At 43.2% G+C, this 72,089-nt stretch overlaps 1 pseudogene; it reads right to left on the minus strand.

Moving 5' to 3' along the window:
- Positions 1-11,958: 11,958 nt before the first annotated feature.
- LOC147964788 (uncharacterized) lies at positions 11,959-46,284 on the minus strand (annotated as a pseudogene).
- Positions 46,285-72,089: the final 25,805 nt, after the last annotated feature.

Raw genomic sequence — 72,089 nt, forward strand, 5'->3', positions numbered from 1 at the left:
ACAAATGATACTCTTTTGGTACAAACCTCTCTCACAATATTTTTTTTAACTTTCTTCGATCGAGGACTCGAACTTACACAGATGATATTCCTGTCGTTTTGAAGTAAATTAGAGAAATGACAAGATCATGATTTCTGCCTTCATTGCGAATGGAAATGCACTGCGTGAAGTAGTTGAACTTCTCGGGTATGTCTGTTTGAACATCACTTTGTTTTTGACGTGCCGTTTTTTGCACTGTGTGAATTAGTTGAACTTCTGGGGCATGTCTGTTTGAACTTCATTCTGTTTCACTTTATTATTTTTTTCTTGTATGAAATACACACCATGTAGTACGTGAACTTCCGATTATTATCACTTTGAACTTCTCTCTGGTTTGAGAGAATTATTTTAAAACCCAAAAAACAACATATTTTTTTACGTATTTTGGACATCTAAATACACGGTGAACCTCTCTCAAAAGAATTTTTTGAACTTTTCCTCACCGAGCCCTTGAACTTCTAGCAACCATTTTTTTATGAGTTGTTTATAAAATTACAAAAATGGCGTTGTGTTTTTATTTTTTTAAACATGTAAATCCTAGGTTTTAATAAACTCCGAACTTCTCTATTATTTCAATATGAGATTCACCTTTTTATATTTTTGAGTAAATAATTGTATTCGATTTTTATACGGAAAAAATCGAACATGGAAATACAAGGTGAACCTCTCTCGCAAGAATTTTTGAACTTCTCCGGATAGAGCACTTGAACTTCTTTCAACAAACTTTTTAAGCTTTTATTTTTCTATACTTTTTATTCTCACCTGAAATGCATTCCTTGGAGTACTTGAACTTCTCGTTGTTTTCATTATGAACTTCTGTCACATTTTTGTGTATACATCAAATTACTCGTAATTGAAGGTCGGACGTCATTTTTTCCCATTTTAAAACATGTAATTGGAGGTGACGCCTTTTGTTTTCTTCATGAATTATAAAAATCGCACTGCTCTGTTATTTGAATTTGAACTTCTTAGTTTATTTTTTATTAATAAGGAATTTGGGGTTTTGTAATCGCTTCATTATTAAAATTTGGATTGCTTCGTTATTTAAAGTTAAGCTTCTAGGTTTTTGCTATAAACAGAGAAAATGTATTTTTAATCCACAATTTGAACTATTCTGTTATTTTAATCTGAACTTGTTGAGATTTAATCAAAAACCTGAAAATTTATGTTTTCTAGAGACGGTGAAATACTTGCTTGAAAGTGTTGTCTTATTTTTGAAATACTTTGTCATTTTGGTTTGAACTTCTTATGAAATTCCCGTCAAAAAGTTTTGAACTTCCCTATCTTTTTAATTTAAACTTCTATGTTTATTATTTAGTAATGGAGGAAACCCTTTGTGTTCTAATAAACATCGAACCGCCGAGTTATTGAAATTTGAACTTCTAAGTTTTGAAACAAGGAAAACCCTTTTTAGTTTGAAACTTTTTTGAATTATTTCTATTTTGTTTTAATCTGACCTTTTCTGTTTTTTAGAAATCAGAAAATATATTTTTTGAACAAAGATCAATCATCTTTGTGTTTTTTAATTTAAATTTTGGTTATATTGTTTATAAACTAATTTTTTTGATCGGTGCACTACTTTTTCACAATGATTGATTTTGTCGGTAGGCTTTAATATAGTGCATGCTTGTTTTGTAACTACAAGAGTGGCTTCTTTTAACATGTACTTTTTGAATTTCGTGTGTTCTCATAGTTGAACTTAGGTTCAGAGTTGCCAGTATTTTGAACACATGAGAGCAAGTGAATATTATTTAACATATGTACAAACAAGTAGCCATTTAACAAGTATTCCTCAAAAGGGGGCACAAATAAATGATGGGCCTGGTGCGGCATGGTAAACAAATATGCTTACAATTTTTTTTGCAACCTATTTAATGAAAAACTGTTTTGTAACAAGATGCATCAGCTTGCTTCCTTTTTTTGCATAGGCTGAACAAAGCAAAATATACAACTACAAAAGTTGAGAATGTTTCTTTTAAACTAAAAAACTGTGGAATTTTTACCACCACATGTTTTCATCGCAATCATGTCCTTACCTTCTCAAGCGACCAGAACATGCATTTGCCCTATCCTGTGCTTCCATTTTTTATATGTTCAATAAAATCAGAGCAGTCCAATGTCGTAAACATCCATAGTCCATCGACCAAAATAACGAGAGTATATATGAAGAAAATACAAGTTTCGTGGACCCTTTTTTCTACCACACACACACCTTTGTTCTCATCCATCTCCAAAGCCACCACCACTGAGCTACTCATGCAATAGGAAAAAGATCAGCACTTTTTGCAGAAGCGAATGAGTAAGAGTTGACAACAACAACTACAAGTTGAAGGGACCAGTAAAGTGAAGTGCTTGTAGTATTAACTTGTAGCAAATATATGTTGGCCGATTCCACCAAGAACACGTCATGTATGGATATGAACTCCGCAAACAGCTATACTAATCCCTCCTCGCGTTGGCTACAATTGACTCGGCTTCCATCGGGTGCTGTGCCAGCGTCGACAGCTCACGGCTTCCATCGGGTGCTGTGCCAGCGTCGATGGCTCACTGCAGTCAAGCACCACCGGATACGTGCACGCGGGACGTTTTGAACTAACAACAAACAGTGACCTGAACTTCTGAAGACAACAACGGAAGAACAGGATAGGGGGCGAACGAGCGCTAGCTGCTGGCACAGTGGGAAGGGAAGTAGCCGCTCTGCCACGAGTGGTAGCCGACGTCGCAAAGGGAAGATTGGCGCTGGAAGGAGACGAGAACATCAATCACCTGTATACACACAACAATCTTCAGAAACGAATGCGTTTCTGCGCTTATCTACAGCCACCAAAAAAAAGACGAGAACATCGCCCCGTTTTGCCCACCTACTGTCGTCCGACAGGACAGAGGGGTCGCTGGCACAAGCAGATGGAAGGTCGGTCCGAGGGAGGAGAAACGGGGGTCCTGGGTTTCGGCCGGGGAGAGGATGGCGCGCCAGCGTGCGAGGAGATGTCGACCATCATGGAGCGGGGCGGATGGCTTGCCGGCGGCCGGGGAGTGGAGCAGCGAGATGCAGGTGCGCCGCTCGGTGGGTCGCGCGCGTCGGGGTTGGAGGAGTGAGGCGCCTAGGGAGGTGGCGCTCCGGCGGCGGTGAAGGAGGCGGGGTGCGGCGCGGAGCAGGTGGTTGGAGGCGAGGTGCGACCGCGGCGGAGGTAGGGAGGTCGGGGGTCCGGTCATGGCGCGGCTGCGGGGAGGTCTGGGAGGTCGCCCGGTGGCAGGGATCTGGGCAGGTCGCCACAGCGGTGGTGGAGCAGGGGAGCGAGGATCCCGACGATGGTGGGGGTGATGGGGAGGAAACGCCGCGGCCGTGGCGGGGGAGGAAGCGCTGTGCGGCGGCGGGTCTCGGGTGGAGGCCGGCGGCGGGGCGCCGGAGGAGGCCGGATGGAATCGAGGGAGGTTAGAAACGGGTGCGACGGGGAAGGTCATGTGTGTTTTATTAGGCTGTTCAGGACTGTGCTGGTGGGCCGGTTTGGCGCTGATCTATTTCGTTTTCTCAATCTCGGGAACACTGTTCGAGTCCTTATAGGGCCGCTGTGATCAGAATAACTATTCTGATCCCAGGATCAGAATAGTGTCACTCTATATATATATAGAGGGTGGCACTATTCTAATCCCAGGATTAGAATAACTATTTGGATCACGGTCAGCCTATATAGGGCGCGAGGAGGTGTTCCTGAACTACCGAATCGCTACAAGAAAAAGGTATCCACCTCGATCCCGACGTCCACCACCTCCCGCACCTCTCTCACCCCTCGATCCTGTCCCAACCATCGCCCCCAGAAACTCCCGACCAATCCATCGCTGCCGCCGCTCCTGACCCATCGCCCCGCCGCGACCGACCTGACCCCACCCGCCGCAACCGCCCCCGCCCCTGACCCCGCGCCCTGCCGTGGCCGCCCTTGACCCCTCGTGTCGCCGCGACCGCCCTGACCCCGCGCGCCGCCACCATCCCCGCCATTGATCCCAGCTTGCCGGCGCCGCCCCGAACATCACCAGCACCCGGCGTGCCTCCCCAGACCCCGCCAGCACCTAGCGCGTCTTCGGTCCACCACCCAACGCGACCTCTTCACCACCAACCTCACGTCGCCATCGCCGCCACCATCCAGCGCGCCGCCGACGCAACTGCCTCCCCCCGTGAGCGTCAGCGCATGTATCCGGCAGGATCCAGACCGGACTAGGCCAGGGATGACCTCCGCGAGTGTTGTGGTCGCTGCGGACTACATCGAGCCGTCGGAGTGGACTGCTCCGTATCATCGGCGGGGTGGCCTGCGGCCGCTGCCGTAGCCTTTTGAGGTGGTGACCATCATCCTCTACCCCTAGATCCTAGTATTCTCTCCTCCACACCACAAAGGATGACAGAGAGATCTTGGTTGACGCTGCTCTTCTTCTACCATATCTTCAGGTTCAAAAATGAGGTTCAGCTTTGCGGCGGATGAAAGTTCAGCTCGCGGTGCACCGGCAACATCAACATTTTCGCTGTGCAGTGTGGGCTATGGCATCAACACCATTCGGGGAAACAAAGGGAGAGGCACAGGAGATTCACACAGGAAGTTCAGCATTAAAAATGACGAAGTTCAAACGAGAACCAAAAGGAAGAAACTATCACGGCACAAAAACTAAAAAAGGATCACCCAATGAAACATAGTAAGTTTGAAGAATAAAAAAATATTATTTTTGAGTAACTTTAACCTGTGAACCCAAAAAAATTGACGAAAATAATAGTTTATAAAAATGAATTTTCACCATTTCTATATAAAAAGAATTAAAAGTTCAAATTAAAAATAACAAAAGTGGTTCGATGTTTACTACGAAACTCGGCTTTCCCGTTAATAAATAATAAAATCTAGAAGTGCAAATTAAAATCACAGAGTAGTTCGATGTTTATATACAAGGAAGAAAACAAGCATTACCTAGAAAAATGTTAACTCTTGCAGTTCAAATTTAATAAATTACAGAGCTCGAGGAAAATATTATGTGTGTACAAAAAAATTACAAGCTGTGTAAGGTTGAGCTCCGCAATGTGGCATTCACACCGGTAGCGCTACACACACACATTGCTCCTTGAGCATGCATGGTTTTTCTCTATATTTACTAGCATGTTTGGTGAATGTGTGAAGTCCTGCTAATACTAATAGAGAAGGAAAATTGCTTGTAAAAAGAATAAGCTTTCCAACAGTATGTCATACATGTAATTTCCATAATATAATTTGAATGTTTTTTGTATATCGTTCAAAACAAGTTTTACCGTGTTGAAAAGATGCTCTTAACCCGTCATGATTTTTCTAAAAAGTTAGAGATCAGTTCAAAGTGAAAACAATCAGAAGTTCACGTACTACATGGTGTGTGTTTTCATGTGCATTTAAAAAAATAGAGATTTACAAAAACTTACGAGGACGTTAATATTTAGAAAATCTGAAAGTTCAAAATAAATTAAGCAAGAAGTTAAAATAAAAATGTACTTCAAAAATCTTTGTAAAAAAGGGATTTCTCCCATTCATAAAAAATCAGAGAAGTTCAAATTAAAAAAGAGGAACATTTCAAAATAATTTTAAAAAAAAGTTTGCCCAATTATAAAAAAACTAGTAGTTCAAATTAAAATAACGGTGCGGTTCGATGTTTATAAGACTTTCCCTGTTACTAACTAATGAAACTAAGAAATTCAAATTTTAAAAATGATGAAGTTCCATGTCTATAAAAAATTAGATTTTTCTCATCACTAAAAGAATACAACCAAGAACCAAAGTGAAAACAATCAAAAGTTCATGTACTACATGGTGTGTGTTTTATATGAGAAAAAGTGTAAAAAGGCAAAGTCCAAAATTTGTGTTGCTAGAAGTTCAAGTGCTCGGCCCGATAATGTTCAACAATTCTTGTGAGAGAGGTTGAACAAAAATACGTGACAGAAGTTCAAGGTGAAAACAATGGGAAGTTCAACTACTACACGAAATGCGTTTTAGATAAGAATATAAGAATATAAAACTAAAAGCTTAGAAGGTTTGTTTCAAGAAGTTCATGTGCTCTGTCCGGGGAAGTTCAAAAATTCTTGCGAGATATGTTCACCTTGTATTTCCATGTTCGAAAACAAAAAAAATTGCATTTTAAAATAATTCTCTCAATCCACAAAGAAGTTCAGTTATTATTTGGGAGCAATTTGATTTCAAAAAGAAAATAAAAAATTCAAATTATAAAGATTAAGAAAATAAAACCAGGAAGTCCATATTAAAAAGATGGAGAAGTTCGATGATTATAGGAAACTCAGATTTTCCTCGTTATTAAAGAATGAAAACAAGAAGTTCAAAAATTAAATAACATGAAGTTCAACTTTTAATAATAGAGGGCCTCAAAATTTCGTGAAAGAAGATTAAGAAATAAAACCAGGAAGTCCATAAAAAAGATGGAGAAGTTTGATGATTATAGAAAACTTAGATTTTTCTCATTATTAAAGAATGGAAACTAGAAGTTCAGAAATTAAATAACAAGATGTTCAACTTTTAATAATAGAGCGCTTCAAAATTTCATAAAAAGGATTAAGAAAATCAGATTAAAAATCATAAAAAAAAACTCAAATATATTCACGTAACCTAGAGAAGTTCAGATTGATAACTGCCAGAAGTTCACGTATTACACGGTGTGCATTTTGTATTAAAAAGGAATAAAAAACAAAGGCTAAAAGTTTTGTTGTTATAAGTTCAAGTCCTCGGTCAAAGAAAGTTAAAAAAATTATTGTGAGAGAGTTTTGTACAAAAGGAATATCATTTGTGTAACACTGACGAAAATGGATGGGAAAATTACAAAGGAAAAATACGTCATAGAAGTTCAACGTGAAAACAGCAAGACGTTCAACTACTACACTGAATGAATTTCAGATGAAAAACTTTTAAAACCATCGCGAGTATGAGAAAATAATCAACACGGGAAAGTTGCGTGTTTACAGCAGCTTTCCATCGGTATATCACTCGTTGAATTCTGGGGAGTGCATGGAGAACTACGAGTAGTGGATGGAGATCTGCGAGCAAAAAAAGCATGTCGAAATCAGAGTGAAGTTCAGGTAGACATGCTAAGAAGTTCAGGTTCTTCACACGGTGCATTTTTGAAGAATCTGTTTCGCGATAGAGGCAGAACGAATGATCCCGCCATTTTCGAAATTACTTGAAAATGGCTAAGAATCAGAGAAAACCAATAACATGAAAAAGTTTTGCATTTTCCGTAGCTTTTCAACGGTATATTATTTGCCCAATTCCGATAAAGTTTATAGAAATTACGGCGAAAATACGTTTTTCGCCATTTTCTAAACCGACTTAAAACCGTAAAGAATTGGGAGAAACAATACATACCAAAAAGTTTCGCATTTGTTCAAGCTTTCCAACGCCATATCATTTGCTGCATTCGGACGCGCGGTTAAAAAATTAGCTCAAAAATATGAACTCGGTAGGACTTGGACCATTTTCTAAATTACTCTTAAACCATTCAAAATTAGAAAAAAAACTTTCAAGATGAAAAAGTAGCACATTTTCATAAGCTTCCCAATGCCATATCATATGCCTCCATTGGATTAGCCATTTAGAAATGACATCGAAAATACGAACTCAGCTGTTCGGTTTACGAAATTTTACTTTTTTTCAAATTACTCTTTAACCATAGGGAATTAGAGAAAACTTTCAACATGTGGAAGGAGCGGTTTTGTAGCAGCTTTCCAATGCCATATTACATGCCTCATTCCGATAAACGGTTTAGAAATGCGATCAAAAATACGATTCACGTTTTTTGTGCGAAGAAAAAACGGTTTTCAAAACTGCTCTTGAACCGCTTATATTTTGCAAAAAATTTAAGTTGGGTCATGATATTGGGGTCCATAGCTTTCCAAAGGTATATCGCAAGCCCCATTTGGGAAATGTTGGTAGAAGTTCAACCTAGTTCACAGGGAAGTTCAACGCACTACTAGCGGGGCAGGTCAGGTTGTGATCAGAATATTATTCTGATCATGTGATCAGAATAGTGTTTATGTATGTATATATGTGTGTGTGTGTGTGTGTGTGTGTGAGAGAGAGAGAGAGAGAGGGGCGCCTAGCAGAACCACGACAATTGCTTAGCCTTGTGCGGCGCCCCCCTCCACCGTTTACACCCCCGGTCATATTTTTGTAATGCTTAGGCGAAGCCCTGCGGAGATAGCTTCACCATCACCGTCATAACTCCGTCGTGCTGCCGGAACACATCCACTACCTCGCCGTCATGCTGGATCAAGAATCCGAAGGACGTCACCGAGCTGAACATGTGCTGAATGCGGAGGTGTCGTACGTTTGGTACTTGATCGGTTGGAGCGCGAAGAAGTTCGACTACATCAACAGCGTTAACAAATGCTTCCGCTTACGGTCTACGAGGGTACATAGACACACTCTACCCTCTCGTTGCTATGCATCTCCATGGATAGATCTTGCGTGTGCGTATAATTTTTTTGTTTTCCATGCAACGTTTCCCAACACATGGATCTATGAAAATTCAATTCCCTGAGCTTTTCTCCTTCGTCATCAATGAGCTTCAATCTGTTCAAGGCTTTATGCAGGCGAACAATTCACTCGAAAAATTTCATACCCCTCTTTCAATTCAAGCTTTCAAACAGTTTGAAGAACTACAAAGCTACACTTAGACCATAAAACTATCAACAAACATGGATAGATGGAAATTCTCATGGGGTAACTCCAACTATACCCCCATGAAGATGTACAAATGCATAGGGGAACCAACAGATCCAATTTTCAAAAGGTTATGGAAGAATGCAACCATGCTCAAATTTAAGATATTCTTCAGGCTACTTATATATGATAGGGTCAACACCAGAAACCTCCTTCACAGAAAATAGTTCCATCTGCGAACATATTCATGTCAAATCTGCCTAGATAATGTGGAAGAAACAACTCTACATTTGTTTTGGGACTGCCCATTTGCGCTGGCCTCCTGGGACTCAATTGTCTACCACAAAAACAGAGGAATTTCCAGTCATGATGAAATGATGTCCATAAGCCAATCCTTACCTTCACCCATTGCAATGGAGATAACTATAATGGGGTGCTGGCATATCTGGATGCAGAGGAATGGAAAACTTTTTAAAGCTCAGACACCTTCGGTGCTTTCTTGGAGAACTTTGCTTAGAAAAGACCTGTTGCTTCTCAAGCACAGAGTTAAGCATAACTTTCAAGATCAAGTCAACATTTGGATTGAGCAACACTAAAGTTAGATTTTATCTTATCCATCATGAGTTTCCCTAGAGTTGGCACTGGATAGTTCTTTTTGCTCTTGATTTTTGTTTTTTTCTCATTGTATATATACACTCCTTTTTAATATACATATACCGTAGAACGATTGTTCTACTATTTCCTTTCAAATTATTTCAAGTTCTCACAATTAATTGAGGTCTTCAGTTTAGAACTTGGTCATCTGATTTCTACCGGATCAATAATTTCTCAAGGATCTCCCCCATTTAATTATTTTAATTCACCATACTTCCTAGTTTTAAAGCACTTTTATTCGATTGAGATATTCAAATTTGAATTTGGTTTATGATTTTGATCGGGCCAATGATTTTTCAAATCAATCAACACCAGCCGTCTAGAAAAACATATCAACCCCGTGCACCCTTTTACCACCTAGAAAAAAGCGCCACCATGTGATGATACTATAGCACCAATGTAGTACATGTAGCCACCGATGTAGAAATTTACCCACAAAAGTATGAGTTTATTAGCGCATAACACAAAATCACACCATGAAAGGATCACCAAATAACCGCATTATAAATAAACATAAAACACACTCCATCTTCTCCCCATCCGCCAAACTAAATATTTCATCAGTTCAAAAATACAAAGGGTATTAGTTCTTTGGAAAAGTCAAATTTCTTTAACTTTAATCAAGTTTAGAGCCAAAATATCGACATCCTCAATATTAACCCAAAAAATTATGAAAATTCATTTCATGGTGAATCTAATAACACCAATTTGATATTAGGAATTTTGATATATTTCTTAATAAATTTGGTCACACTTAAAGAGGTTGTAGTTTTCAAACAAATAACACACCTTATATTTTAAAACAAAATGAGTAAACATTTTTAAGAATCTCAACAACACCAATGGTACAGCAAAGCGCCCAACTCTTCTAGTAATATATTAAGCCATGCACAGTCCACACTTCACACCTTCACGGGGTCCATCTTACTCTCTTCCCCGATGACGCAAGCAAATGATCACTGGCACTAGCGCCACGACCACTGGCCACCATAGTTTTCGTGTGCCGGGTGATGTTGGCGTTGACTTGTGTTGTGCTCGCAGGTGACCTCTGGTTCTCGATGTTCATGTATGCTACTATACCACCTCTCTGGCTTCTTCTAGCTATCTGTTCAACCAATACCACTTCACTTTGGCATGTAGATTCGTCAAGGCTCTCCTTGCAGCGGAGCTGGCCTTGAACGCGGCGTAGGTCTTCTTCCAGAAACCACTGCCCTAGAGACACCGGCTGAACTACGTTGATCCTTGGGGTTTTCTACTAGCTTCGAGCCCTAGAGGCACCGGCGAAACCATGTTGGGGTGGGGGGCACCCCCCCCCCCCCCCCGCGCGCGCACTTCGGTCAAAAGTTTGATTTTTTTAGTTCATTAAGGGCTTAGATGAAGGAAAAATTAGCTTTTAGATCCCCCTCTAGATCTTTGCCATTTACGTTTCACCCCCTCAATTGTTTTTGTCTAACTCGACCATGTCGGAAGTGATATGGGAGTAAATTTTTTGTCATGGACTTGTAGGGGCGGCATTCTGTATGAGAAGAAATACAAGGGCGACCAGCTAGCTGGATAAGAGGAACAGAACGGTTGGCCAATTCTCCACGGTAGAGTGCTGCCCCAACTATCCACATCGACGTGTATAAAGGGAGTATTGCTTGCAGACCAAAGCTTGCTCTTGCAGGAGAAGTAGCTAGTTAACAACAAAAAGAAATAAGAGCAGCCTACGAGGAACGAATAAGTAAATTTACCGGAGCCGGTAGCTACCGGTTGGCAATCCACCGTCAATCAATTTCATCAAGATCTGTGTTGTCTGACACATACAAACATGTAAATCTATTATCTCTCCTATACCTGGTAAATACAACTGACATGCACTGACACATCGTACCAAAGTACATGCATGACATGGACCTTTGTTAGGAGAGAGAGAGAGAGAGAAAGTTGGAATGGAGAGACCGATGCATGAATGATTCTCTCTCCCCACACAAATGACATGCATTTTATTTCACCCCTGTATTTTGAATGATTGTTATATTTCAAACCAAATGTCCATTTTTGAAACTTTTTATATATTTGAAATCTTGTTCACAAGACCTTTAGAACAAGATCAATCTTGGCTATATTTGAACTACTTTTTATTTTATATATTTCAATTATCTTTTGAATCACTTTCATAAAACATAAGATCAATGTTTGAGAAAGCGATAAGCGTAAGCAGAGCGGAAGGCAACAGCTTAGAGCAATAGCCGCTTAAGCGCAGCTTAATCGGGATTAAGCGTTTTTTAAAATTGGCCAGAATTTGGCTGCTTTTGAATAATATGCACAAGAAAATAGGAAATATAGCACATAGGCAACTGAAAATATGAAATAGCATATAAGGTTGAGGTTCACTGGTTCACAAACCACAACAAATAGACAAATAACACATAAGGACAAGGTTCAGTGGTTCACACAACAAGCATAAAAGCACAATATAGTCTGAGAGCATATATAAGATAAAAGGCGGCAGCAGCAGCCAAACAAGCAGCAGCAACAACAAAACAGCAGCAATAGCCAAGCAGCAACAACAGCAAACGAACATCAGCAGGCAAGTAATAGTTCATGACTTCATGGATTAGTCTGCATCCACATAAGTGCGCCCAGTCACCACTTCATCTTCATCATCCTCATACTCTATGTCTTCCTCCTCTGAATCTGTCTCCTCTACTTCTTCGTCTGACTCAAACTCTTCATCATGGAGATCTCTAACCCTTGCACTTCGATGAAGCTCAAGTTGTTCACTGGTTCCCATAGCATCTCCAACCACACTGCAAGGTATGCCATCTGCTCCCTCATCTCCATCTGGAAACACCATGAAAGCATGATCATCTCCTCCCTCAAACAAGAAGCATTGTGCTTCGGATGCATGAGTAGTGAGGAGAACATCAATGTTCTTCCTCTGCTTGATCTTTCTCTTCTTGGATAACAGCCTTGAGTTGAACTGGATGTACACAAGCTGATTGAGGCAATCTTGTAGCGATCCGACCTCAAACGGCCAAATCTTTGTGCATAAGTGTCATCCCTGGATTGGTAATGCTGACACACACAGTACTTGAAGGATTTATAACAGAGTGGCAATCACACACTTATTACATCGAATGTCTCAAAAGAGAAATTATTACAATAAATATGGCTTAAGGCCATCTAAAAGATAACAGCGAAAGACTTGTAAGTTAAAGTGAGTCCATCAACTCCAACGGCATAGCTGAGTGCACGACAACGACCTAGCGCACCTTACTCTTCGTCTGAAAAGTCTGCAACATGATATGTTGCAGACCGAAATAGGCTAGCACATGGAATATGCTGGCAAGATAACACAGTAGAGCAATGAAACAAGTAAAAGCTATCACTACATGCATATATGGCTGGTGGAGGCTCTATGGTTATAATGTTTTTGCGAAAAGCCAGTTTTTCCTACAATAATGGAATATATTTTATTTAACTATCATGGTAGTTGAAAACATTAAGAATGGTAAAACCCCATCTCAATCCCAATTAAAAGTAATTAACATCCCAACAAATTTAATTTAGGGTCATGAGATCCACATGATAATCCAAGTACCAGATACTCAAGATGTCCATAACTGGGGACACGGCTAACCATGATTAGTTTATACACTCTGCAGAGGTTTGCGCACTTTTCCCCAAAAGACTCGATCTCCTTCGTTGGATTTCTCGCACTACATGGTGTTTGAGAAACGGATGACCGAGACACAGTCTTTGAGAAGCATTAACTCTAACCTCGGGTAGACAGTACCAACCTACATCCCCTACATCTGCTAGCCTACCACTAGAAGAGGTCATGCAACTTACTCCACTATGCTAGAGCCCATAATAGCTTGTGGCTGCACACGGAAGTTTCTAGCATGAATAATATTATGATCCCTTTGAGCCTGGGTGGCGAACTGTAACACCCCGGATATAACTTCCCCAATTTGTACTCCAACTCTTGCCATTTCCGGCGTTAAGTTATTTTATTTTCTCGGGTTCGGGTCTTTGTCTCCGTGTGTTGTTGTCGTTGGCATGCATCTCATATCATGTCATCATGTGCATTGCATTTGCATACGTGTTCATCTCATGCATTCAAGCATTTTCCCCGTTGTCCGTTTTGCATTCCGGCGTTTCATTCTCCTCCGGTGGCCAATTCTACCTTTCTTTCGTGTGTGGGGATTAAACATTTCCGGATTGGACCGAGACTTACCAAGCAGTCTTGGTTTACTACTGGTAGACCGCCTGTCAAGTTTCATATCATTTGGACTTCGTTTGATATTCCAACGGTTAACCGAGGGACCGAAAAGGCCTCGTGTGTGTTGCAGCCCAACACCCCTCCAATTTGACCCAAAACCCACCATAACCCTCTCCATCACCTAGAGCGTTCGATCACGATCGCGTGGCCGAAAACCGCACCTAATTTGGACTCTCCTAGCTCCCTCTAGGCCTATAAATAGGTCCTCCTCGAAAATCTCGGATCCCCCTCCCCGAAACCCTAAAAATCCGTCTCCGCCGCTGCCGGACGTGACCGGACGGAGCCGGACAACGTCCGGATCCCACCGCCGCCAACCGCCGCCTGCCACGTGGCACCCCGCCGCCTGTCCCGCCGCCGGCCCGCGCGAGCCCGAGTCGGGCCCCCGCATGGCCCGCGAGCTCCGCCGCCGTTCCTCTCCGCTGCCACCGCGCCGCCTCGCCGCCACCGCGCCGCCTCGCCACCCGGCCGCGCCGCCGCGCCGTCCGCGCCCCTCGCCGCCCTCGGGAGCCGAGCTCCGCCGCCGACCTCCCCGGCTCCGGCCTCCTCCTTCTCCCAAGACGCGCCGGCAAGCTCCACCGATTCCGGCGCCGGTGAACAGTGCCCCGGCCATCCTTGTTTTCTGTGTCACCCGATCCACATCTGGAAAACCCTAGCCGGTTGACTTTTTGCCCATCCTAGTTATTTTTTTGCAATATTCCTAGCCTCGTAACTTTGCATCCGTAGCTCCGATTCATGCATATAGAATATCAAAATGTTCATCTCAGAGAGTACATCATTTCATTTCATTGCATCATTTTCATTTGAGTTCATCTTGATGCCCGAAATGCTGTTAGAAGAGGGATACTTGAGATAATTGTCAGATCTGCTACTCCGTTTAGATATTTGTCATTTTTGCCCTGATTAATGTGTGCATGATATGCCCTGATGCTCTACATATGTTTTGGTAAGGGTTTTGTCATCTTTCCAGAAGTAAAACCCATGTATTTTTGTGATGTGTGTGGTGACTAGCACGAGCTTGCAAAGTGGTGCACTTGTTAATTCTGATTTCAGGGACTTAGCAATTCCACAAAGTCCTTGATCTGTTTATCTCATGTTGTCATATGTTCATGTTGTTTCCTAGTGATCCGTGCCTCTTTTGAGGATGATCAGTAAGGATGTTTTGTTAATCTTGTAGTGCTCTATCCATCCATGCCTTTGTTTGCAATTATGGAGCACCATAGCTTGAGTCAATCGAGCTCTACTTTTGCTACTTTGTGAATCGGGGCAGATTGTCAACTTGTTTGCAATTTTGCCGATGATGTTGTAGTTGATCCGTGCATGCTATGTTATTGTTCTTGCCATGTCTAGCTTGCATTTTGTGTATTATTGATGGATGTAGGCTTAGTTTGTCATGAATTGCTCTGTATTGAGTGCATCGAGCTCGTAAACATGCCTACTTGATATCTGTTTTCAGCATGCTCCAGTTTTCACTAAGTCTGAAAACTGATTATGTTTTTGCTATGTTCACATGCTTGCAATTGTATTTTCTGATCCCTTTTGACTCAAGGTCACTAAGGGACTTTTGTTAAGCTCTTTGAGTAGCTCCATGCCATGCTTTACTTTGCCATATTCAGGTCCTGTAGCATGTAGTTTTGTTGCTCCGAAGAGTGCTATCTGATCTGAAATTCCAGACAAGTGTTGATTTCACTAAGTCTGAGATCTGTTTGTCATATGCATTTTTGCCATGCTTGTTTGAACCTGTTAATGGATGAATTGGCCGTAGCTCAGTGCTAGACTTTTGTTAAGCATCTTGAATGCATCCCTGCCATGTGTTTTGTTGCCATGTTTGGGTGCTGTAGCATGTTCATCTCATTGCATTTAGATGGCTACTTGCTGTAAATCGCAGACCGGTGTCGTATTTGAATCGCTTGCCATTTCCAAACCGTAACTCCGATTCCGGCACTCTTTATATCGTTTCAAGCGATTTCGTCTCATCTTTCCAGTGGCACACTTGGATTTCCAAGTTGAGGCCAGGTTCTTGCATTTCCTGTCATATCTTGCATATGCATCCCGCATAGCATATCATCTTTGCATCATCTTGTTTGATCCTTGCACGTGGTTGATTGTGTCCTTGTTGCTTGTTTGTCTTGTTTGGGTAGAGCCGGGAGACAAGTTCACTAACGAGGAGCCCGTTGAGTTTGCTTTCGAGGATCCGGTCAACTCTGACAACTGTGTAGGCAAGATGATCATACCCTCGAAATCACTACTATTTTTGCTATGCTAGTTTGCTCGCTCTTTTGCTATGCCAATGCTACGATGCCTACCACTTGCTTTCAAGCCTCCCAAATTGCCATGTCAAACCTCTAACCCACCATGTCTTAGCAAACCGTTGATTGGCTATGTTACTGCTTTGCTCAGCCCCTCTTATAGTGTGCTAGTTGCAGGTGAAGATTGGAGGCCGTTCCTTGTTGGAACATTTATTTACTTGTTGGGATATCATTATATTATCTTGTTATCTTAATGCATCTATATACTTGGTAAAGGGTGGAAGCCTCGGCCTCTCGCCTAGTGTTTTGTTCCACTCTTGCCGCCCTAGTTTCCGTCATATCGGTGTTATGTTCCTGGATTTTGCGTTCCTTACGCGGTTGGGTTATAATGGGAACCCCTTGACGGTCCGCCTTGAATAATACTCCTCCAGCAATGCCCAACATTGGTTTTACCATTTGCCACCTAGCCTTTTCCCTTGGGTTTCGCGGACTCAAGGGTCATCTTATTTTAATCCCCCCGGGCCAGTGCTCCTCTGAGTGTTGGTGCAACCTAGAGCACCGTGCGGGGCCGTCCCTTGGCAACTTGGGTTACGTTGGTTCCCGTACGCTTAGCTTATCCGGTGTGCCCTGAGAACGAGATATGTGCAGCTCCTATCGGGATTTGTCGGCACAGCGGGCGGTGTTGCTGGACTTGTTTTACCATTGCCGGAGTTGTCTTGAAGAACCGAGATACCGAGTCTGATCGGAACGTCTTGGGAGGAGGTCTATTCCTTCATTGACCGTGAGAGCTTGTCATGGGCTAAGTTGGGACTCCCCTGCAGGGATTTGAACTTTCGAAAGCCGTGCCCGCGGTTATGGGCAGATGGGAATTTGTTAATGTCCGGTTGTAGATCACTTTAACCTTAACTTAATTAAAATGAATCAACTGAGTGTGTTACCGTGATGGCCTCTTCTCGGCAGAGTCCGGGAAGTGGACACGGTGTTGCAGTAATGTTTGCGCAGGTTGTTCTCTAGTTTCTCGCTCGCGCTTGGCCTCCTCTTCTCGCTCTCTTTTGCGAATAAGTTAGCCACCATATTTTGCTAGTCGCTTGCTGAAGCTCCACATATTTACCTTGCCATACCTATAAGCTTAAATAGTCTTGATCGCGAGGGTGCGAGATTGCTGAGTCCCTGTGGCTCACAGATTACTATTACACCAGATGCAAGGCCTGATGATTCCGCTCCAGGAGACGTGCTTGAGCTCAAGTGGGAGTTCGACGAGGACTCTCAACGTTACTATGTTTCCTTTCCTGATGATCAGTAGTGGTGCCCAGTTGGGGGTGATTGGGACCGTGTCGCATGTTGGGTTCTCTTTTATTTTGGCGCCGTAGTTGGGCCATGAGTGTTTGGTTGATGTAATGTTATTTATGTACTTGATTGACGTGGCGAGTGTAAGCCAACTATGTTATCTCCCCTTTATGATTTATATTACATGGGATGTTGTGAAGATTGCCTAACTTGCGATGTATGCCTTCAATGCGATTATGCCTCTAAGTCGTGCCTCGACACGTGGGAGATATAGTCGCATCGAGGGTGTTACAAGTTGGTATCAGAGCCTTCCCCGACCTTAGGAGCCCCATTGCTTGATCGTTTTTAGCAGCCGAGTTGTGTCTAGAAAAAAATGTTTTGAGTCATTAGGAATTATATATCATAGAGTTTAGGAATTCTTTTTACTTCCCAGTCTCCTCATCGCTCTGGTAAGGCATCCTGACGTAGAGTTTTGACTCTTCTCTTCTCAAATTTCACTAAAAAAAATTTAGGATCACGCGGGTATCTTGGAACCATTCTGATGGTTTTATGATGAGAACATTGTCTTGGTGCCTCCTGTCAGGGGTTTAGTGGAAGTGTCCCGGGGAGTTGAGCTCTGAGGTGTTGTCATCATAATTTTATCGTTCTACTTCTGGAATACCTGAGTTTAGTACGCCGACATCGAAAATATCTTTTATGCAGTTCGTTGGTGAGATAACCTCGACGCCACCCAGTACTGGGGCGGGAGTTCGGGAGTATCGCCATAACTTGTATAACGGATGCTTTTCGAAGGTTGAGGTAGATGGTTTCCGAAGGTTTCTTGGTTATGTGGTGAAGGATGGATACAGCTGGATGTAGGATTTACTAGTTTGGGTGAGATATTATGCTTCCCCTGTATCCCCAACACCTGATTGCATAACCGGAAAGGTTTGGGAGTTTCATAGGTGGGAATTCTTGTAGCTCTAGTGCTTCTTCCACGGATATTTGTTTGAGATTGGGATTTCTTACCGATTATTCGTTCTTGATCCATACCTTGTTGATTTATTTCTCTACCTGAATTCTACGTGGCTTCTCAATTTATGGATATGTGACCATTTCAAGAGGAATGCATTCGGTCATTTTGTTCGGATGTGAAGACTATATGTTGCAATTTTTCATTCCTTTGTCTTCAGCTTCAATATTTGTCTATCAATGTGCTAATGGATGTCAACCTCTTCAGGATGGCTCCTCCAACGCGCACGACTTTGAATCCTGATCCGCCACCACCTCCCCCTCCTCCGGAGGCATGGCAAGCTGTGATGACTGCAACCAATGCAAACACACAGTTGATCATGCAAATTCTTCAAGAGCGCAATCAAGGCAACCAAGGGAATCAAGGCAACAATCAGAATCACTTTGCTACACTCAACCAGTTCCTTGCTAACGGGCCAAAGACTTTCAGCAATTGTGTTGAGGCAACCGATGCTGACGATTGGCTTGTGGATCTATGCAAGCATTTCGAGTGCAGTAACGTCAGGCCTGAGGACTTTTTCAAGTTCGCTTCCTTCCAACTCAAAGATCAAGCTGCAGAATGGTTCCAGCAGTACAAGGACTCCAGAGGTGGATGTGTTATCACTTGGGATGAATTCCGTCGAGATTTTCGAGCTCATCATATCCGTCAGAGCGTGGTTGAAAGCAAGCGTGAGGAATTCCGCAACCTGAAGCAAGGCTCTTTGTCTGTCTATGACTACAACAAGTTGTTCCAGAAGCTCGCCCGCTTTGCCAAGCAGGACGTCCCTGATGAGAAGAGCATGATATATCAGTTCATGGGTGGTCTCAGAGAAGAAATCCAGCTAGCTCTTGTTCTCTTCGAGCCCTTGGGATACGATGAGTTCTACAACATGGCATTGAAGCAAGAGGCTGCTCAGTTGAGGTGTGATGCTTCCAAGAAGCGAGTCAGAGATGTTACTCCTTCTACCTCTACTCAAGTGGCCAAGCAGCAGAAGTATTGGCTTCCTCCTCCTCCGTTCCGTCAGCCGTATCAGCAGAAGAGCAAAGGTGGCAGTGGTTCTTCCCACCCACCCAACCCTGGCTTTCAGAACAAGACTTCGTCTCAAGCTCCAAGATCGAGTGCTCCGTATCACCGTCCGCTTTCAGAGGTCACGTGCAACAAGTGCCAACAGAAGGGTCACTATGCCAACAAGTGTTTCAACCAGAGGCGTCTTCCTCCTCCTCCTCCTCCTGTCAGATCGGCAAGTACAGCTGTGGTCAAGCATAACCCCAAGCACGCTAAGGTCAACTTGCTGAATGCAGCTCGGGCAGAGGATTCGTCAGATGTGATCATGGGTAACTTTCCAGTTAACTCTTTTCCAGCAAAAGTTCCTTTTGACACTGGTGCATCGCATTGTTTCATGTCAAGATCATTTGTTTCCAAGCATGACTTCGTTTCACGAATGTTGGGTAAAACTATGGGAGTGGTTTCTCCGGCTAAGTCTATGAGGGCTACTTCAATAGTCCCGGATGTTTCTATCATGATGGGTGACTTCAAGTTTCTGGCTTCTCCAATGGTTCTTGGTAACTCGGATATTGATCTTATTCTCGGAATGGATTGGCTTACTAAGCACAAGGCTCAGCTTGATTGTGCAGCCAGGCAGATTCAATTGACACATTCGTCTGAGGATGTAATTTTCTTTGCCGCGAATGACGATACCATCCGTTTGTTTTCTCTCAATGAGAAGGGTGAATTGGATGCCATCTCGCAAATTCCAGTCATTTGCGAATATCAAGACGTCTTCCCAGAAGAGCTTCCAGGAATGCCTCCGCACCGGCCAGTTGAATTCGTTATTGATCTTGAGCCTGGCACGGAACCGGTGTGCAAACGTCCTTACAAGCTCGGACCTGAAGAGTTGAAGGAGCTCAAGAAGCAACTCGATATTCAAGAGAAAATGGGTCTCATCCGGCCTAGTTCTTCTCCGTGGGGTTGTGGTGTTCTTTTTGTGAAGAAGAAGGATGGAACGGACCGACTTTGTGTTGATTACCGTCCATTGAACAAGAAGACCATCAAGAACAAATATCCACTTCCCAACATCAACGAGCTGTTCGAAAAACTCAAAGGTGCCCAAGTATTCTCCAAGCTTGATCTCTGTATGGGTTATCATCAGATTCGAATCTGTGAGCAAGATATTCCCAAGACGGCTTTCAGGACAAGCTATGGTTCATATGAATACATTGTCATGTCTTTTGGCCTCGTCAACGCTCCTCCGACGTTCTCTCGCATGATGAACTTCATCTTCAATGCCTACACCAATGACTTCGTTTTGGTCTATCTCGACGACATTCTGGTTTTCTCGAAGAACAAGGAAGATCATGCCAAGCACTTGCGTTTGGTACTCGATAAGCTCAAGGAACATCAGTTCTACGCCAAGTTCTCCAAGTGCGAATTTTGGCTCGATGAGGTTCTTTATCTTGGTCATATCATCTCTGCCAAGGGCATTGCCGTGAATCCTGAGAAGGTGTCTGCAATTGTGAATTGGGAACCTCCTCAGAACGTGAAGCAACTCCGTAGCTTCCTCGGTCTCGCAAGGTATTGCCGAAGATTCGTTGAAAACTTTTCTAAGATCACGAAGCCTCTCTCTAATCTTCTCCAGAAGCACGTCAAGTACGTTTGGTCTCCGGAGTGTGACATTGCTTTCAACACTTTTAAAGAGAAATTGATCACTGCTCTAGTTCTGACTCCGCCTGATGAATCCAAACCGTACGAGGTCTTTTGTGATGCCTCTCTCCAAGGTCTTGGCGCGGTATTGATGCAAGAGAAGAAAGTTGTTGCTTATACCTCTCGCCAGTTGAAGCCTAATGAGAAGAACTACCCCACTCATGATCTCGAGTTGGCGGCAGTTGTGCATGCTCTTTTGACTTGGAGACATCTCTTATTGGGAAGAAAAGTGGACATTTTCACTGATCACAAGAGTCTCAAGTACATCTTCACTCAGCCTAATCTCAACCTCAGGCAAACTCGATGGGTCGAAATGATTCAAGAGTATAATCCGAGTATCGAGTATACTCCAGGCAAGGCCAATGTGATTGCTGACGCATTGAGCAGGAAAGCTTACTGCAACAGTCTGATTCTTAAGCCTTATCGACCCGAGCTTTGTGAAGCTTTTCGCAAACTTAATCTGCAAGTTGTTCCTCAAGGTTTCCTCGCCAACCTTCAAGTCTCTCCTACCTTGGAAGACCAGATTCGCCAAGCCCAGCTTCTTGATGCTATGGTGAAAAAGGTGAAGATTGGGATTGCCAAGAGTCAACCCAAGTACAAGTGCTACCGCCTTGACGACAAGGACACTCTCTTCTTCGAGGATCGTATTGTTGTACCCAAAGGTGAACTTCGTAAAGTGATCATGAACGAGGCTCACAATTCTCTCCTCTCCATCCACCCTGGGAGCACGAAGATGTATCAGAACCTCAAGAAAGCTTATTAGTGGACTCGAATGAAGCGCGAGATTGCTCAGTTCATGAACGAATGTGATGTCTACAGAAGAGTGAAGGAAGAACACCAAAGGCCAGCGGGTCTCCTCCAACCTCTTGCCATTCCAGAATGGAAGTTTGACCACATTGAGATGGACTTCGTGACTGGGTTTCCAAAGTCCAAGCGTGGCAATGATGCTATATTCGTTGTCATCGACAAACTCACTAAAGTGGCTCACTTTCTGCCTATCAAAGAGTCGATCACTGCAGCTCAATTGGCAGAACTCTATACCTCTCGTATTGTCTCTCTGCACGGTATTCCACAAGTGATCTCTTCAGACCGTGGCAGCATCTTTACCTCAAAGTTTTGGGATTCTTTTCAGAAGGCCATGGGCACCAACATCCGCTTCAGCACAGCTTTCCATCCTCAAACTAGCGGTCAAGTCGAGCGTGTCAACCAGATTCTTGAAGATATGCTCAGGGCTTGTGTGATCTCCTTCGGCATGAAGTGGGAGGATTGCCTTCCTTATGCTGAATTCTCCTACAACAACAGTTTTCAAGCAAGTTCGGGCAAGGCCCCATTTGAAATTCTGTATGGCAGGAAGTGCCGTACCCCTCTCAACTGGTCTGAAACCGGTGATCGTCAGCTTTTGGGTAATGATTTAATCACAGAGGCAGAGGAAATGTGTAAAGTCATTCGTGATAACCTCAAAGTAGCCCAATCCCGTCAGAAGAGCTACTATGATAGTAAGCACCATGATTTGGCTTTCGAGATCGGAGATCATGTTTACCTCCGCGTCTCTCCTATGAAAGGTACTCGTCGCTTCGGTATCAAAGGGAAGCTTGCCCCCAGATATGTGGGACCTTTCAAGATTGTCAGCAAGAGAGGTGACCTCGCCTATCAACTCGAGCTTCCTTCGAACTTTGCAAATGTTCATGATGTGTTCCATGTCTCTCAGCTTCGAAAGTGCTTCAAGACTCCTGACCGCACTGTCAACTTCGAGGACATTGAGCTCCAAGAAGATCTCTCCTATCGTGAGCACACAGTTGCTATTCTTGAAGAGACTGAACGCAAGACTCACAACAAGTCAATCAAATTTCTCAAAGTCAAGTGGTCACATCATTCCGACCATGAAGCTACCTGGGAACGCGAGGATCACCTCCGTTCTGAGTACCCGGCATTCTTTTAGTCCTAGATCTCGGGACGAGATCCTTTCGTAGTGGTGGAGTGTTGTAACACCCCGGATATAACTTTCCCAATTTGTACTCCAACACTTGCCGTTTCCGGCGTTAAGTTATTTTATTTTCTCGGGTTCGGGTCTTTGTCTCCGTGTGTTGTTGTCGTTGGCATGCATCTCATATTATGTCATCATGTGCATTGCATTTGCATACGTGTTCATCTCATGCATTCGAGCATTTTCCCCGTTGTCTGTTTTGCATTCCGGCGTTTCGTTCTCCTCCGGTGGCCAATTCTACCTTTCTTTCGTGTGTGGGGATTAAACATTTCCGGATTGGACCGAGACTTGCCAAGCGGCCTTGGTTTACTACCGGTAGACCGCCTGTCAAGTTTCGTATCATTTGGACTACGTTTGATATTCCAACGGTTAACCGAGGGACCGAAAAGGCCTCGTGTGTGTTGCAGCCCAACACCCCTCCAATTTGACCCAAAACCCACCATAACCCTCTCCATCACCTAGAGCGTTCGATCACGATCGCGTGGCTGAAAACCGCACCTCATTTGGACTCTCCTAGCTCCCTCTAGGCCTATAAATAGTCCTCCTCGAAAATCTCGGATCCCCCTCCCCGAAACCCTAAAAATCTGTCTCCGCCGCCGCCGGACGTGTCCGGACGGAGCCGGACAACGTCCGGATCCCACCGCCGCCGTTCCTCTCCGCTGCCACCGCGCCGCCTCGCCGCCCGGCCGAGCCGCCGCGCCGTCCGCGCCCCTCGCCGCCCTCGGGAGCCGAGCTCCGCCGCCGACCTCCCCGGCTCCGGCCTCCTCCTTCTCCCAAGACACGCCGGCAAGCTCCACCGATTCCGGCGCTGGTGAACAGTGCCCCGGCCATCCTCGTTTTCCGTGTCACCCGATCCAGATCTGGAAAACCCTAGCCGGTTGACTTTTTGCCTGCCCTAGTTATTTTTTTGCAATATTCCTAGCGTCGTAACTTTGCATCCGTAGCTCTGATTCATGCATATAGCATATCAAAATGTTCATCTCAGAGAGTACATCATTTCATTCCATTGCATCATTTTCATTTGAGTTCAGCTTGATGCCCGAAATGCTGTTAGAAGAGGGCTACTTGAGATAATTGTCAGATCTGCTACTCCGTTTAGATATTTGTCATTTTTGCCATGATTAATGTGTGCATGATATGCCCTGATGCTCTACATATGTTTTGGTAAGGGTTTTGTCATCTTTTCCAGAGGTGCAACCCATGTATTTTTGTGATGTGTGTGGTGACTAGCACGAGCTTGCAAAGTGGTGCACTTGTTAATTCTGATTTCAGGGACTTAGCAATTCCACCAAGTCCTTGATCTGTTTATCTCATGTTGTCATATGTTCATGTTGTTTCCTAGTGATCCGTGCCTCTTTTGAGGATGATCAGTAAGGATGTTTTGTTAATCTTGTAGTGCTCTATCCATCCATGCCTTTGTTTGCAATTATGGAGCACCATAGCTTGAGTCAATCGAGCTCTACTTTTGCTACTTTGTGAATCGGGGCAGATTGTCAACTTGTTTGCAATTTTGCCGATGATGTTGTAGTTGATCCGTGCATGCTATGTTATTGTTCTTGCCATGTCTAGCTTGCATTTTGTGTATTATTGATGGATGTAGGCTTAGTTTGTCATGACTTGCTCTGTATTGAGTGCATCGAGCTCGTAAACATGCCTACTTGATATCTGTTTTCAGCATGCTCCAGTTTTCACTAAGTCTGAAAACTGATTATGTTTTTGCTATGTTCACATCCTTGCAATTGTATTTTCTGATCCCTTTTGACTCAAGGTCACTAAGGGACTTTTGTTAAGCTCTTTGAGTAGCTCCATGCCATGCTTTACTTTGCCATATTCAGGTCCTGTAGCATGTAGTTTTGTTGCTCCGAAGAGTGCTATCTGATCTGAAATTCCAGACAAGTGTTGATTTCACTAAGTCTGAGATCTGTTTGTCATATGCATTTTTGCCATGCTTGTTTGAACCTGTTAATGGATGAATTGGCCGTAGCTCAGTGCTAGACTTTTGTTAAGCATCTTGAATGCATCCCTGCCATGTGTTTTGTTGCCATGTTTGGGTGCTGTAGCATGTTCATCTCATTGCATTTAGATGGCTACTTGCTGTAAATCGCAGACCGGTGTCGTATTTGAATCGCTTGCCATTTCCAAACCGTAACTCCGATTCCGGCACTCTTTATATCGTTTCAAGCGATTTCGTCTCATCTTTCCAGTGGCACACTTGGATTTCCAAGTTGAGGCCAGGTTCTTGCATTTCCTGTCATATCTTGCATATGCATCCCGCATAGCATATCATCTTTGCATCATCTTGTTTGATCCTTGCACGTGGTTGATTGTGTCCTTGTTGCTTGTTTGTCTTGTTTGGGTAGAGCCGGGAGACAAGTTCACTAACGAGGAGCCCGTTGAGTTTGCTTTCGAGGATCCGGTCAACTCTGACAACTGTGTAGGCAAGATGATCATACCCTCGAAATCACTACTATCTTTGCTATGCTAGTTTGCTCGCTCTTTTGCTATGCCAATGCTACGATGCCTACCACTTGCTTTCAAGCCTCCCAAATTGCCATGTCAAACCTCTAACCCACCATGTCCTAGCAAACCGTTGATTGGCTATGTTACCGCTTTGCTCAGCCCCTCTTATAGTGTGCTAGTTGCAGGTGAAGATTGGAGGTCGTTCCTTGTTGGAACATTTATTTACTTGTTGGGTTATCATTATATTATCTTGTTATCTTAATGCGTCTATATACTTGGTAAAGGGTGGAAGGCTCGGCCTCTCGCCTAGTGTTTTGTTCCACTCTTTCCGCCCTAGTTTCCGTCATATCGGTGTTATGTTCCTGGATTTTGCATTCCTTACGCGGTTGGGTTATAATGGGAACCCCTTGACGGTCCGCCTTGAATAATACTCCTCCAGCAATGCCCAACATTGGTTTTACCATTTTCCACCTAGCCTTTTCCCTTGGGTTTCGTGGACTCAAGGGTCATCTTATTTTAAACCCCCCGGGCCAGTGCTCCTCTGAGTGTTGGTGCAACCTAGAGCACCGTGCGGGGCCGTCCCTTGGCAACTTGGGTTACGTTGGTTCCCGTACGCTTAGCTTATCCGGTGTGCCCTGAGAACGAGATATGTGCAGCTCCTATCGGGATTTGTCGGCACAGCGGGCGGTGTTGCTGGACTTGTTTTACCATTGCCGGAGTTGTCTTGAAGAACCGAGATACCGAGTCTGATCGGAACGTCTTGGGAGGAGGTCTATTCCTTCGTTGACCGTGAGAGCTTGTCATGGGCTAAGTTGGGACTCCCCTGCAGGGATTTGAACTTTCGAAAGCCGTGCCCGCGGTTATGGGCAGATGGGAATTTGTTAATGTCCGGTTGTAGATCACTTTAACCTTAACTTAATTAAAATGAAGCAACTGAGTGTGTTACCGTGATGGCCTCTTCTCGGCAGAGTCCGGGAAGTGGACACGGTGTTGGAGTAATGTTTGCGCAGGTTGTTCTCTAGTTTCTCGCTCGCGCTTGGCCTCCTCTTCTCGCTCTCTTTTGCGAATAAGTTAGCCACCATATTTTGCTAGTCGCTTGCTGAAGCTCCACATATTTACCTTGCCATACCTATAAGCTTAAATAGTCTTGATCGCGAGGGTGCGAGATTGCTGAGTCCCTGTGGCTCACAGATTACTATTACACCAGATGCAAGGCCTGATGATTCCGCTCTAGGAGACGCGCTTGAGCTCAAGTGGGAGTTCGACGAGGACTCTCAACGTTACTATGTTTCCTTTCCTGATGATCAGTAGTGGTGCCCAGTTGGGGGTGATTGGGACCGTGTCGCATGTTGGGTTCTCTTTTATTTTGGCGCCGTAGTCGGGCCATGAGTGTTTGGTTGATGTAATGTTATTTATGTACTTGATTGACGTGGCGAGTGTAAGCCAACTATGTTATCTCCCCTTTATGATTTATATTACATGGGATGTTGTGAAGAATGCCTAACTTGCGACGTATGCCTTCAATGCGATTATGCCTCTAAGTCGTGCCTCGACACGTGGGAGATATAGTCGCATCGAGGGTGTTACACGAACCAAAAAGGACAGCACAGGATCCCCAGGTGCCCGCAACCAATCCACCCAGATGTGTGTTTAAGTAGCCACCTTAAGTAAACCATTAATTAATAATCTCACATCTGTCATGGATACACTCAAACCCAATCCACGTCTACGAGCATAGCATGGCAATAAATAGCATAACGTAGAAGTAACTCCCAGGGGTTTGATAATAAAAGGGCAATAGGTTCTACCTCATCAGCTACTTCTCAAAACCCACATGTTAAGAGATCCTACTCATGCAATGTTTGAGGGTTCTAACTAATGCATAAAAACTGGGTAATAAAGGGGTATGATCAATGTGTTACTTGCCTTGCGGATGATCCGCAAAACCTAGTGACTCGTAGTAGCATGTTGCGCACTCCGGGAATTCTATCACAAACAAACAAGAGGATACATAAGCACTTAGGAAAAGATGCAAGGGTAAAACTTCAGATAAGAAGACCCAAACTGAAAGTTCAACTAAAGAGGTTCGATTTGCAAAAAGAATCGATCGAATCGGAGCTACGGAACTGAAACTACGGTCAAAAGAACTTCGAAATCAAATCTGCTTGAAACCAAACTTTAAATTTGTCAAAACCTTGTTCAAGTTGGTTAAACAGAAACATGGGGTTGCGATGAAGATTTTGGCGTTGGTTTCACTGGATTTGGACAAACGGTTAAGAAACGGCGAGGGTTTGAAGATCAGGGGCTAATCTGCGATAAAAATAATCGCGGATAGGTCCCTGGATGAAAATGAAAATTAAAAGGAAAGACTAACAAACAAACGTTCGCTGTCTAAGCCTAACCGGCGAACAACGTTCGTTAAAACGAAAGAACGGACGAGCGTCCACTAAATAAATAAACCGACGAAAACCAAAAAAACGCATCTAGGGTTTTAAAGAAAAACTGGCGGTTTTACCTAAACCGAAAAAAAACCGTGACGAAAACTGACAAATCCGGCGGCGGCGGTTTCCGGCGGAGCTCCGGCGAGGCGCAGGGTGGCGTGGGGCGGCGGGGTGGCAGTGGCGTGGCAGCGGCGGGCAGCGGCGGTGGCGCACCGGGCGGCGGCGGCGGTAGGCGGCGGCGGCTGGCGGCTTCGGTGGTGGTAGCACGGGACGAGGGGATGAGGGCGGCGAGGGCTCCGGTATTTAAGGGGGGGCGGGACGGCTCCTACTTGCGCGAGGGGTGACGCGGGCGGTGTGGCGCGGCCGGACTCCGGCGAGTCCGTGTCGCGCCAGACTCGGGGAGGCGGCGGCGCTCGGATGGGCCGGCTGGGCCTTCGGCCCAGTTCGGTCTGAAACTTTTTTTTAAATACGGTTCCGCCGATAAAAATCCTAAATAAATAAAAATAAAAATCTAAAAATGCCAAAACAAATTTTCACCGTCTAAATAAAATATTTAGAACTTAGGGAACATTTTCTTGGCCTAAAAATGCAATTTTGAAAAAATGCATATTTTCTAATTCAAATAAAATAGTAATAAAATCCAAAAAAACTTTATTTGATTTTAATATTTTTCCTCCAATATTTCATTTATTTTGAAGAAGTCATATTATCTCCTATCATATATTTTTGATATGAAATATTTTCGGAGAGAAAAAATAATAAAACCAAAATGATCCACTTTTCAATATTTGAGAAAATTCAAATATGAAATTAATAAAATCCCCAACTCTCTTCGTGGGTCCTTGAGCTGCTTAGGATTTTAGGATCAAAAACCAAAATGCAAATAAAATATGATAACCTATGTATAAGATTCCAAATTGGAAATTTGGGATGTTACAAACCTACCCCCCCCCCCCTTAAGGTGAATCTCACCCTTGAGATTCATGTTGGCTAGAAAATAGGTCTGGGTGGTCTTTCCGTAGATCATCCTCTCGTTCCTAGGTGGCTTCATCCTCGGTATGGTAGCTCCACTGAACTTTGCAAAACTTCATAACCTTGCTGTGTGTGACTCGGCTGGCAAACTCGAGAATCTTGACTAGTTTCTCCTCATAGGTCAGATCACTATCCAACTGAATTGCTTCCAGGGGCACAGTATCTCTCCGAGGAATATCGGCCATATTAGCATGACACTTCTTCAACTGGGAAACGTGAAACACATCATGAACTCCTGACAGTCATTCGGGCAGCTCCAACTTGTAGGCTACTTCTCCCATACGTTCCAAAACTCGGTATGGTCCTAGAAATCTTGGGGCTAACTTTCCCTTAACTCCAAAACATTTAACTCCTCGCAGTGGTGACACACAAAGATATGCTCTGTCTCTGATTTCATAGACTACCTCCTTGCGTTTTGAGTCTGCATAGCTCTTCTGCCTGGACTGAGCTACCTTCAGTCTGTCTTGAATTAACTTAACCTTCTCTTCTGACTCTTTGATCAAATCTGGTCCAAACAACTGGCGGTCTCCAACTTCATCCCACATCAACGACATTCTGCATCTTCTTCCATACACAGCTTCGAAAGGTGCCATCTTCAGACTAGCTTGATAACGGTTGTTGTATGAGAACTCTGCGTACGGCAAATTATCATCCCAACTAGATCCATAATCGAGCGCACAACCTCTCAACATGTCTTCCAGAATCTAATTGACTCTCTCGGTCTATCCATCTGTCTACGGATGAAAGGCTATACTGAACTCTAGCCTGGTGCCGAAAGTCTAGTGCAGCTGGTGCCAAAACTTTGAAGTAAACTGTGTTCCTCTATCTGATATGATGGTCCTCGAAACTCCATGCAGACATACGATCCTGGTCATATATATCTTGGCCAACTTCGCACTCATATAGGTGGTTTTAACTGGGATAAAGTGAGCCACTTTGGTCAAACGATCCACTACTACCCAAATAGAATCGTATCCTGATCGGGTCCTGGGTAATCCGGTGATAAAATCCATGCCAAGCTTGTCCCACTTCCATTTGGGTATCGACATAGGCTGCAGTAATCCTGCTGGCTTTTGATGTTCCGCCTTCACTCTCTGACATACATCACATACGGCTACATACTCGGCAATATCCTTCTTCAAACCAGTCCACCAGAAATGCTCCTTCAAATCCAAATACATCTTGGTGTTTCCGGGGTGTATCAAGTATGGCGAGTCATGAGCCTCCTGGAGTATCAACTTCCTGATCTCTGCATTATTGGGTACATAAACACGGTCCTCAAACCACAAGGTGTCGTGCTCATCCTCACGAAAACTCTTGGCTTTTCCTTTGCTCATTTTCTCCTTTATCTCTGCAATTCCCTTATCATCCTTCTGAGCTTCTCAAATTTTTCCCAATAATGTCGACTAAATTTCCAATGCTGCAACAAAACCTCTAGGGACTATCTCCAAACATAGTTCCCTGAGATCTTTAGCTAACTCTGTTGGTAATCCTCCGCTTATGAGGTTATTGGCGTAACTATTTCGGCTCAAAGCTTCTGCTACGGCATTGGCCTTGCCTGGATAATAGTGCAACTTCATATCATAATCCTTTATAAGCTCCAACCGTCTCCTTTGCCTGAGATTCAACTCCTTCTGTGGGAAAATGTACTTGAAACTCTTATGATCCGTGTACACATCACAATGATTTCCAATAAGAAAATGTCTCCAGGTCTTGAGTGCATGCACTATAGCTGCTAACTCCAAATCATGCATGGCATAATTTTACTCATGCGGTCGAAGCTGACATGAGGCATATGGAACAACTCTTCCATCTTGCATAAGCACGCCTCCAAGTCCTAAGCGAGATGCGTCACAATACACTTAGAAATCCTTGCATATATCCGGCAGAATCAGCACTGGGGCTGTAACCAGACGTTTCTTCAACTCTTGGAAACTTGCCTCACATTCATATGTCCACTTGAACTTGGTGTCTTTCTTCAACAACTCTGTCATGGGCGTCGCTATCTTAGAGAAATTCTCAATGAATCTCCGATAATATCCTACGGGTCCAAGAAGACTGCGGATCTCTCCAACTAAGGTGGGTGCCAACCACTCAGTGACTGACTGAACCTTAGTAGGGTCTACTGCTATACCTTCTCCTGATATAACATGTCCAAGGAATCCAACTTCCTTCAACCAAAACTCACATTTGTTGAATTTGGCGTATAACTGATGTTCCCTGAGCTTCTCGAGAACTAAACTTAAATGCTCCCTGTGTTCCTCTTCATTCTTCGAGTACACCAAAATGTCATCAATGAACACCACGACAAATTTATCCAAGAACTCCATGAACACCTTATTCATCATACTCATGAAATAGGCAGGGGCGTTTGTCAGTCCAAATAACATAACCGTGTACTCATATAGCCCGTACCTTGTGGTGAAGGCTGTCTTGGGTATATCCTGTTCTCGGATCTTCAATTGGTGGTATCCTAATTGAAGATCGATCTTGGAAAATACTTTAGCTCCTTGCAGCTGGTCAAACAATTCATTGATCATCGGTAGTGGGTACCTGTTCTTGATCGTCACTTCATTCAATGCACGATAATCAACCACCATTCTCAGAGATTTATCCTTCTTCTCAACCAAGAGCACTGGGTCTCCCCATGCTGACGAGCTTCGTCGAATGTAAGCTTTCTCCAGTAACTCCTTAATCTGTTTCTTAATCTCCTCCAGATCATTCGCGAGCATCCGGTATGGTCTCTTCGATATTGGTCTGGTGCCTGGCAATAGCTCTATGAAAAACTCAATGTCTCGATCCGGCGGCATGCCTGGTAGTTCCTCTGGAAATACATCCGGGTAATCCTTCACTACAGGAACTTCCTCCTGAACAACGCCCGTGAGGGCATTTAGGTGAGTCCTCCTTGGGGTATGCCTGGATACATACTTAATCTTTTTCCTCCGGGGCGGTGAGTAGAATTGACCTACTAGCACAATCAATGTTTTCTCCATACTTCGATAGCCAATCCATACCCAGTATCGCATATAATCCTTGTGACTCTAGAATTATTAGGTCTGAGGGGAAAATATGGCTGCCAATGTTTAAGGGTATCCGGTCGCACCATCGTCTGGCCATATACTCTGCTCCTGGTGAGCTTACTAACAAGGGTGTCCTAAGGGCTAAGGTGGGTAACTTAAACTTGTCCACAAATCCCCTTGAAATGTATGAATGCGATGCACCAGTATCGAAAAGAACAAGAGCGGTAAATGGCTTAACTAAAAACTTACCGATAACTGTGGCTGGCTGCTCTTCAACCTCCTCCACGTTCACGTGGTTCACTTGGCCCTTATTGAAAGGGTTGGGCTTCTTCCCAGAGCTTCCATTGCCATTTCCATTCTTGAGTTCAGGACACTCATTGGCATAGTGTCTAGTCTTCCCGCAATTAAAACAAGTAACATGACTTTGGTCCTTCTTAGCGGGTGTGCTTGGGTTAGAGCGGTTCTGACTGCTTGCTCCACTCTCATTTCCATTCGTAGAGCCATTGTGGTTATGCAAACTTCCTCCATTATGATTATGGCCTCCATGGTTATGGGTATATCCTCCCAAGTTCTGGGTGAACCAAGGTTTCTGCTGAGCCCCTGAATTGTACTTCCCTTGTCCATTCTTCCTTTTGCGGCTCTCAATCTGCTGCTGCTTCCCTTCAATCATAAGAGCCTTATCTACCAACTCCCGGGTAGTTGTTAAATGTCGCCACCATTAACTACATACTCATCTCATCATTTAGCCCTTCCATAAACTTCTCTTGCTTCACGGCATCTGTGGCCTCATAACCCACAAGTATAGGGGGTCGCAACAGTTTTCGAGGGTAGAGTATTCAACCCAAATTTATTGATTCGACACAAGGGGAGCCAAAGAATATTCTCAAGTATTAGCAGATGAGTTGTCAATTCAACCACACCTGGATAACTTAATATCTGCAGCAAAGTGTTTAGTAGCAAAGTAATATGATAGTAGTGGTAACGGTGATAAAAGGTAATGGTAGAAAAAGTAATATTTTTTGTGTTTTGTAGTGATGATAACAATATCAACGAAAAAGTAAATAAGCGAAGAACAATATATGGAAAGCTCGTAGGCAATGGATTGGTGATAGAGAATTATGTAGGATGCGGTTCATCATGTAACAGTCATAACCTAGGGTGACACAGAACTAGCTCCAATTCATCAATGTAATGTAGGCATGTATTCCGAATATAGTCATACATGCTTATGGAAAAGAACTTGCATGACATCTTTTGTCCTACCCTCCCGTGGCAGCGGGGTCCTAGTGTAAACTAAGGGATATTAAGGCCTCCTTTTAATAGAGTACCGGACCAAAGCATTAACACATAGTGAATACATGAACTCCTCAAACTACGGTCATCACCGGGAGTGAACCCGATTATTGTCACTTCGGGGTTGCCGGATCATAACACATAGTAGGTGACTATAGACTTGCAAGATAGGATCAAGAACTCACATATATTCATGAAAACATAATAGGTTCAGATCTGAAATCATGGCACTCGGGCCCTAGTAACAAGCATTAAGCATAGCAAAGTCATAGCAACATCAATCTCAGAACATAGTGGATACTAGGGATCAAACCCTAACAAAACTAACTCGATTACATGATAAATCTCATCCAACCCATCACTATCCAGCAAGCCTACGATGGAATTACTCATGCACGGCGGTGAGCATCATGAAATTGGTGATGGAGGAAGGTTGATGATGACGATGGCGACGGATTCCCCTCTCTGGAGCCCCGAACGGACTCCAGATCAGCCCTCCCGAGAGAGTTTAGGGCTTGGCGGCGGCTCCGTATCGTAAAACGTGATGAATCCTTCTCCTTTATTTTTTTTCTCCCCGAACACGAATATATGGAGTTAAGGTTGAGGTCGGTGGAGCTCCAGGGGGCCCATGAGGCAAGGGCGCGCCCAGGGGGCAGGCGCGCCCCCACCCTCATGGCTAGGGTGTGGACCCCTGGCCTTGATTCTTTGCCAGTATTTTTTATTATTTCCAAAAATAATCTCCGTGGAGTTTCAGGTCATTCCGAGAACTTTTGTTTCTGCACATAAATAACACCATGGCAATTCTGCTGAAAACAGCATCAGTCCGGGTTAGTTCCATTCAAATCATGCAAGTTAGAGTCCAAAACAAGGGCAAACGTGTTTGGAAAAGTAGATACGACGGAGATGTATCATGGCCACATCATCTGGGGCATAGCATGCTAACTTACTAAACTGATCCACGTACTGCCCACAGTACGGTTGCCCTAGCGTAAGTTGCGAAACTCATGCTTCTTCATGCTCATAGCTCTAGTTGAGACATGAGCAGTGCGGAACGCTTGCTGAAACTGCTCCCAAGTAACATTGGCTATAGGGAAGGTGGCTATGTAATTCTCCCACCATGAGGCTGCAGGTCCATCCAATTGGTGTGCGGCAAAATGCACCTTCTCAGCATTTGTGCAACCTGTAGTGGTTAACTCCCTTCCAATCCTGCGTAGCCAGTCATTAGCAACTATTGGCTCGGTGCTACTGGAAAACACCGGCGGTTGTAACCTCAGATAACGGGCTAAGTTGTCAACTGGAGGGGGTGGTGGTGGGTTGTTGTTATTGTTGTTGTTGTTGCCTTGGTTATGGACTAGCAATTGCATCAGTGTATTCTGCTGTTGAATCAACTGAGTGAGCTCCGGTGGGAAAGCAAATCTGGGGTCACATCTCAGAGGCATCTGATGGTTTAGAGGGGAGAGCTTAGAATATAATGAGGTCTAGTGAGAAAACACTACCCATATGCACATGAGACAAACACAAGCATATCACACCAAAACAATTTCAAGCAAGGGCATACAATCGATCTAACTATCGTTACAGTGCTCGGACTACTAATATATACATGGGGGGAATACTACTAATAGTATGGTGGTCTACTAGAATTTTTGATCGATAGAAGACTTCATGATATCTGCTCCAGCTTTGTCTTCATAATCATCATCACTGGGGTCGGAGTCGGTGTCGTCGACGATGATGTAGTCCTTGGGGTGGTCGTCATCTCCTCCTGGCGCAGGGTCCCCCATGAATACTCCTAGCTTCTTTGTCAGGTCGTCATTCTTCTCCACTAGTATTGTGATTTCCTCCTCGTATCCGTTGCGTGTAGACTTGAGTTCCTCTTCTAGCGTCGCATTGTCAGGTCATCAACTTCTTCAGATCTATCATGCTTGCGCACATTTGGTTCTCCTGGCATCGAATGTGCTGGTTTAACTCCTAGATGAAGGCTGCAATGGACCTGTCCTTCCTGGTGCTGATCATCTCCCATTGCTCATCTCAGCGCCCACATATCTGGTAGATAGTGTCCTTAAGATTCTTATGATAAACTTCACTGATGCATCCTATGGCGACGTGGGCTGCCATGCTCTGTCCTAGACTCCAGGTTGGTGCATCGAAGGAAAACTCTATGGGCTCTGTTACTTGCGTGAATGTCCTTCTTGGAACTTGAAATTGAATCATCCAACGCTCTTCTTCTGGTAAAGTGGCGGTGTAGGTCCACGTGAAGCTTGGTATTCCAATGTTCAGGGACCTAGTGACTTCCTTCAAGTGTCGTCCAAACGGTGTGTCTTCATCCGGCTATGTAAACTTGTTCCTTGCGTTCGCCATCCTATAGAGTAGAAAATGGAGAGGAGTCAGAAATGGGTAGAGAAGAGTGACCTATGGCTCATCTTAGTGGTCGTGTCCTACATTCAGCGAGTGCTCTTATACCATCTTGTAGCGATTCGACCTCAAACGGCCAAATCTCTGTGCATAAGTGTCATCTCTGGATCGGTAATGCTGACACACACAGTACTTGAAGGATTTATAACACAGTGGCAATCATACACTTATTACATCGAATGTCTCAAAAGAGAACTTATTACAATAAATATGGCTTAAGGCCATCTAAAAGATAACAACGAAAGACTTGTAAGTTAAAGTGAGTCCATCAACTCCAATGGCATAGCTGAGTGCACGACAACGACCTAGCGCACCTTACTCTTCGTCTGAAAAGTCTGCAACATGATATGTTGCAGACCGAAACAGGCTAGCACATGGAATATGCTGGCAAGATAACACAGTAGAGCAATGAAACAAGTAAAAGCTATCACTACATGCATATATGGCTGGTGGAGGCTCTATGGTTATAATGTTTTTACGAAAAGCCATTTTTTCCTACAACAATGGAATATATTTTATTTAACTATCATGGTAGTTGAAAAACAATGAGAATGGTAAAACCCCATCTCAATCCCAATTAAAAGTAATTAACATCCCAACAAATTTAATTTAGGGTGATGAGGTCCACATGATAATCCAAGTACCAGATACTCAAGATGTCCATAACCAGGGACACGGCTAACCATGATTAGTTTGTACACTCTGCAGAGGTTTGCATACTTTTCCCCACAAGACTCGATCTCCTTCGTTGGATTTCTCGCACTACATGGTGTTTGAGAAACTGATGATCGAGACAGTCTTTCAGAAGCATTAACTCTAACCCCGGGTAGATAGTACCAACCTACATCCCTACATCTGCTAGCCTACCACTCGAAGAGGTCATACAACTTACTCCACTATGCTAGAGCCCATAATAGCTTGTGGCTGCACACGGAAGTTTCTAGCATGAATAATCTTATGATCCCTTTGAGCCTGGGTGGCCAACCAAAAAGGACATCAATGGTATATCCCTAGGTGCTGAGAAAAATCCTAAATAAATAGAAATAAAAATCTAAAAATGCCAAAACAAATTTTCATCGCCTAAATAAAATATTTAGAACTTAGTGAACATTTTCTTGGCCTAAAAATGCATATTTTTCTAATTCAAATAAAATCCAAAAAAACTTTATTTGATTTTAATATTTTTCCTCCAATATTTCATTTATTTTGAAGAAGTCATATTATCGCCTCTCATATATTTTTGATATGAAATATTTTCGGAGAGAAAAATAATAAAACCAAAATGATCCACTTTTCAATATTTGAGAAAATTCAAATACAAAAATAATAAAATCCCCAACTCTCTCAGTGGGTCCTTGAGTTGCTTAGGATTTTAGGATCAAAAACCAAAATGCAAATAAAATATGATATGCATAAGATGACCTATGTATAACATTCCAAATTGGAAATTTGGGATGTTACAGATTATGTTGTAAGTCTATTTCTCCTCTTGGTATGTATCTACAAGTGCCAATGCTACTAGTCAAGAACTAGTTAATATGAACTTGACAAAGCATTAGAACAAATTCAGCTTTGGAAACTAACCGACTCAAAACAACTCCAATTTCTCTCACAACCGGAAGAACCTGAGGTCAAAGAAAGGATCTTCATAGCCATGTCCTTCATCCCTGGTGTCTCACCTCCATACATTCTCCACCAAGCCACTAGGAAGAGGAATTTTTCACAGTTAGGAACTAATAATACTATAGGAACTTGAGTACTGGACAAAATATGTAGCTAAGTGAAAGTTTTGCAAGTAATGACTAACCAGGATTGTAGTCAAAGTTTTGGCAAGTCCAAGCAAGTTTCTTTGCAAAGGAACCCTCTCTGCTTTGGAACTTGCACTACAAAAAAATACACTTCCATGATGATATGTGTTTGTCACAGTAGGTCGCGTTTTTTGTCATGCATGTACATCCATGACAAATTTATGACAGAATCAAGATAGTCATACCTGTGCTGTCGTAGAAGTGTTCCATGACATTACCAAAATTATCATCACGGAAGTGTCCACTTCCATGACGATAAATCGCGCATCACAGAAGTGCTTTCGTCAAGGGTGACCGACACATGGCATCCACCGTAACAGAACGCCGTTAAGCTATCGGGTCGGGTTTTGGATCCGATAACCCGTTAACAGGCCTGACCAATGGGGATTTTCCACGTGAAAAATCATCATTGGCTAGAGGAAACATGTGTCGGCTCATCGTTGGGACAGATGTCATCCACTCACTGGACAGAAGGCGCCGATGATACGTCGTCACGTGGCACAGCCCAACAGTGGCCCATTCCTGTGAAAAGGCCGGCCCGTTTGACTTGGTCAAAAGCTGGCAGGTCGGCCCATGGAAAGCCTGTTAACGGCCTGTTTGCATATAGCCCATTTACAGCCCGCTAACCCAAGGCCCGTTACGCCCTATCCAAATTAGGCCTAGTAGCATCATCTGGGCCATCCAATATGATTCCAGCCCGTTTCACTTCTAGCCCATGTATAGCCCATGACGTCTTTCGGCCCATATGAGGCCCTTTGTAACTCTTGGCCCATTAGCGGCCTGTGATGAAACTGGCCCGTAATGAACAGTGTATTACTTTACACCCATTAACGGCCCGTGGTGAAACTGGCCCATAATGAATAGTGTACCACTTTATACCCATTAACGGCCCGTTATTCCGTTGGGCCGTTTCTAGCCCAAGTTAACTTTCGGCCTTCTGAGGGCCCATTTATTATTGGGCTCATTTGCAGCATTCGGTTACCTACGGACCTTTACTGTCATTTTCTGCTTGTGGGCCAAATTCAGCCCGTCGTTACAGTCGGCTCGTTTGTGGACCGTTAGTCTGTTGGGTCATTTTCATAGCATCACCAAATACGGCCTATTAATGGCTCGTTATGGTCAGCCCATAAAACGTACGATTTCCATTAAAGGCCCGTCTACGGCCCATTAAAGGCCCGTACAAGACCCATAAATGAGTCAGCGGCCCATGGATCCTACGAGACATAGAAGGCCCATGGATCCTACGAGACGTAGAAGGCCCATGGATCCTACGAGACGTAGAAGGCCCATGGATCCTACGAGACGTAGAAGGCCCATGGATCCGACGGCCCGTGAAGGGCCATGGTCGGGCGAGTTGGCCCCCGTTTGAACGATATAGCATATTCAACGAATTATCCTACTCAATACTATCACCTCTAAAAAGCATACACTATACAACAAAGAGATCAAGGCATATAAAGGTACAATAATCCTACACCATACAATAAAAAAATTACAGCCGATTATACCCACTAGGCATTATGGTTCGGCACAGGTGATAATAAAGCATACACAAATAGCAAATTAGATACACTGGGCAAATACATCTCATACATCATGGACGCGCATCAACTTAACTCCATTTGAACTATAATCTCTTCAGAAAATAGGATTGGTCAAATTCAGATAGCACAAATTTCAGTCTGCAAAATCTCCAATTCCTTCATGGTTACCTCAGTGTCTTGTTTCATTTTTTGACTCCTACATCTAATACTTGCATGTCCAGTCTCAACTTGTTGATTATACGTTGACAATCATGTACACATTGTCTTGCCACCTCTAGTTGATGCTCGAGAACATCAGCACATTCCAATTCCAATCCATAATCATTCGGTAACGGCCATGCCGCACTGCTCGCAGATCTTTGTGTTGATGTCACTTCATCCTGAAATGTTTCTGTAAGTACACATGACTAGGGTAAAAATATAGTTACAACAGTGAAGCGAACAAGACACTATTTTGTACTACATGGCAAAACAGGACTAACAATAATGTTACACGTCACTTTTAAAAAAATGTTACACGTCATGAAGCATAAGCAGGTGATATTTTAAAAATTATAAAAAAGATAGTATGTGCAGCCTGCATACAGAAATCCCTCTTAGCTCACTAGAGGAGCACGATGTTGGGGCCCAATCGAAAACACAGACAAGTTACAAATTTAGACAGCACGTTGCGTATAAGTAAGCAAGCAGTTGGCCATTTTGTGCCTCAATTAAAGTCTTAGGGAGCATAATGAACAATAGAGGGTTTCATACAAACATACTACAACAGGCAAAACTATGCAACCATTAGCGTAGTATAAACTAGATTGTGAGCCTCATGCAATAATAGTTGGTTAATAGACTTCAAAGCTTCAGGCACACTTCGGCAGAGTAATTAAATGGTAAGGCCTTTAATTATGTCAACTAATAGTGATACAAGTACTGAACATCAGGCAGGATTATTTGGGCATCTCATTAACTGAGGACAAATAAAGCAATTCAAAAGAGAAAATTAACTATGCCTGAAACAAACAAGGAATTGAACTGTTCAGTTGCATACAATGACTTACCTTAGCATGTTGAAGAGGCTCAGCACAGCTCCTACTTCTCTTGCAAGGCTCCTTCCTAACATCTTGTACTTGGAAATCCTCAATCTTATCTTCATTGCACCCCCTCTGCAAGGTGACACAAACTAGTTACTCGTCTCCTTGGAAGATAAATATGCATACTTTCCAGTCTGTGAACACAAAAGGATGAGATTATAACAAAACAACACCACATAATGAAACATGCCGCATCTCTTGCACTTGCACACAATGAAATGAGCATTTACTATGTCCACACTATGTAAAAACTAGGCATACATTCGAACTGGATCTCCAGGTACTCTTGGAGAGCCTACTGTAGTGTACAGCCAAACCTTTATGTCACCTATGAGTTAGAGAAGGCCCCACTACAGCAGCCCTTAGTGTTTAAATCGTTGACAAGCTCTATTAGAGTGTTAGGTCAAGAACAACAAGTAATCAAAGCAAACAGTCCTAGTATGGCTGGCTGATGCAAACAAGCAATTGAACAGATGTGTGAGCAAATCTTACATATCAAGAAAAGAAGCAAAGAAGGAGGCTTAAAGACCATCACTTGACCGACCAGATTTAAGGGGCATTTAAACATCATGTGCAATCTATGAACTAACATAAACATTGCATATTCCAGATTCTACAATGGAATGCACATGTATTAGGTTATGCCATGTATGATGATGCCTAAATGTACAGATAGCAGGCAGGAGTGATTCATCATTGCACACACAATTGAATTGCAGGTTAAGGGCCAGTTCGATTCCGCCTTTTCAGGGCATATTGTCAAAATAAGCCATAAAAGATGTAAAGAAGTCATTTTTGAGTTATGGGCTTGGGCTTAACTAATTTCGCTTTGGAGGGGGTGTTTCGGGTAGAACCTCACTAAAAATTGAAGGGAAGGGGAATACTGAAATGACTCTGTTGTCTGCCTATATTACACTCAAAATGCAACTGTTGACGCCCGTGTCACACCTAACCCTCAAGTAAAAACAAACACGCAAGCATTCATTGCCCTGCCCGCTTGCATCTCCTCTCCCCTTTCCCTCTACCTTGATCCCCTGCCTGCATCACTAGGGTTCCTCCAGCGAGCCCTCGCCACTGGTCCCATCTGGCCTGGTCCTCGATGATGCTATGTCTAGCTAGGCTGCATGGCCGGCGGGTAGGGGCAAATCTCCCTGGCTGCTCCTCCCTCTGGTGCCGCCCCTCATTCTCATGGTCTCCAGCAGCTGCTCCACTCTGGTTCGTCCAATGAACTACTCCGGTGGGCGCTGCACAACTACGACTGATGCCACACTGCGGCAGAAGGCACCTTTTTCCCCCTCCCCTCCTCCCAGGCCATGGCCTTGAGGTGCTGTTGAAGGATGAGCTCATCCAACAAGGTGAGGATCTCCTCTAATTTTTTGCCAAATTTTCATTCTGATCCACTATACGATGAATTGTTATGAGCTGTTGCTGCTGCTATATGATGAATTGCTATGAGCTGCTGCTGCTATATGATGAGTTGCTACAAGCTGCTCCTACTGCTGCTATATGATGAATTGCTATGAGCTGCTCCTGCTGCTGCTATATGATGAATTGCTATGAGATGCTCCTGCTACTGCTATATGATGAATTGCTATGAGCTGCTGCTGGTATATGATGAACTGCAGACTGCTGCTGCTGTATGATGAGTTGCTATGAGCTGCTGCTGCTATATGATGCTTTCAGGTGGTGCTGCTATACGATAATAACCAGCCACTTGGACCATCAAATTTCAATAAATAATTGTTCTTCATTTAAATGTGGGTCATGCATTCTTCGTTTAAATTAGGCAATGGGATCTCTATGGAAAACATTGACCAAAGTAGATTATGCCAAGTAGATGGTATCTTTGTATTTACATTTTGAGCAAATAGTGATGGTCTGTTTTCCTATCATATTAATTACTGCACTGGGTTCAATTTGTGATGTTTGTAAGTTAAATTAATTTCCATATGGGAAGCAAAATGAAAAAATATAATGCAATCTAGAATTTCCACTGATCATACCAAAGATAAGCTGAAAACGCAATGAAAAGAACTGGTTGGGTAATTACATGGAGCTTATATTCATGGGTGCTTATTTTCTTAGGATAACTCGTAATAACTGTCCCTAAGAAACTTGGCTAATAGAACTGACATACAAATAACATATCACGATGATTGCAATGGAGGAGTGACGTACCATAGCACACTGTATAGGCTCACCGCTGCCTCTCCTTTTTTTGCGATGTTCCATGAAATTGCCACATACATCTTGTACTTTTTCATTGTGTAACCCTATCTTCAAGTTGACACGGCTAATTTCAAACATCTCTACATGATACTACATTGCATATCCCTTGCGCATATTTAAACCACCAATTAACGATTGTGTGCGTACCATAAACTAGCCATGACTCTGTATGCTGGACTAGCAGGCACTCTAAGGGAGCCTAATGTAGTGCACTGGAATTCGTACATGCCACCTATGATTTTGTGTAATGTACTGCCCCTGTTCCTAAATGTATGTCTTCGTAGAGATTCCAGTATGGACCACATACAGATGTAAATAGATGCATTTTCGAGTGTAGATTCACTCATTTTGCTCCGTATGTAGCCTATAGTGGAATCTCTATAAATACTTATATTTAGGAACGGAGGTACGAGGTAGTATCATGTATGACATCTACATATCTAATTTAGCAGCCGGTAGTAGAAATCATTGTCTGCACAAAGGGATTACTGGTCGAAAATCCTAGCAAAGCACGCTGGCAGGCACACAACAATACAAGAGATAGAGAGACGCGCTTACAAGATCATAGCAATGCCTCAGTCCAGGATCTTGGTTGGCCAAGCTGTTAGATCCAGAAGAAACATCGTCCTTGTAGTTTTTGCCAGTTGCATAACAGGTAACAGCGACTGGTTAGTATATTTGAAGTACATCGGGCAGGTGATGCTGGACGGGTTTAAAGGTGACAAGTACCTAGGCCGTGGCGGGTGCTTGGCATCTCTCGAGATGATGGGAATTAGGGTAGAAACATCGAGGGTGATGACACTGCGCTGGCTGTCAGGGTCTGGTAAGGAGATCTAGAACCGTCGAGTAGGGTGTTTGTGGAGCAGCTCTAGTAGGGTGGACTATGGTGTGGGCGAAGCGGATCTGTGGACGTGGACGAGGGCATAGGTGAAGCTGCTCCGGGGGTTGGGTTAAGGATGGTGTCGATGACGCGGATCTGCGGCCATGGATGGGGCATCAAAAGCTGCTCCGATGGTTGGGTTAAGGATGGTGTCGATGATGCGGATCTGTGGCCGTGGATGGGGTGTCAGAAGCTGCTCCGGTGGTTGGGTTAAGGGTGGTGTCGATGATGCAGATCTGCGGCTGTGGACGGGGCGTCAGAAGCTGCTCCGGTAGGTTGGATGAGGGTGCGAGGAAGTGGATCTGAGGCCGTGGACTTGTGAGTTGGCAAAGCGGCCCCGGTAGGGTTGAGAATGGTATAGGCGAAGCTACTCCGGTAGGGTTGACGATGGTGTCGGCGAGGCGGCTCCGGTAGGTTTGAGGAAGGTGTCGGCGAAGCGGCTCGGATAGGGTTGAGGAAGGTGTCGGCGAAGAGGATCGGAGGCCGTCGACGGGGGCGTCAGTGGGGCGCCTCTGGGGGGTGTGGACGAAGCGTCTCCGGTGGGGAGTACTAATGAGCCGCTGCAGATGCGCGGCGGTTGACGAGAGTACCGGCGAAGCAGATCCGGCGCCATGGACAAGGCCGACACTGAATGGGCTGTGGCACAGTGGTGGATGAGCACTCTACTTATTTCTAGGGGAGGTGGGAGGGGTAGATGCGACCGCAGAAGCAGATCCGGCGAGGTGGACGCCGCTGGCAGTGAATGGGCTATGGTACGCCGGTGGATGAGCAGTCTAGGGTTTCGAGAGGGAATGGGCTATGGTACGCCGGTGGATGAGCAGTCTAGGGTTTCGAGAGGGGAGGGGAGAAAGGGCGATGAAGTACGGACGGTGTGATGTAAGATGCTCTAGTGCTGTGGAGTTAGTCGTTTTTGCGGGAGGGGGAGAGGAAATGGGGGTGTCGTGTAGTGGGGGAACTGGAAGTTACCAAAGCAGCCCCGACCTATCATGTAGATGAGGGCGGTATTGTAACTGTTGGTCTCCGTGCACCAAGGACAAAAGGGGGATTTCGCATGCTAAAGACTAAGGTAGCGGAAATTTTAGAAGGAGGCAGGAGATTTTGCCGCCCGCGGGATCGTTCATATCCAATTTCAACTAATTTTGGCCCGTGCTAGTGGGAAGGTCTTGCTAGACTGTGTACATGGGGCACGCGTCAGTAGTTAATAACTGGTGTGAAGTCCACCCCAGAAAAAAAGACAATAACTCAGGATGATGCGCCAATAACTAGGACGTTCATACGGGCACGGCCAATCGTACGGGTGTAGTGGCGCGTTCACAAAAAAGGGATCAAATGCTCAGCCTATGTATTTCTCGTGTAAATAGATAATTTAGTTCCATTGGTTATTTACTTCAAACATAATGCATTGACGTGTTAGTGTAGAGGCACACAAAAAGAAATGGATATAGTAGTCAGCTACTTAAAAGTGTTACCTCATATGATTACATAGCCTCCATTTCATAAATTGCATACCCATTGAATTCATATATGAATATTACATATATTACTTCAAAATAGAAACTTAAATCATCCAAGACTAATGAATTTGAATGCAAGAGTAACAATGGTGCATGTACATGATAGCTACATTGGTTGTTTGAAGAAACATCACTGTAACTTTGGCATGCACAACTGAAAAGGTTTATTTAAATAGAAAAAATGTGATATGTGACTGTCCAATCTTTATAGCGTTGAATTGATATTGTACCTTTGGCCATGATAAGAAGTAGATATTGACTTATGTTCAAGCGATGCATGTCCACGATCGCTAGATAGTGATTCGTGAATGAATTGTGCAATCTCTCTCACAGGCATACATATCTCATTTCCCTGTGGGCATCGGAATCACACACGCGCACTTCGTGTATTTCTCTCCCTCCATTAGGGTTAAATTCGTCTTTCTACCCCGTCCTACAAGTCTCTCGCACAGAAACACACACGCTCTCTATGTCTAACACGCCCACCCCTTTAATTCCGCCCACCCACAGCCACTAATGTCTCAAAGTATAATAATGTCTCTCACACATATGCTATCTACCTATCCCTTAATATAGCTAGATATGTGTCACACAAACTCCTTCTCCCTACTAGCAAGATGCCCATGCATTGCATGGAACATCAAGATGCATTTGTATGAGAAGTTTATCTTGTGGGAGAAAAGGATGAACGAGGGAATGCCTTATTTGCAAATGCGGAGAGGGGTGTGGGTATCTTTTTGCAAAATTGCCATAATTTCCTTCCTGTCTGTCGGATATAAATCGGACGGCCTATATTGCAGAATGGCAGAAACACCATCATCACCAACTCTGTTTTTTTTATAAGAGTAGAGATATGTGAGTGTCACTGCCCCCCCCCACACACCCACACTTCCCAACACCGAAGGAGTAGGGTGACACCTCGATCTTGATACTAATCTATCGACTATCTTCTCTCACAAACATACACACACACTACCCGACACCGAAGGAGTAGGGTATCACATCGATCTTGATAATAATCTATCTACTCCTCTTTCAAACACACACACACACACTCGCTAGTTGTGCCTCTATGCCTACCGTTCACACTCTCGATACGTCTTTCTCTCCCCCCCCAACAATGACAGCAGAAGGGTGACAACTCGATCCGATCATAATATGTCAATTGGTTTCTCTCTCAAACATTGTGTCTCGGTGCCTCGCTCAGTAGCCCCCTCGATATGTAGACTTCTCACGTGCGCACAACTGTAGTGACGATGACGCTGGACCCAGTGTGCCTTGTTTTTACCGGCCTCATGTGATAGTTTTCACCCTGTTTTCTGTTAATTAACAAGGCAACCTTTTCTTTGTTACTACTAGTGAATATGAAATCATTCGGAGGAGCAGCGGGGCGAGGCCACGGGCTTGGACCGGATGCAGGGAACGGGAAGTGGTGGCACGGCGAGGCCTGCGCGGCTGCGGGCGGCGAGGGGAGCAGGGCGGCGCTGGCCGTGGCCGTGGCGGAGGGGCGGAGCGCGGCGTGCGTGCAGCGAGAGCGGGAGGCAGTGGAGGCCAGGGGCGAGGCATCCTTGGGCGCGTGCAGGTGGCACGGTGTGGGGCACGGCTTGGGCGCGGTGTGCACCCATCGGGGCGCGCCGGAGTGGCCAGTGGCGCGGTGGTGATGTCGGGTCGCCTTGGAGCAAGTGGGGGGGAAGAGGAGAAGCGGAGGCCGGGGCTCACGGCGGCTCATAGGGAAACGGCAGCGGTTGTCGTGGAGGGGGATGAGGACGGCGCGACACAAGGGAGGACGACGGTGTGGCGGTCCGGCGAGGAGGCGTGGTCGAGGCGGTGAGGCGATGACGGCGACATCGGGCGGTGGCGTCGTCGGGGCGCCGCGGCGAGGCACCCAGATCGGAGGGGGAGGAGGTGAGGAGGACGGCGGTAGGGCAGTGCCGACGAGGGGTGGCGAGAGGCGTCGGGCGGTGGTGGACTGGCAAGGGGTTCGGGGCCCTCTGCCCCGATCCAGACGAGGGAAGGGGAGAGAGGCGTGCGGGGGAGTGAGTGGGAGGAGTGGGGATCGGGAGAGGTTAGGGTTCGGGAGTGGGGTGGGGTGGATAAGGAGGCCCGGCTGGGCCTGGTGGGCCGGCCGGTGCGGCGGCCAGCTGGGCCATTCGGCCCAGCATGGGGGGGTGTTTCTCTTTTCCTTTTTTTATAAATCTTTTCCGTTTAACATTTTTAGCCTCAGTTTTTCATTTCCTTTTAGTACCAAATAAGTTTTGTTTTGAACAAAACTTGGCACATAAATCTAACACCATACCTTGAGATGGAATAAAAAGTTTGGGGTCAAAAGGAGTTGCCTAATTAATTTTAGAAATTGAAAAGGCCAATTTAAATGCTGCTGGAGCACTGAATTAATTCCCATGGGCATTTTGGGAATTTAGAAGAGGTTGGTTCCAACATGACAATTACTTAGTGATTATTTTCCACACTTTGAACATTTTAGTTTTCATGTTTGGAAAATTGAATTTTTGACTTTGAATTTTAGTTTGCCAAACATGAATAGTGATTTGGATCAAGTGAGTATTAGCAACAGTAGTGTGATGACATGGCACCCTCAACATGGGATTACTATAGCATGACACTGGGGGTGTTACAAATCTCCTCCACTACAAGAAATCTCATCCCGAGATTTAAGTGGGGAATTAAAGAGTATCTTTGGGAGAACTGACTCTTATAGGGCTAATTATCTGATGAACAATTCAGGGAATGAGGCGGAAGTATCTCTCGAGTTGAAACTTAATAATACATCGAGAGCAAAGTATGAAGGTACAATAGGAAGTTCCAACCGAATGGACAAACGATTGATACCTGAACAGAGTGTGAGAAAGGGGTTCAGAGCATCGGGAATAGATCATCTCTCGGAAGGTGGCTCGTGACATGATATGAAGCCAAATGCAAGAATATTTTGGAATCAAAGATATACAGGAGAGTTAGGTTTCGATCCTATGGAACTGTGGGTTATGGGTCCACCATGTGGGTTAAAAGCTGGAAGGCACTAACATTTCACACGGTCATGATGGCAAGGCAGGTCAGAGGATAGTCGGTCAATTATGTCGGCGACAACATCGGTACCAAGGGCGAGGAACGAAGAGAACCATTTTCCCTGCTTGTTGAAACGAGGCGGACCAATAGGCAAAGTTCTCATCCAGCGGTGGTTACCGGAATGTCGACAACAATAATAATAGGGTCACACTGACAAAGTTGTAGACCGAGGTGCTTTCATGGGAAGAGAATTAATACTGCTTAAGTCATATAGACCACAAGAAAATTTAAACAACCAATGGACAGGAAAATGAAATTATCGAATTAAACAGACCAATGGAAAGGAAATGTGTTTCGCACAAGAATTGGGAGTATATCCTTCCCAAAGAAAAAGCGGAGCATGTTATACATGATAGGACATTAAGAGCAAAAGCATTTAGATAAAGGGGCGAACAAAGAATTAGAATATTGCCCATACAACTGTGTTTGGATAATAGATCAAGAAGCATTTAGCATTTCGCTTCAAATGTTCGTGTTGATATTTGGAATACCACAGTCATGCTTCGAGATAGCACTGATATGGTGTTTTGATAACCCACAAGTATAGGGGATCGCAACAGCTTTCGAGGGTAGAGTATTCAACCCAAATTTATTGATTCGACACAAGGGGAGCCAAAGAATATTCTCAAGTATTAGCAGCTGAGTTGTCAATTCAACCACACCTGGAAACTTAGTATCTGCAGCAAAGTGTTTAGTAGCAAAGTAATATGATAGTGGTGGTAGCAGCAACAAAAGTAAAGACAGCAAAAGTAATGTTTTTGGTATTTTGTAGTGATTGTAACAGTAGCAGCGGGAAAGTAAATAAGCGTAAACCAGTTTATGGAAAACTCGTAGGCACCGGATCAGTGATGGATAATTATGTCGGATGCGGTTCATCATGTAACAGTCATAACATAGGGTGACACAGAACTAGCTCCAATTCATCAATGTCATGTAGGCATGTATTCCGTATATAGTCATACGTGCTTATGGAAAAGAACTTGCGTGGCATCTTTTGTCCTACCCTCCTGTGGCAGCGGGGTCCTATTGGAAACTAAGGGAAATTAAGGCCTCCTTTTAATAGAGAACCGGAACAAAGCATTAGCACATAGTGAATACATGAACTCCTCAAACTATGGTCATCACTGGGAGTGGTCCCGATTATTGTCACTTCGGGGTTGCCGGATCATAACACATAGTAGGTGACTATAGACCTCCCAGATAGGATCAAGAACTCACATATATTCATGAAAACATAATAGGTTCAGATCTGAAATCATGGCACTCGGGCCCTCGTGACAAGCATTAAGCATAGCAAAGTCATAGCAACATCAATCTCAGAACATAATGGATAGTAGGGATCAAACCCTAACAAAACTAACTCGATTACATGATAAATCTCATCCAACCCATCACCGTCCAGCAAGCCTATGATGCAATTACTCATGCACGGCGGTGAGCATCATGAAATTGGTGATGGAGGATGGTTGATGATGATGACGGCGATGAATCCCCCTCTCCGGAGCCCCGAACGGACTCCGGATCGGCCCTCCCGAGAGGTTTTAGGGCTTGGCGGCGGCTCCGTATCGTAAAACGTGACGATTTCTTCTCTCTGATTTTTTTCTCTCCGAAAGAAAATATATAGAGTTGGAGTTGGCGTCGGAGGGTCAACAGGGGGCCCACGAGGTAGGGGGTGCGCCCTAGGGGGGGCGCGCCCCCCACCCTCGTGGAAAGGGTGTGGGCCCCCTGGTCTTCATCTTTGGCGAGGATTTTTTATTATTTTTTCTAAGACCTCCCGTGGAGTTTCAGGTCATTCCGAGAATATTTGTTTTCTGCACATTAAACAACACCATGGCAATTCTGCTGAAAACAGCGTCAGTCTGGGTTAGTTCCATTCAAATCATACAAGATAGAGTCCAAAACAATGGCAAAAGTATTTTGAAAAGTAGATACGACGGAGACGTATCAACTCCCCCAATCTTAAACCCTTGCTTGTCCTCAAGCAATTCAGTTGACAAACTGAAAGAAAGAAAAACTTTTACAAACTCTGTTTGCTCTTGTTGTTGTAACTATGTCAAGCCAGCATTCAAGTTTTCATCATAGATCATAACTAACCACATTTGCAATAATTCTCAGGTCTCATCATTAGTCATATCAATAGCATAATCAACTAGCAAGTCATAATAATAAATCTCGGATGACAACACTTTCTCAAAACAATCATAATATGATATAACAAGATGGTGTCTCGCTAGCCCTTTCTGAGACCGCAAAACATAAATGCAGAGCACGTTTGAAGATCAAGGACCGACTAGACATTGTAATTCATGGTAAAAGAGATACAATCATATTCATACCCAATATAAATTAATAGTGATGAATGCAAATGATGGTTGTGCTCTCCAGCTAGTGCTTTTTAATAAGAGGGTGATGACTCAACATAAAAGTAAATGGATAGGCCCTTCACAGAGGGAAGCAGGGATTTGTAGAGGTGCCAGAGATCGGTTTTGAAATAGAGATAAATTGTATTTTGAGCGGTATACTTTCATTGTCAACGTAACAACTAAGAGATGGCGATATCTTCCATGCTACACACATTATAGGCAGTTCCCAATAAGAATGGTAAAGTTTATACTCCCCCTCCACCAACAGGCATCAATCCATGGCTTGCTCAAAACAACGAGTGCCTCCAACATACATCAGGTCCCAGGGGGAGTTTTGTTTGCAATTAATTATGATTTAGTTTGGATAAAGCATGGGACTGGGCATCCCGGTGACCAGCCATTTTCTCGTGAGTGAGGAGCGGAGTCCACTCCTCTTGAGAATAACCCGCCTAACACAGAACATAAGGACAGCCTTTGTTGATACATGAGCTATTCGAGCATACAAAACAGAATGTTTATTTGAAGGTTCAGAGTTTGGCACATACAAATTTACTTGGAATGGCAGGTAGATACCGCATATAGGAAGGTATAGTGGACTCATCTCGAATAACTTTGGGGTTTAAGGGATTGGATGCACAAGCAGTATTCCCTCTTAGTACAGGTGAAGGCTAGCAAAAGACTGGGAAGCGACCAACTAAAGAGCGACAACAGCCATGTACATGCATTAAAATTAATAAACATTGGATGCAAGCATGAGTAGGATATAATCCACCATGAACATAAATATCGTGAAGGCTATGTTGATTTTGTTTCAACTACATGCATGAACATGTGCCAAGTCAAGTCACTTAAATCATTCAAAGGAGGATACCACCCCATCATACCACATCATAATCATCTTAATAACATGTTGGCATATAAGGTAAATCATTATAACTCATAGCTAATCAAGCATGGCACAAGCAACTCTGATCTCTAATTGTCATTGCAAACATGTTTATTCATAATACGCTGAATCAAGAACGACGGGCTCATCATATTTACAAAAACAAAAGAGGTCGAGTTCGTACCAGCTTTTCTCATCTCAGTCAGTCCATCATGTATCATCATAATTGCCTTTCACTTGCATGACCGAACAGTGTGAATAATAATAAGAGTGCACATGCATTCGACTAAGCTGGAATCTGCGAGCATTCAATAAATAGGAGAAGACAAGGCAATATGGGCTCTTGGTTAAATCAATAATAACGCATATAAGATCCACTTCAATAATTTAATTATGGTCTTCTCCTACTGACCCCCAAAGAAAAGAAAAGAAATAAAACTATTCACACGGGAAAGCTCCCAACAAGCAAAAGAAGAACGGGAAATATTTTTGGGTTTTCTTTTTAATTATTACTACTATAGCAGAAAAATAAACTACTACTATTTTTTTGGTTTTTCTTAAGGTTTAACAAGCAAACAAGAAGAGAGCAGGAAAAACAAAATAAACTAGCATGGATATTACAGTGAAAAAAGTATGAGCACCAACATCTAGCAATGAGTGTGTGTGAGCATAAATGTAATGTCGGTGAGAAATACGTACTCCCCCAAGCTTAGGCTTTTGGCCTAAGTTGGTCTATGGCCACAGCTGGCCTGGCGGATATCCATAATAATAGTTGTTGGGGTCGTACTGTGATGAGGAAGAAGAAGGCTCCGATTGCCACTGGCTGGCAATCATCTCCGGATCCCACTGATAGTTAGACTGCCGTGAAGGATCAAATTGTGGTTCCGGTTCTGGCTCCTCGGCTGGTGTAGGGTTCCGGTAGGCGTGAACAGCTGCCAACGGAACAAGGTACGTACCTGCAGTCAAATCAAACAAAGGAGCAGGCAAGGTAATAGTCTCAAGATGATGTTTATTAAAGAACAATTGATATCTAAGCTCCCCTGCCCTATTCTTAACAATAAAATCATGTGCCACCATACTTTTATGATCTAGATAAACACGGGGTAGCACTTTTTCTTCCTTCTCAGCATGCCTAATAGGTATGTTAAAATGTGCGGCTAGGCGTGTGGCATAAATGCCTGCAAAGATGGGGCCCTTAGTACGGTTCATATTTAACCGTCTAGCAATAATACCGCCCAAACTAAAAGTGTTATCACTATATAAACCTTGGAGCAGAATAATTAAATCAGGGATACTAAGGTTTCCAGAATTTCCGCGTCCAATTAAACAATGACTAGCAAATAATGCAAAGTAACGCAAAACAGGAAAATGTATGCTAGTGATTCGTGCATCGGAAACCTTCCTGGTTTCTCCTACAGTGATATTATCAATAAACCCAGCCACATCGTCATGATGTGGTTCTTCTGTCTTGCCCCCAAAAGGGACTAAACAAATCTGACAGAAATCATAAAGTGACATCTCCTCAGGCTCATCATATAAATGAAATTCCACCATAGGTGGTGAGTTCCTAGGATGAAAATAAAAGTTTTGCACAAAGGTATTTGTGAGTAAGAGATACTGATCGCATTGGTCGTGGAGGAAAGCGGCGAGGCCTACATTGAGATCCAATTCATGAAAATCTTCATAGATACCGGCTGCTCTCAAGAAATCTTCAGAAGGCCATTCACACGCCCGAATCTCCACGGTGCGTGGCAAATTATACTTAGGCTTAGGTGCCTTTTCCTTTGAGCTTTGGCTTGATGAGCCCCTCGATAATCTCCTCATCATTTTTCTAAAACAATCTGAAATTTTTAGTAACTTCAAAATAAAAGTAAACCAAACTCAATAATATTGATAGCAACTACTCCTACATGTGCCTAAAGCCTATATCAAGCATTAGAACTACTTGAAACCATATAAATTTGACATGCAAGCTCAAGAACATGGTCACCTATGCAGCACAAATTTGCAATGAATAAAGCACTAGAACAAAAACTAATTTGACCAATGGAGGAGTCACATACCAAGGAACAATCTCCCCAAGCAGTTTTGCGAGAGGTGCTTTGAGCAAGGAGATCGAAAATCGCAGCAAAAGTGGCTGGAACTCGTGCTTGAGTTGGTTTTTCGGGTTTGTGTGAGATAGAGGAAGAAGATGGGTGCTGGGATAAGTGGAGGAGGGCCACCGTGGGCCCATGAGGCAGGGGGTGCGCCCTATAGGGGGGCGCCCACCACCCTCGTGACCAGGTGGCAGCTCCTTCCGCGGTAATTTTTGCACAGTAAATCCTCAAATATTCCCGAAAAAATCATATTAATTTGGCATGGCATTCTGAGGACTTTTATTTTCGGCATATTTTTATATTGCATGGATAATCAGATAACATACAGAAAAATACTGTTTTTACTTTATTTAATATAAATAACAGAAAGTATAAAGAAGGTGCAGAAGTTTGTGCTTCTAGTTTCATCCATCTCATGCTCATCAAAAAGAATCCACTAACAAGGTTGATCAAGTCTTATTAACAAACTCATTCTGATAATCATGAACCGGAGAAATTTCGAATAACACTAAGTTACCTCAACGGGGATATGCACATCCCCAATAATAAGTATATCATATTTCTTCTTGACAGTAGGGAGAGGAAATTCAAAACCTCCAAATATAATTGATGGAATTTTTCCAATAGAGTTGATACTATGAACTTGAGGTTGTTTCCTCGAAAAGTGTACCGTATGCTCATTACCATTAACATGAAAAGTGACATTGCCTTTGTTGCAATCAATAACAGCCCCTGCAGTATTAAGAAAAGGTCTTCCAAGAATAATAGACATACTATCATCCTCGGGAATATCAAGAATAACAAAGTCCGTTAAAATAGTAACGTTTGCAACCACAACAGGCACATCCTCACAGATACCGACATGTATAGCAGTTGATTTATCAGCCATTTGCAAAGATATTTCAGTAGGTGTCAACTTATTCAAGTCAAGTCTATGATATAACGAGAGAGGCATAACACTAACACCGGCTCCGAGATCACATAAAGCAGTTTTAATATAATTTCTTTTAATGGAGCAAGGAATAGTAGGTACTCCGGGGTCTCCAAGTTTCTTTGGTATTCCACCCACCCTTAAAAGTATAATTAGCAAGCATGGTGGAAATTTCAGCTTCCGGTATCTTTCTTTTATTAGTAATGATATCCTTCATATATTTAGCATAAGGATTTGTTTTGAGCACATCAGTTAATCTTATACGCAAAAAGATAGGCCTAATCATTTCAGCAAAGCGCTCAAAATCCTCATCATCCTTTTTCTTGGATGGTTTCGGAGGAAAAGGCATGGGTTTCTAAACCCAAGGTTCCCTTTCTTTACCATGTTTCCTAGCAACAAAGTCTCTTTTATCATAACGTTGATTCTTTGATTGTGGGTTATCAAGATCAATAGCAGGTTCAATTTCTACATCATTATCATTACTAGGTTGAGCATCATCATGAACATCATCATTAATATTTTTACTAGGTTCATGTTCATTACCGGATTGTGTTTCAGCATCAGACATAGATATATCATTTGGATTATCAGGTGGTTCAGCAATAGGTTCACTAGAAGTTTGCACAGTTCTATCATTTTTCTTCTTCTTCTTAGAAGAACTAGGAACATCAATATTATTTCTTTGAGAATCTTGCTCGATTCTCTTAGGGTGGCCTTCAGGATACAAAGGTTCCTGAGTCATTCTACCAGTTCTAGTAGCCACTCTAATAGCATAATCATTTTTCTTACTATTCATTTCATCAAGCACTTCTTTTTGAGCTTTAAGTACTTGTTCTACTTGAGTGGTAACCATAGAAGCATGTTTGCTAATAAGTTTAAGTTCACCTTTAATATCAGCCATATAATCACCCAAGCGTCTAATCATATAAGCATTTTCTTTTAATTGTCTACCAAAATAAGCATTGAAGTCATCTTTCTTATACATAAAGTTATCAAACTCATCCAAGCACTGACTAGCAATTTTAGTAGGAGGGACTTCAGCTTTATCATATCAATAGAGAGAATTTACCTTTACTACATGTGTCAGGATATCGGGATCAGGAGGTTCTTCAGTGAATAAATAATTGAGATCATATGTTTCTTCAACAGGCGGTGAATTAATACCATGTATTTCTTCAATAGGAGGTAAATTCTTAACGTCTTCAGCTTTAATACCTTTTTATTTCATAGATTTCTTTGCCTCTTGCATGTCTTCGGGACTGAGAAATAGAACACCTCTCTTCTTCGGAGTTGGTTTAGGAATAGGCTCAGTAATTGGAGCAGGAGTTGGCTCAGGAGCTGGCTCAGGAGGTGCCCAATTATTTTCATTTGTCAACATATTATTCAATAGAATTTCAACTTCATCCAGTGTTCTTTCCCTAAAAAGAGAACCAGCACAACTATCCAGGTAATCTCTGGAAGCATCGGTTAGTCCATTATAAAAGATATCAAGTATTTCAGGTTTCTTAAGAGGATGATCAGGCAAAGCATTAAGTAACTTGAGAAGCCTCCCCCAAGCTTATGGAGACTCTCTTATTTAATTTGCACAAAGTTGTATATTTCCCTCAAAGCAGCTTGTTTCTTATGAGCAGGGAAATATTTAGCAGAGAAGTAATAAATCATATCCTGGGGACTACGCACACAACCAGGATCAAGAGAATTAAACCATATCTTAGCATCGCCCTTTAATGAGAACGGAAATATTTTGAGTAAATAGAGGTAACGTGATCTCTCATTATTAGTGAACAAGGCAGCTATATCATTTAACTTAGTAAGATGTGCCACAACAGTTTCAGATTCATAGCCATAAAACGGATCAGATTCAACCAAAGTAATTATATCAGGATCAACAGAGAATTCATAATCTTTATCAGGAACACATATAGGTGAAGTAGCAAAAGTAGGGTCGAGTTTCATTTTATCTCTAAGTGATTCTTTATTCCATTTAATTAATAACCTCTTAAGCTCATATCTATCTCTGCAAGCTAAAATAGCTAAGGAAGCATCCCTATCAAAAAGATAACCTTTAGGAAGAGCAGGCATATTTTCATCATCACTATCATCATCGTATTCAGATTCAATAATTTCTCTCTCTAGCCCTAGCAATTTGTTCATCAAGAAATTCACAAAGGGGCACTGTAGTATCAGGCATAGAAGCAGTTTCATCATAAGTATCATGCATAGCAGAAGTGGCATCATCAATAACATGTGACATATCAGAACGAATAGCAGAAGCAGGTGTAGGTGTCGCAAACTTACTCATAACAGAAGGTGAATCAAGTGCAGAGCTAGATGGCAGTTCCTTACCTCCCCTCGTAGTTGAGGGATAGATCTTGGTTTAGGATCTCTCAAGTTCTTCATAGTGTCCAGTAGATATAAATCCCAAGTGACTCAAAGAATAGAGCTATGCTCCCTGGCAACGGCGCCAGAAAAAGGTCTTGATAACCCACAAGTGTAGGGGATCGCAACAGCTTTCGAGGGTAGAGTATTCAACCCAAATTTATTGATTCGACACAAGGGGAGCCAAAGAATATTCTCAAGTATTAGCAGCTGAGTTGTCAATTCAACCACACCTGGAAACTTAGTATCTGCAGCAAAGTGTTTAGTAGCAAAGTAATATGATAGTGGTGGTAGCAGCAACAAAAGTAAAGACAGCAAAAGTAATGTTTTTGGTATTTTGTAGCGATTGTAACAGTAGTAGCAGGAAAGTAAATAAGTGTAAACCAGTTTATGGAAAACTCGTAGGCACCGGATCAGTGATGGATAATTATGTCGGATGCGGTCCATCATGTAACAGTCATAACATAGGGTGACACGGAACTAGCTCCAATTCATCAATGTAATGTAGGCATGTATTCCATATATAGTCATACGTGCTTATGGAAAAGAACTTGCATGACATCTTTTGTCCTACCCTCCCGTGGCAGCGGGGTCCTATTGGAAACTAAGGGATATTAAGGCCTCCTTTTAATAGAGAATCGGGACAAAGCATTAGCACATTATGAATACATGAACTCCTCAAACTATGGTCATCACCGGGAGTGGTCCCGATTATTGTCACTTCGGGGTTGCCGGATCATAACACATAGTAGGTGACTATAGACTTGCAAGATAGGATCAAGAACTCACATATATTCATGAAAACATAATAGGTTCAGATCTGAAATCATGGCACTCGGGCCCTAGTGACAAGCATTAAGCATAGCAAAGTCATAGCAACATCAATCTCAGAACATAATGGATACTAGGGATCAAATCCTAACAAAACTAACTCGATTACATGATAAATCTCATCCAACCCATCACCGTCCAGCAAGCCTACGATGCAATTACTCACGCACGGCGGTGAGCATCATGAAATTGGTGATGGAGGATGGTTGATGATGACGACGGCGACGAATCCCCCTCTCCGGAGCCCCGAACGGACTCCAGATCAGCCCTCCCGAGAGGTTTTAGGGCTTGGCGGTGGCTCCGTATCGTAAAACGTGATGATTTCTTCTCTCTGATTTTTTTTTCTCTCCGAAAGCAAATATATAGAGTTGGAGTTGGCGTCGGAGGGTCAACAGGGGGCCCACGAGGTAGGGGGCATGCCCCCCACCCTCGTGGAAAGGGTGTGGGCCCCCTGGTCTTCATCTTTGGCAAGGATATTTTATTATTTTTTCTAAGACCTCCCATGGAGTTTCAGGTCATTCCGAGAATATTTGTTTTCTGCACATAAAACAACACCATGGCAATTCTGCTGAAAACAGCGTCAGTCCGGGTTAGTTCCATTCAAATCATACAAGATAGAGTCCAAAACAAGGGCAAACGTGTTTGGAAAAGTAGATACGACGGAGCCGTATCATGTTTCAATTAAGGATTGGGTCTGTAGATCATAAGAGATTCAAAGGGACATTTCCAAGATTATCTCGGAACGTAAGGTATAACCAAACACAATCAGGTCTGTGTTGGCAGGTAGTCAAGGACGTTGTCGATGATAACACAATCATCGAGGGGGAGGATGGTATTTCTCATCATGAATTCGATTGATAGCCCGAGACAAGTCAGTATATTGATGGGAATCATGACAGATTTTGTCGAGGTACTAAGAAGAGGCCATTAAACAGCGACGACATCAAGCAAAAGGAATGATGAAGCGAAAGGTTATTGTAACCACGGATGCGACACAAGCTTGAAATCAAGCTTGTTGTTTGAGGTGAAATGATAAGATGAGGAAGATCGACGTAAGCTTAGCTCGTCGTCGGAAGTTGTGCTCTGGGAAGAAGGACCGGACAACACAGTTAAAATTAGCTCGTTAATGATATAGCTGATCAGGCTAGGAATGATGTGATGGAGTATCATTCCAATGAGAATTCACAAGAGGTAGTGCAATGACACAATATCCTCGAGATAACAGGGGGCAATACTCGAGGTAGATCAAAATAGAGATTGGACAGATAAAATGATCTGCAGAAGACAAGTATTTTAACTTGTCTGGAAAATGGGATCAAGGAGAAAATATGGTCACAACCATGATTGTAAAGATTCAATTTACAGATGCAAGATGAGCTTATACCAAGGGATCATTTTATTATAAGAAAAGCTTCCATGATAAGATCTACATCGTGTCTATGGGCATGAACACAAAGTTCAAGGTCGACTCCCTCTTCTTCAATGCATAACCTCCCATTCACTACTCGTTTTTTAAGTTGTAATGTTAAAATTTTATCTGGCAAAACACTAGAAGGGTAAGACTCAAGAAAACTCTCGGGTTGACACGGATTAGCGAAGGCATAGGTTCAACCCAAAGGGGCATCTTACGAACATATACCACAAACTTTAGGAGTAATTAACAAAAGCCTGATAGTAGAGCATGGTTGACCAAATGAGAGAATAGGATTTACCAAATGGCATTATGTATCAGGGAAAGAACTTCTTGAGGTTTTTTTTGTATATGAATAACACTGTCGGATGATAATTCAACAAAGGATCTGGTGGTTCACAAGGAATCTGATGTGAGCATCGGTACTCAGCCAGTAGAAGAAAGAATGCAAGGATCTCAGATTATAGAAACAACTGACTAATTCAAAGCTCGAATGCAAAGGGAATTATGATTTCCAAAATGGGGGATCGGAAGAAAAGGCTCTAATCAAAGACAATTAAGTACAAAAGACATAGATCGACAATCAATCAAGGTTTGATTTGTCGAACACCAGCTCATGTTCGGGGTGACGTCTTAGCCGAAAGGAAGAATTCTGACTAGCACTGATGATCATGAGTATTCACAACCAAATCAAATCAAATGCTCGAAATTACGATGACAAAGGATGCTAATAAGTATTGCTAGACATATGGAAGTAACCATAATGCAAGCAGATAAGTATTGTACAACAATAGTTGGAGAGGATTATTGGAAGATCGGATAGACTTCAAAGTATCTTGTGAATCATTTGATCAACTAGGAAAGAACAAATACGTGAAAAGTGTGAGGAATTATTCATAGGGGTATTCATGCAGCAAGGAACTGCAGGGCAGTAAGCATAAAGGATTCTCGGAACATCAGAGAGTATTTCAGGACATCTGGTAATAACAAGAGCAGCTGGGGATGACAGTATGAACGACAATGTAGGTAGTTACCCATAAGGATTTTATTGATGGTAGGGATCGCAATGACGAAGGGTACAAGGGTCTCGGAAAAACATCGGAGAGTATCTTTAGAATCTTGTGGTGCACCAAGCGACCATCTGGAATGAGGGGCTCTCCAGGAGAAGTATTTACGAGAACCTAATGTTAGAGTTAGTAAATTCATTTAACCCGAATAGAAGAGAGACTAGAATCCCAGAGTATAGACGAGGAATAAAAGATCCTAATACCACCCAATGGCGACGTGGGCCCGTAAGACACACAGCCAATGTTAGTAAAAGTTTTTCAGTGACTAGACTCAAGTTCAGCCAAGGAGTTGGAACAGGGGCTACCTACAGGCAGTTGGATCTGATACCAACTTGTGACGCCCTCTATTCAATCGTACACTAATCATACACGCAAATGTGTACGATCAAGATCAACGACTCACGGGAAGATATCACAACACAACTCTAGACACAAAATAAAATAATACAAGCTTTATATTACAAGCTAGGGGCCTCAAGGGCTCGAATACATGGGCTCAAATACACAAGAGTCAGCGGAAGCAACAATATCTGAGTACGGACATGAGTTAGACAAGTGTGCCTTAAGAAGGCTAGCACAAAAGCAACAACGATCGAAAAGGCAAGGCCTCCTGCCTGGGAGCCTCCTAACTACTCCTGGTCGTCGGCGGCCTCCACATAGTAGTAGGAACCCTCGGTGTAGTAGTAATCGTCAGTGGTGTCGTCTGGATCTTGGGCTCTAGCATCTGGTTGCAACATCCGGAAATAAAGGAAAAGGGGAAAAGGAGGGAGCAAAGAAACCGTGAGTACTCATCCGAAGTACTCAGCAAGCAAGGATCTATACTACATATGCAACATTATCAAAGGAAGGTTGTATATGTGGACTCGGCTGTAGAAATGCCAGAATAGAGAGAAGGCCTAGTCCTATCGAAGACTAGCATCTTCTGAAAACCACCATCTTGCAGCAACAGGAGGAAGTGGAGTAGCATAAAGTAAAGTAGTAGTAGTGTCATCAACCTCGGCCAGAGATCCTTTCTCGACTCCCTGCGAGAAAGCAATCCCAGAGCCATACTAGCCAGTTATCACCACCATCCAATTCTCATCACCATCCAGTTCTATCATCAGTATCCAGTTCTAGTTGTATCGATCGGGATACAACTCCAAGTGTCCATTACCGTAGGATAGGCTATCGATAGATGTTTTCTTCCCTGCAGGGGTGCACCAACTTACCCACCACGCTCGATTAACTCCAGCCGGACACACTTTCCTGGGTCATGTCTGGCCTCGGCCAAACAATACGCCGCAACCCGACCTAGGCTTAATAGAGAGGCCAGCACGCCGGACTAAACCTATGCCCCCAGGGGTCATGGGCCATCTCCAGGGGAACTCCTGCACATTGCGTGGGCGGCCGGTGAGAAGACCTAGCTACCTCCTTCAACAAGGTAGGTGCTTACCAGTCCAACCCGGCGCGCGCCGCTCAGTCGCTGGCCTCTATTAAGCTTCAGCTGATGTATACGACGCAGAACGCCCATACAATGCCCACGTGATGGTTAGTTCTATCAGGCCAGAGGCCCCTCAGATCAAATATCCAAACCGTAGTGGATTAGGAGCACGCAGTAACGAGAAGAGACTCACGATCGATGTGACCCCATCGCCCCATCTCGAGTACTTGCAGCAAGGGCTAAGAATGCCCGGCCACGCCTCGTAAGTATCTCGCAGGCACCTTCCAGGTCAACCCGACTCCACATCACTCGCTATTAAGCTCGCGCGGGTACCCCTCAGGGCCGACCCGTCTTTAGTAACATGGCTCAGGGTAAAGTCATAGTAACCATGGTAACTGTGTGTCTAACACCAAGGGGAAAACCCGAGGAATCACCCCCGGTGGATTCCAATTGATGTTTTCATCAAGGTGAACGTAAGAGGATCCACCCTCGAGGTTCATGTTTGATGGGTTGCACGACAGAGCCGTAACGGAAGTGGTTAAGGAGGAAATAACCCTCGATGACCTCGACCGTATAGCTACACTACGGAGATCTCATCAGGAGTGATGTAAGAGGTTCCACCCTCGGCACTCGATGGTAACTCTGCAGAGTCGTACAACTAGGGGGGTGATGTGCGGTGTCGGGGCGTGGACGTCAATCACGTTGATCGAGTCATCGAACATAAAGCGAGGCAACTAGGACAAGGTGGGGGTCACTGATGGATCTCTAACCAACCTATACTAAGCAGTTTAGGATAAGCAGGTAAGGTATGAAAGCAGGTAACAACAACAGGCTATGCATCAGAGTAGGATCATACAGAAAGCAGTAGCAGTTCTAATGCAAGCATGAGAGGGAAAGAAATGGGCGATATTGGAATGCTCAAGGGGGGGGGGGTTGCTTGCATGGTTTCTCTGGCAAGGAGGGGGTCGTCGTTTATGTAGCCGTACTCAGAGGCATCAGCGTCAGTCTCGAGGTCTACCGGAGAAGAAGAGGGGGAAGAAACAGTAAATACGGAGCACACAAGGCATCACAAACATAGCATGGCAACAAGCGGTGCTAAGGGGTGACCTAACGCGGCAGTAGGTTATACCGGCAAAAAGGGGGGAAACATCCGGGAAAGTATTCCTGGTGTTTCGCGTTTTTGGACAGAAGAACCAAAGGGGAAAAGTTGCGTGTTTTCTATGCTAGGGATGTGTGGTGGACGAACAGGCTGCGTATCCAGAATCGTCTCGTCATTCTGAGCAACTTTCATGTATAAAGTATTTTCATCCGGGCTACGGATTATTTTAAATGATTTTCCAAAGTTTAAACATTATTCTGAAATTAGTAATAATTCTAAAATGGAGTTATTACCTCAGCAGGACGTCATGCTGATGTCAGCAAGGTCAACAGTCAACTCTGACTAGGTTGACTGGTCAAAGGGGCAGTGGGCCCCATCTGTCATTGACTTAACTAACTAATAGAATTAAATTAACTAATCTAGTTCATTAGGTTAATGAAGCAAGGTTAATTAAGTTAATTAATTACCTATTTAATTAATTAACTAATTACTCATTTTTTATTTTTAAAATACATTTTCTTTTTAAACATTTTGGGGGCGGGCCTCACTATCATTGGCCCAGCGGTTACGGGTGTGCGAGCGCAGGGGCGTTGTCGCCCAGCCCGAACGGGCGCCGATGCGGGAGCGAGCGCCGGCAGCGGGCGCTGGGCGGCGGAGGAGCAGCAGAGTGAAGCCACGGGCTTGGACCGGATGCAGGGAATGGGCAGTGGTGGCACGGCGAGGCCTGCATGGCTGCGGGCGGCGAGGGAAGCAGGGTGATACGTCTCCATCGTATCTACTTTTCCAAACACTTTTGCCCTTGTTTTGGACTTTAACTTGTATGATTTGAATGGAACTAACCCGGACTGACGCTGCTTTCAGCAGAATTGCCATGATGTTGTTTTATGTGCAGAAAACAAAAGTTGTCAGAATGACCTGAAACGCCACGGAATATCTTACAATAAATAATAAAAAATCCTCGCCAAAGATGAAGACCAGGGGGCCCACACCCTTGCCACGAGGGAGGGGGGCGCGCCCCCTACCTCGTGGGTCCCCTGGAGACCTCCCGACTCCAACTCTAACTCTATATAACTACTTTCGGGGAGAAAAAAAATAGGAGAGAAGAAATCATCGCGTTTTACGATACGGAGCCGCCGCCAAGCCCTAAAACCTCTCGGGAGGGCTGATCTGGAGTCCATTCGGGGCTCCGGAGAGGGGGATTCGTCGACGTCGTCATCATCAACCATCCTCCATCACCAATTTCATGATTGCTCACCGCCGTGCGTGAGTAATTCCATCGTAGGCTTGCTGGACGGTGATGGGTTGGATGAGATTTATCATGTAATCGAGTTAGTTTTGTTAGGGTTTGATCCCTAGTATCCACTATGTTCTGAGATTGATGTTGCTATGACTTTGCTATGCTTAATGCTTGTCACTAGGGCCCGAGTGCCATGATTTCAGATCTGAACCTATTATGTTTTCATCAATATATGAGAGTTCTTGATCCTATCTTGCAAGTCTATAGTCACCTATTATGTGTTATGATCCGTTAACCTCGAAGTGACAATAATTGGGATACTAACCGGTGATGACCTTAGTTTGACGAGTTCATGTATTCACTATGTGCTAATGCTTTGTTCCGGTTCTCTATTAAAAGGAGGCCTTAATATCCCTTAGTTTCCAATAGGACCCCGCTGCCACAGGAGGGTAGGACAAAAGATGTCATGCAAGTTCTTTTCCATAAGCACGTATGACTATATTCGGAATACATGCCTACATTACATTGACGAATTGGAGCTAGTTCTGTGTCACCCTATGTTATGACTGTTACATGATGAACCACATCCGGCATAATTATCCATCACTGATCCGATGCCTACGAGCTTTCCATATACTGGTTTACGCTTATTTACTTTCTCGTTGCTATTGTTACAATCACTATAAAATACCAAAAACATTACTTTACTTTCGTTACTCTTTTGTTATCGTTACCATCACTATCATATTACTTTGCTACTAAACACTTTGCTGCAGATACTAAGTTTCCAGGTGTGGTTGAATTGACAACTTAGCTGCTAATACTTGAGAATATTCTTTGGCTCCCCTTGTGTCGAATCAATAAATTTGGGTTGAATACTCTACCCTCAAAAGATGTTGTGATCCCCTATACTTGTGGGTTATCAAGACTAATTTCTGGCGCCGTTGCCGGGGAGCATAGCTCTATTCTTTGAGTCACTTGGGATTTATATCTGCTGGACACTGAAGAATTTGAAAGACGCTAAGACAATGTAGCAACTCGACTCGAATGGATCGAGTCTCTGTGCTTAAGTGTCATCCCTGGATCGGTATGCTGACACACACAGTACTCAAGGATTTATAACAGAGGTAAATCACATGTAAAAGTAACGTAAATACTATTACCTCAATCCAAATAGCGGAAGTAACAAGGTTGTGGATTCCCATCAACACCAACGGCAAAGTTGAGTGTAGAAATCGTAACCCTAGCGTATCACTTACTCGTCGTAAGATAATCCTGCAACATGAGACGTTGCAGCCACAAAGGGTCAGTACATTGAATGTACTGGCAAATTCACACCGTAGATAAATAATGATGAATAAAGGCTATCACTACATGCATATTTGGCTGGTGGAAAAGCTCTATGGTTATAAGGTTTTTGTGAAAAGCCAATTTTTCCCTATTGCAAAGGAATAAATTTTATTTAACTATCATGGTGGTTGTTGAACATTGAGAATGGTTGACAGCCTCAATCCCAATTAACATCATTAAACCCAACAAAATTAATTTAAAGTAACATGATGAGATTCACATGATAATTCAGGTACTAGATACTCAAGTTGTCCATAACCGGGGACACGGCTAACCATGATTAGTTTATACACTCTGCAGAGGTTTGCGCACTTTTCCCCACAAGACTCGATCACCTCCGTTTGGTTTCTCGCACTACATGGTGTTTGAGAAGACAGATGACCGAGACATAGTCTTTCAGAAGCGCTAGCACCTTACGATGGATAGACCGTTACACCTACTTTCCCCTACATCTGCTAGTCTACCCTGTAAGAGTTCGCACGACTTAATCAACTATGCTAGAGCCCATAATAGCTTGTGGCTGCACACGGAAGTTTCTAGTATGAAAAATCTTATGATCCCTTTGAGCCTGGGTGGCGGTCCATAAAAAAACAGGCAATCCTGGTCTACCCAGGTGCCTAGACAGGCAATCCTGGAATAGACAGGTGCCTCAATCCACCCAGATGTGTGTTTAAGTTGCCACCTTAAGTAAACCATTAATTAACAATCTCACATCTGTCATGAATTCTCTCAAAACCCAATCCACGTCTACGAGCATAGCATGGCAATGTAAGCATAACGTAATAGTAACTCCCAAGGGTTTGATAATAAACATGTAATAGGTACTACCTCAACTACTTCCCATCCCACAATTTAATTAGATCCTAATCATGCAATGTTTGAGGTTTGATCTAATGCAATAAAAACTGGGTATGAAAGAGGTATGATCAAAGTGTGAACTTGCCTGCAATGTTGATGAAGATGATTCGCACTCAAAACTCTTGATAGTTCTACTCGTCACACTCCGGTCAATCTATCGTAAGCAAGCAATAGTAACCACACATAAGCAATCACTCAAAGTATCAGAAAGATCGAAGAAGACAATTCGGAAAACATCAAAACCAAGCAAATAACTCTTGCAACATAAAACAATTTCTAACAGTACCAAAATTATATGAATTTGGCCTTATCAGAAAGTTTAGGTCAAGAGCTTCGATTTGCAAAAAGAATCAACTCAAACGGAGCTACGAAACTCTAGTTATGATCAAAAGAAGTTTGAATTCAAATCTGTTCTAATTTAAATTTTAAAATTTTCAAAAACAAGTTTGAGTTGGATTACTGGATAGAGGAGATCATAACGAAGAAGTGGGCGTTGGTTTCGTTGGATTTGGGCAAACGAGTAAAAAGTTATGGCTATTTGAAAAATCAGGGCCAAGCTATTTTACGGAAGAAAAAATAGCTACGGGCTAGGGTCTAATGTATAAATACGTAGACTAATTGATAATCTAATTATTTTATCATATTAGTCTAAAAATAATAAACTACGGAGGTATAAGAAGAAAAAAAACAAAGAAAGATACCTTTATAAGGCAGAGAAAAGACAACTTTGGAGAAAGGAGATAATTTCCAAAAGTCGCGCCGGAGAGGAGAAATATATTTTTCTTAAATGAATCTAGTCAAACCAAAATATTGATTTAACCCGAATCGGATGATTTTTGGAGGCTCTATGGGTCTATATTTATTGGTGGAAAAGAGGCTTAGGGGTTAAAGGCTAGGCAATATGGGACTAAACGTAGACGAAAATATACGAAACAGAGAAAAAAAGAGGCGGATGGTCCTAAAGGCCTTCGGCCGGCCGCGTGCAGGCTGTGGTGCAGTTTTTTTTACCAAATTCGGCCTAAGAGAAAAAAAAGGAAAAGGCTGGCTGCGCCTGGCCTATTTAAGAGAAAAACAATGAGGCGCCAGAAGCTACTATACTGGGCATGTAGGCGATAAATAAATATGGGCCGCATGTATAGTTTTTTTTAAATAGAAACAGAAGGAATACCGAATAACAAAATAAAATAAAATTTTTATACAGGCATATTATATATCCAAATTTTCAGAAAAAGATTTTCTACGACATGAACATTTTTCTGGCATTAAATAAAATACACACAAATTCTAATAATTCTAACAGTGCTCCTGCTCTAATAAGATCCAACAAAAATCATTTTGAAAATACCAAAATGAAATCAAATTTATTTCTCTCCAATTTTCTGTTGTAGGGAATCATGTTACCCTATTTTACATTTATTTTATTTTTGGAGAAAAATGATTTGAATAAAATCCAAATAACTCCAAATTGAAAAATAATTCAAAAAAGACTTTGAATTTGATCCTTTGAAACTGCCAACTCATATTTCATATAATTTGAATAATTCATTTTATCTCCTCTCATGAAAATCACTGATTGCATAAAGTTTCAGAATTGGAAATATTTTCCAAATGAAATTCAAATATTTTCAACACCCCTTGTCATTTAAATAAATGGAAGAAGTCATGTCATCTTATCTCCAGGGTTTCATGGTGAAAAGAATTTGAATTCATGGAGATCACGAATGAAAAATGAAAGTTTGGAAAAGTCCTTTTATTTTATTCCCTCTCATTTAACTTTCAAAAAGGTTTCGAATTTCACTCAATTTCACACAATCAATCAAACAATCAATCAAATCTACCTATTTATTATAACATTCCAAAATTTAGAATTTTGGGATGTTACAGACAACAATTTATCCCTCAACTACGAGGGGAGGTAAGGAACTGCCATCTAGCTCTGCACTTGATTAACCATCTGTTATGAGTAAGCTTGTGACACCTAAACCTGCTTCTGCTATTTGTTCTGATATGTCGCATGTTATTGATGATGCTACTTCTGCTATACATGATACTTATGATGAATATACTTCTATGCTTGATACTACTGTCCCACTTGGTGATTTTCTCGAGGAACGACTTGCTAGGGCTAGAGAGATTGAAAATATTGAATCTGATTATGATGATGAAAGTGATGATGAAGAATCACTTATTATTCCTGAGAGTTATTTATTTGATCAAGAAGCTTCTTTAGCTATTTTAGCTTGCAAAGATAGATATGAACTCAAAAGGTTATTAGCTAAATGGAATAAGCAATCTCTAAATGTGTAGCGACCAGACCTCAAACGGTCCAATCTCTGTGCTCCGGTGTCATCCCTGGATCAGTAATGCTAACACCACACAGTACTTGAAGGATTTATAACAGAGTAGCAATCACACACTTATTACATCGAGAGTCTCAAAAGAGAACTTATTACAATAAATATGGCTTAAGGCCTTCTAATAACGATAATAGCGGAAGGCTTGGAAGATAAATGAGTTCATCAACTCCAACGGCATCACTGAGTATAGAACCACGACCTAAAGGCACCTTACTCGTCGTCTGAAAAGTCTGCAACATGAACGTTGCAGCCCGAAATGGGTCAGCACATGGAATATGCTGGCAATGTAACACATAGAGAGCAATGAAAGAATAAGGCTATACTATATGCATATTTGGCTGGTGGAAAGCTCTATGGTTACAGTTTTGCGTAAAGCCAATTTTTCCCTACTGCAAAGGAATACATTTTATTTAACTACCATGGTGGTTGTTAAACATTGAGAGTGTAGACACCCTCTCAATCCCAATTAAACATCATCATTAAAACCCAACAAATTAATTAGAGTAACATGATGTGATTCACATGATAATCCAAGTACTAGATACTCAAGATGTCCATAACCGGGGACACGGCTAACAATGATTAGCTTATACACTCTGCAGAGGTTTGCGCACTTTTCCCCACAAGACTCGATCTCCTCCGTTGGGATTCTCGCACTACATGGTGTTTGACAAACGGATGACCGAGACATAGTCTTTCAGAAGCGCTAGCACCTTACGATCGGGTAGACCGTTACACCTACTTTCCCCTACATCTGCTAGTCTACCACAGTAAGAGTTCGCACAACTTAATCAACTATGCTAGAGCCCATAGTAGCTTGTGGCTGCACACGGAAGTTTCTAGTATGAATAATCTTATGATCCCTTTGAGCCTGGGTGGCGGTCCAAAAGAAAAACAGGCAATCGCTGGAATACTCAGGTGCCTCAATCCACCCAGATGTGTATTTAAGTTGCCACCTTAGATAAACCATTAATTTAACAATCTCACATCTGTCATGGATACACTCACCCAATCCATGTCTACTAGCATAGCATGGCATAATAAGCAAATGTAGAAGTAACTCCCAAAGGTTTGATAATAACAGGTAATAAGTTATACCGCATCTACTTCCCAAACCCACAATTTAATTAGATCCTAATCATGCAATGTTTGAGGATTGATCTAATGAAATAAAAACTGGGTAATATGAGGTATGATCAAAGTGTTACTTGCCTTGCTGATGATCCGCAAAACCTAGCGATTCGAAGTAGCAAGCGGCGCACTCCGGGTACTCTATCGCAAACAAACAAGCATACAATATGTACTCAACTAATACACAAGTACAACTCAAATAAGAGATCTAACCAGAAAGTTCAACTTAAGAACTCCGGTTGGAAAGAAACCAAATCGAACGAAGCAACGAAAGACAAATAGCAAAAGAAACAAGCTTCGTTTACTAATCTGGATCTAGGTCAAATTTTACAGAGGCAAAAACTTGTTTGAGTTGGTTAAACGGAAAGAGGGTTTCGAGACGAAACTCCAGGCGCTTGAATCGCCTGATCCCGATAAATGAGCGAAAAGTTATACTAGAACGAAAATCGGATCAAGAATCGTGATCAGAAAAATCGCGGAACAAATCTGAGAAAAAGAAAACGATGAACAGATTAACGAACGAACATTCGTTATCTGGATCTAAACGAAGAACGCGTTCGTTAAAACTAACAAACGAGCGAACGCTCGCTAATTAACTAAACCGAGAAAACAAACCGATCTATCTAAAAAGCGAATCTAAAAAAACCGAAAAAACCAGTGAAAACCAACGGTTTTCTAAAAAAACCGGTGGGCGGCGGCGGGGCTCGGGCGGTGGCGGGGCGGCGGCGCAACAGCGCTGGCGGCGGCGGTGGCGGCTGGCGGCGGCGGCTGGCGGCGGCTAGGGTTAGGGTTTAGACGGCGGCGGCTTGGGCTTGGGCTTGGGGCGGGGCTTGGGGCGTCGCTATATAAAGCCTCCCCCGGAGGAGTCTGGGCCTAACACGACCCGTAGGTCGGTTCGCGTTTTTTTAAATAATTACGCTCAGAAAAAAACAAAAGAAATATTAAACGGACTCCAAAAATCCCGAAATAAATTTTTCCTGGCTTCTAAAATCAAGCCGCACAGGATGAACATTTATTTGGGGCCTAAATGCAATTTCGAAAAACACGCATTTTTCCTAAATTCAAATAAAATAGCAAATAAAACCAAAACAAAATCTTATTTGATTTTATTATTAAATCCTCAATTTTTCTTTATTTTGGGAAAGTCATTTTATTCCCTCTCTCATATTTTTGTAATAGAAATAATTGAAGATAAAATAAATAAAATCAAATGATCTTATTTTCAAAATTTGAGAAAACTCAAATATGAAAATAACGAAATCCTCAACTCTCTCCGAGGGTCCTTGAGTTGCGTGAAATTTCTAGGATCAACCAAAATGTAATAAAATATGATATGCAATGATGATCTATTGTATAACATTCCAAATTGAAAATTTGGGATGTTACAAACCTACCCCCCTTAAGATGAATCTCGCTCCCAGGTGGCTTTATCCTCCGTGTGGTGGCTCCACTGAACTTTGCAAAACTTGATAACCTTGCTGCGGGTGACTCGGCTGGCATACTCAAGAATCTTAACTAGTTTCTCCTCATAGGTCAAATCACTATCCAACTGAATCGCTTCCAGCGACACTGTATCTCTCAGCGGCATATCAACCATCTCCGTGTGGCACTTCTTTAACTGGGAAACGTGGAACACATCGTGAACTCCTGACAATCCTTCGGGCAATTCCAACTTATAGGCTACTTCTCACATACGCTCCAAAACTTTGTATGGTCCTACAAAACATGGCGCTAACTTTCCCTTAACTCCAAAGCGCTTAACTCCTCGAAGTGGAGATACTCGAAGATAAACTCGGTCTCCGACTTCGTAAACTGTCTCCTTGCGTTTAGAATTTGCGTAGCTCTTCTGCCTGGACTGGGCTAACTTGAGCCTATCGCGAATCAATTTTACCTTCTATTCAGACTCCTTAATCAGATCCGGTCCAAACAACTGACGGTCTCCAACTTCATCCCACGATAATTGGGTCCTTCACCTCCTTCCGTACAAGGCTTCTAAAGGGGCCATCTTCAAACTGGATTGATAACTGTTGTTGTAAGAAAACTCTGCGTATGGCAAATTCTCGTCCCAACTAGATCCATAATCTAGCGCACAAGCTCTCAGCATATCCTCCAAAATCTGATTGACTCTCTCGGTCTGTCCATCTGTCTGCAGATGGAAAGTTGTACTGAACTCTAGCCTGGTACCCAAAGTTTCATGCAACTGATTCCAGAACTTTGAGGTAAACTGGGTTCCTCTATCTGATACAATGCTCCTTGGAACTCCATGCAGACATACGATCCTGGTCATGTATATCTTTGCCAACTTGGCACTAGTATAGGTAGTTTTCACTGGAATGAAATGAGCTACCTTTGTCAAACGATCGACTACAACCCAAATCGAGTCATAGCCTAAACGAGTTTTGGGCAATCCCGTGATAAAATCCATGCCTAACTTATCCCACTTCCATTCGAGTATTGGCAATGGCTGTAGCAATCCTGCTGGCTTCTGATGCTCTGCCTTTACTCTCTGACATACATCACAAACTACTACATACTCCGCAATATCCTTCTTCATTATGATCCACCAGAAAGTATCCTTCAAATCCAAATACATCTTGGTATTTCCTGGGTGAATCGAATATGGTGAATCATGGGCCTCTTGCAGAATCAACTTCCTGATCTCCGGGTCGTTGGGCACATAAACACGGTCTTCAAACCATAAGGTATCGTGCTCATCCTCATGAAATCCTTTAGCTTTTCCTTTGCTCATTTTCTCCTTAATAGAAGCAATCTCCTTGTCAGTCCTTTGAGCTTCTCTGATCTTATCCATCAAAGTAGACTGAATCTCCAATGCTGCTACATAGCCTCTCGGGACTATCTCCAAACATAGCTCACAAAGATTTTTGGCTAACTCCCTGGGTAAATCTCCCGTCATTAGGGTGTTGACATGACTTTTACGTCTCAGCGCATCGGCTACTACGTTAGCCTTTTTGGGGTGATAATGCAATCTCATATCATAATCCTTGATGAGCTCCAACCATCTCCTTTGCCTGAGATT

This window comes from Triticum urartu, chromosome 6A (assembly GCF_056163025.1).
Source record: "Triticum urartu cultivar PI428250 chromosome 6A, HENAU_Tu73, whole genome shotgun sequence".
NCBI lineage: Eukaryota > Viridiplantae > Streptophyta > Magnoliopsida > Poales > Poaceae > Triticum > Triticum urartu.